The 72,089-nt window shown below is 34.7% G+C and overlaps 2 protein-coding genes across 2 annotated transcripts; both read right to left on the bottom strand.

Moving 5' to 3' along the window:
- Positions 1-41,069: 41,069 nt before the first annotated feature.
- LOC125675961 (heavy metal-binding protein HIP-like) lies at positions 41,070-47,719 on the bottom strand. The gene is made up of 3 exons (XM_048913821.2): positions 47,641-47,719; positions 41,701-41,864; positions 41,070-41,495 (listed from the first exon to the last, which is right to left on the bottom strand). Coding segments are annotated over exons 1-3 (558 nt in total). The 5' UTR covers positions 47,643-47,719; the 3' UTR covers positions 41,070-41,103.
- A 15,760-nt stretch (positions 47,720-63,479) lies between these two features.
- On the bottom strand, positions 63,480-65,960 carry LOC130052857 (uncharacterized). Its single transcript, XM_056158986.1, has 3 exons — positions 65,707-65,960; positions 64,985-65,133; positions 63,480-63,601 (listed from the first exon to the last, which is right to left on the bottom strand). Exons 1-3 carry the CDS (start codon positions 65,958-65,960, stop codon positions 63,480-63,482), a joined length of 525 nt encoding a protein of 174 aa, XP_056014961.1.
- Positions 65,961-72,089: the final 6,129 nt, after the last annotated feature.

Raw genomic sequence — 72,089 nt, forward strand, 5'->3', positions numbered from 1 at the left:
TGGAACAGTGCTTTGCGCCGACAAACCAGACTGAGTTATACAGAGCTCAACTCCGGGAACGGAAGCAAAGAGCAGTAGAGACTTTGCCTGAACTAGGCCAGGATATTAAAAGACTCACGAATTTGGCATATCCAACAGCCATTCTTGATCTAAAGGAAATTCTGGCGAAGGAACAATTCATAGATGCGATCAGAGATTCCGACATGAGACTGCGAATTAAACAGGCACGTCCGGCGGATTTGAATGATGCTGTACGTCATGCCATTGAGTTACAGGCATTTCAGATCGCAGACAAGAAAATGCAGGAAAGTCAAGGATTTGTAAGAGCTATGGAAAATGATGCAGTAAATGCAAAAGGATTTAAAACTGACAAAGTATTGAGGGAAATAACAGACACTGTAGCATCGCTTCAAAAAGAAGTGAAAGCAATTAAGGACAGCCAGAGCCAGAGTTTGTCATCAAACTGCAGTTCTAAGCAAGAGGATCAGATTCAAAACAAACGACCTAAATGTTATGTTTGTGGAAAGCTGGGTCATTTTAAAAATAAGTGCTGACATTTTTTGGCAACCAAAGATAATCCGAAAGAGTCACAGTTTGGGAGAAAATCTGTAGTAACAGATGACAACAAATCTAAGAATTCGAAGGATGGTAATGTTGCACATTTGAGTTGTGGGATGTCTGAAATTTTTCACAAGACAGGCGAGTCCGGAATGTTCGTCGAAATAACAGTAGGGGGCAAGGTATTAGAATTCTTGGTTGACACGGGAGCAACGGTTACCTTGGTGTCAAAATCTGCAATAGACAAAATAATGCCCGATAAGCCTTTGGAGCAGTTAAGGTCAGAAATTTTGATTGCTGATGGTACACCATTGAAGGTACATGGAACACAAATTTTGGAATTTTCTCTACAAGGGATACGATTCACACAGAAAGCTGTTATTGCTGATTTAAGTGTTGAGGGAATTCTTGAATTAGATTTCTTGATGACGAACGTTTGTAGCCTAGACTTGTCAGATGGCATTTTGACAATGGCAAAAGTGGAAAAACCAATTACTTGCAATTACAAGGGAAAGATAGGTTGCTTCAGAATCACTCTGTGTGAGAACGTATCCATACCACCAATGAGTGAAATAATAGCATATGGCAATGTACAAGTCATAAACAATAAGGAAAATGTACATATTCCCAAGGCTGGTATAATAGAGTCATGTGAGCAGTTTCAGGGCTCTGACAGGGCACTAGTTGCACGTACTCTTGTTGCCAGAAACCCCGAAAACAAAGTTCCGATACGATTGATGAATTTACACAATGAGGCTACAAGTTTGGGTAAAGGTACGTTTATTGCCAAGATAAGCCCTATAGATGATGTTTACAACTTGAACGAAGATAACACACATTATGGTAACCAGAGAGTTGGCATTGCAGAATTGCCAGGACCATTTGCAAGATTTGTTTGAGAAGTGCACTGCACATATTTCCCCTGAACAAAAGGAGGCTTCTCCGTTATCAATCATCCTTTTCAAAATCAGACAGAGATTTAGGAAGAACGGATATTATTCAACACAAAATTGAGACGGATAACAGTAGACCAATAAAGCAGACACCCAGACGCATTCCTGTGCACATGCAGAAAGAAGTTGACTCGCATATTGACAGCGAAATGTCATAGAACCTTCGTGTAGCCCATGGGCATCAAATATTGTATTAGTCAAAAAGAAAGATGGTTCGACGAGATTTTGTATAGATTATCGAAAACTGAACAACATTACTCTTCATGAGGAAAATTTTACGTTAGTTAAGCAAATAAGTTCTTTTCGAACTCATACTAGATTAACGGCAATAGAGTGCCGTTACATTGTCATTGGCAACAAGAATATATATTTGCGGTGATAGTAGGGACCTCTTTAAAAACAAATATTTTCCTTTCACAACCCGCATAATAGGAGTGACAAGACGAATGTTTGACACCCCCTCCATTTTTTGACTATGTTCATTTTCTGTTAGTTTTACAGGCAAAGTTAGCAATTGTCAAACGCAAGGGAAAGTATATGTACATGTAGTTAGGTACCCCTCCACACACATACAAACTACATGTATCTTATAGTAGTATTGCTTGGAATTTCGAACTCAACGACGAGCGCTATATTTCTCACGATTTCAGAAATCAAAGTTTGTAAACTTTTTAAATCTTTGATCAGTTCTAACATCTTTTAAGGATTCTGAGGATCAAACATAACAAGATGAATGATAAGCTTTGTGTATTTGCTTGTCAAGAATTGCAGGTTATAGTGAAGTCAATATCTCCTCCGGTTGCGCCTCGCGCTTTGAAAACGGAGGCTACGTGCCTCATATGGTATATTAAACATTCTCTGAAGCATATATATATATATATATATATATATATATATATATATATATATAAATCTTATTCAAAACAAAATTGGACCAGACTTATTTTTCAAGAGGAAAATCTCAAATAGTCCAGTAATTGAGATTTTTCTCTTGAAAAATAAATCTGGTTCAATTTTGGTAAGGAAAAGAATGAGGACGTACAAGGTTACGGAAAAGGGTGAGCGCGTGATCCGATTGTTAAGCATATTTAATGGAAAATGGGTCCGCTATAGCCATGACAATTTATTTATGAATGAATAAAATCTCCATTCTATACCAATTCTATATGAAACTTTTCTAAGGAGAAAAATATGCTTGAGTAAACTATTATTGAAGGTACTATGACCGTGTAAATACATGTATATATGGTTAAGGCATTTATTTTTTCGTCAACCTGTGAGTTGTAGACGGTTCGAAACCTGTGAGCTTTTTCCTTCTTCACATATCCTTTATATGACAATAATATTTTATTTTGGTTGTTTTTCAGTTTGATGCAACATGGTTTTAAACTACTTAATCATAATAAATTCAAAACTTAGTCTCGATTGAAGTCAACATTTTGCAACATTCTATGGTCGTTATAACGATCTAGTTCGTCAATACGACCTCGCATTGGGTCAAATGCTGTCTGACGTGTTTCATACCGATTGTTAAGCCGTTCTTGGCACACTGATTTTGACTGCGGATAACTCCGTTTATCTGATCAGGATATGGGGCTCACGGCGGGTGTAACCGGTCAACAGGGGATGCTTACTCCTCCTAGGCACCTGATCCCACCTCTGGTGTGTCCAGGGGTCCGTGTTTGCCCAACTCTCTATTTTGTATTGCTTGTAGGAGTTGAGATTGATCACTGTTCGTTATCTTCACCTTTATAGGAGTTATGAGATTGATCACTGTTCGTTATCTTCACCTTTATAGGATTTATGAGATTGATCACTGTTCGTTATCTTCACCTTTATAGGAGTTATGAGATTGATCACTGTTCGTTATCTTCACCTTTATAGGAGTTATGAGATTGATCACTGTTCGTTATCTTCACCTTTATACAGTACCCGCAACGTTATTCTTGACATGGTAAACGATAGAACACGATACACGCACGATAGGATAGGATACACGCACGATACGATAGGATACACGCATGATACGATAGGATACACGATAAACCTGATAAACGCAAAACCTGATAAACGATCTTCACGATAGACCTGATAAACGCAAAACACGATAAACGATCTTCACGATAAACGGAAAACCTGATAGAAATGTTGTAAATTTAGAAACAGTTTAGACAGAACGAAAGTTTGATACGTACAAAATAATTACATTATGTTGATAATAATATTGCAGGATTTCAATACTCAATATATACCTAAAGCATATAATTTATTTATCCACGATTGTACGTTTATTTATTTATTTTTTTTAAAAATTCTATTTATGTTTTTTATTTAACGTCATTACAGCTAAAATCCGGAAGCTAAACTATATACGGTATTGAATTCATTATTTGATATCTATATGAATTTTCTCAGCCAATGATTCTAAAACGTATATTGTCACTTTGAATATATATGAATCATACAGGGAGTGATTGATTCTTATCTTGCTTAACGTCTCACTCGAGAATATTTCACTCATATGGAGACGTAACCATGACCGGTGAAGAGCTTTTAAATTTAGGCTTATGCTCGGCAATTACGGCCATTGAGCAGTCAGGGTTTTTTTAGCGTGCCACACCTACCGTGACACGGGGCGTCTGTTTTTAAGGTCATCTCCGAGGACCCGTGGCATTCACACTTGATGCCGAGCGTTTAGCAATTAAACAGGGAATTAACAAAATGTAATATAATGTAGTGATATCCTGCTTCAATATCTCTCTTATGGTAATGTCTATTATCTTGGATATCAAATAAAACCAAGTAATATTTTGTGTGTAGCGAGGAGGGGGGTTATTTTGCATCAAGATCTGAGTTCATCGCTCATTCAACAACTACAATTATTTTCATAATGACCGCTTTAAATACAATGCACTGCACTACACCATATGCTCATATGTTAGATATTTCTACACTATGAGTGATAATTGATAGTCATAAGTAATTGGAACATATTTATATGCATTGATATTTTGTTAACAAAAAATAAATAAACTATTAAAAACATATACATGTACGAAACCCGGCTTGATTTAAAGTCGCAATTTAGAAACGCTTTAAAATGTTTGTGTTTAGCATGTAAAAAATTCAAATAATCATCAAAACCAGCATAAATTTCCAGTATCTACACGTACGACTATTGGTATATGTGTACATGTGCAAATAAAAAAACCCCCAACAACGATGACAGCTGAATCGTGCCCATTTGAGCAGAATTTTGGGAGATGCAATATACCCTTGCACTCTTTTAAAACTTAATCTTCTAATTGTATGAAATACAATGTCCCTGAGAATGTTTACTGTCAAAACACGGGTGATACACAAAATCAGATAGATAAGAACGCGCACAAGTTCAGTAGTTGGTATATAAGTTGAATACAGGTGAACAAAATTGGAAGAAAAAGAACCATTATTAAAATATATGTAATAAACAATGTAATTTACTGATTTTTCCTTTCAGATCGAAACTTCCTATTTCTCTGTTAGTGTTAATTACAAATAATTGTTTCTAGACAAGGAAATGTTTATGAACTCCAGATGAAGGAGCTTTCAGTTTTACTTTCCTCGGTTTGCTCGGCAAACCACTGCCTACTTTCCAGACTACTTAGAATGAAATTGTGATAAATTTTCACCCTCTCTGGACAGACATATAGTTCTTTTTCTGCCTTAAAATCGACAGCTTTATGTTCTTTTTCAAATATACTGTCTTTCCTCGATTCCTAAAAATAGCTTCTTTATCAAAACGAATAAAGCTTTCGGAAAGTATCTTACTTTTTCATTAGATTTAATATACGATCCCGATAGTTTCCGAAGCTACACGATAAACGATTTTCACGATAAACGGAAAACCTGATACACACAAAATACGATACACGATAGACTTGATAAACGGAAAACACGATAGAAAACGGAAAACCTGATACACGATAGGATAGGATACACGCACGATACGATAGGATACACGCACGATACGATAGGATACACGCACGATAGAGCACGATAGGAATGTCAAGAATAACGTTGCGGGTACTGTAGGAGTTATGAGATTGATCACTGTTCGTTATCTTCACCTTTATAGGAGTTATGAGATTGATCACTGTTCGTTATCTTTACCTTTATAGAAGTTATGAGATTGATCACTGTTCGTTATCTTCACCTTTATAAGAGTTATGAGATTGATCACTGTTATATTATAGGTTGTATTATTTTTTTTCAAACTAAACTTGTTTTAACTGTATGCATATATCATGTCAGTAACTGTGCTTAATTCTTTAATTAAGCACAACTGTATTCCAAAATCAGTACACATAACACCTGAACAATACATATTCTTAAATACATATACATATGAATAATGTTTCTTTTTTTTCAATGTTCCAGGGGGAAAAATTGTGAAGTAAAAAAAAAATGACCACAAACACAATTTTTTTTAATAAAACAATTCAAACTTTAAGGGGATATAAAGAAGAGCATTTAATTATTCTTGTCGAAAATGCTTAATCGTTTACATGTAAAACGTATACGGTACCAATTTTGATGCACCAGATGCGCATTTCGACAAATAATGTCTCTTCAGTGATGCTCAACCGAAATGTTAATGTTTGAAATCCAAAATAAATATGAAGTTTTAGATCTAAATATAGCCAAAAACAGCGTGCCAAAAAAGTGGAGCCAAATTCGTCCAAGGATAAGAGCTATGCACGAGGGAGATAATCCTTAATTTTGAAATGAATTTCTATATTTTATAACAGCAATTCAATATACATCCGTATTTTCAAGCTAGTAACGAACATGTATTTACAACTAATTCACCAAAACTGATGGATGTTTGATTTATTCTGGATGATTCAATGTGCATCGATATTACATGTACTTGGATACCAAAACATTTCAGCTTGACTGGTACGCTTTCTGTCAATTTCAAACCTTTTTATATTGCTACTGAAAGCTATTACTCCACACATTTTCTGCTTTAATCTTCCCTTTAAAAAACAATTCTCAAGTTTCCTACTGTACCCATTGTAGTTCTTATAAATTTTGTAGGACACCCATCCTGTTAAAAAAAACCCTCTCTTTCAGTAGACTACCATTACCGTTCCAAGTTTGACTGAAATTGTCCTAGTGGTTCTCAATGATGGTGTAAAAATGCATTGATATTTTGTGATGCAGAGGGGTTAAATTTGATTTATCAATACATTTAATAAAGTATACATTTTTTGATACATTCTGGAAGCATATAATGTTCTGGAATTAAAGTATTTGCATAAAATACGACAAGGTTCATCAAACATTCAAAAGAAAAGTCAAATTTCTTTTTCTAGCAATTCAAAAAAGAAAGTCGAAATCTTTAATCTTGCTTTAATATTACGTTTTAAAAAATTTGAATCTACATTTTCTTTCCTTAAAATAAAAAATATCAATTATGAAGAAACCACCAAAAGTTAAATCCTAATATTTCATCATGGTATATATTTTTCTAAAATATTTCGACAATATCTTTTCCCTCATCATTTACAGATCTAATTCTTAAGAAAAAGATAAAATCGGGGGGGGGGGTGTGACAACTAAGACAAATATCAAATGTTATTAATATTAATTAAAAACCTTTGATGAGCTAAACAATAATGTCGGTCCAATGTTATTTCTTAGTACATGTACTCCAAAATATTTGAAACCAATATATTTTATATATTTTGCTCATTTTGACAAATTTCAATCTCTGTTTTAATATAATCATTTACATATGTAGTTTAATATTCATTTGTTTGTTATCGTCATCTTTCATTATGGTATAAACAAAATGATATTGAAATTCATTCTAACATTTTTGAGATTTCTTTAAGTTCGACATATTAATGTATCTGCAATTCATATATACATATGGTTTTATTTTTAGTAACAATAACATCACAAACATTTGTTATGTATCTTGATCTGTATATCAACATCTTTTACACAATGCACATTTTAATGACAAATGTCCGATATTTCTCCATCTTCTTGCAGGGGTTTGATGAAACTATGTGGGCCAAAAAATATGAGGGTAGATTTTATTCATAATCATGATAATGTACACATAAGAAGTTTTGTGTCTTGGATAAATTATTGGTGTACATCAAAAGTTACATAAATGCATACATCACCCTTCATATTGTCTAGGTTACCAACATCACTGACCTAAACGTTTGGTCCTTTAATTGATATTTTTGTATAGAATTGAAAAACAAGTTCTTGATATCCTTCCATGTTCTCCTATAGAGACTTCTTTGTTTTTCTCTATTCATTTATCACAGTATTTCAAACAGCTGCCTAAACAGAGTATATGAAAGACATGCAGACAAACCAATTACTAATGTTCAATCTATGCAAATTGTACACAAATTGTCATCCTGAACACACTGCCTGTCAGATTTTGCACATCCTCTTATAAAATCCTAGTCAACTCAATGAACGACACCCAACACATAAACACACTCAACAAAGCCAACAAATAAATCTGCAGCATTCTATATAAAGTTTAACATTTTTTAAATTGAAAGTACAATTGCATGCAAAAAAATCCAAACTCTACCACATTTCATATTCACCAGTCTGAATTCTTAATAAATCAATACAGAAATAAATAACATTGAAACTATTTGAATTCCATGATATATAATGCTTGCATTATCCGTCCTGTAATGCTTGTAATTCTACCCTAATGAAACTATACAACAGTTATTGACTAGTCATACTCAACTCTAATTTTTTCTCTTTTCTTTTATTTATAAGCTTTGTTTACATTCAATGTAAGGTATGTAAGGAATGATTAAGGTAAAAGGTCACCAAAAACTAACAAAAAGTTGAAAGACCTCTGACTGTTCGCAAACAATTAATATTGCAAGTGCTCTATTTTACCCCCTCCCCTTTCATTCAAGGATCCAGCAAGTCACATGTAATACAAAAAAGAATTTTCGGTATATGCTATGATTTCAAAATTTATTGTATATACTGACCGAGGGAATCGAACCCACTCCTTTTCCCATTCAAAAAATGGAAAATGTACACCTTTACACCTGGTCAGTTGTAAATATTAAAATGTTAAAACCAACGTTATACCGAATTAATTGACACAACTCTGACTTAACTGTCCTCCTTTCAGCATCTGTCTATGAGACTCTCCTTTAACTTAATTACTGGATTTGGAAATTTTTTTTAAAGGTAAAATAAACAATCATGTCATGATATCATTACAAAGTTAACTATAATGTGAAAGTAAATACTACAATAACTAAAGACATAATCTAAATTTTGTCTTATTTGGTTGAAAAAAAAAAAACATAAAAAAACCCCAAACAAAACCATTGAAAATTCAGCAAATCAAATTGCAGCACATGTGCATTTTTCAGAATGTTTATATATATGCCATATTGTACAACCTCATAATATATACCTAAAACTTAATATTTCAAATAATTTTGTTCAAAAACAAAGAAGTTATTAAGATTTTTGTAAGATGATCAAAGATCACTATCCATGGTATCCACATTTATTGGTACACGTCAAGTTTGAAAACAATTGGATTGGTAGTTATCAAGAAGTTAAAAATGTTCAATTGTTAATGCATGGCGGACGACGCACGACAACCAATTGCAATAGGTCGCCAGAGTTTACTCAGGTGACCTAAAAATTCTACATTAATTACTGACAATTCACTGAGCATGCAGTCAAAAGTAATTCAGTTACATAATCTATTTGCTCTAAATTCTGTATAAACATTTAGATTATCTTAATTAACCTGAACTTACACCTGAATGCCTTGTCCAGTTCGTATCTACACTATGCGAGAATGGATTTAAGGTGTTTCCATCCTTGATGCTTTTACGGATAAATCCTTGTAATTTTGATCTGAAATCCAAAGAGATGATCTAAGTATTGAGAATCAAAATAAAGTAAAATTTCAATATGTTGTAAGCATTTTATCAATTGAATGCTGTGGCTGGTAACCAAAGTACTCTATACAAACTACTCTACAAAGCAAAGATTGTGCCAAAATTAAACACCACAAAAATATTCCAATTTTTGGGGCATAAATTACAGCTTAGTTTACAGCATTAAAACACTATTACTCCTTTTGAGTATGAATATCACAAAAAATAAATAATTTGAACTCGTTAAGAATAATTTGGCATTTAAAGTAATTCCACCCTCCTGTGATGTCATCAGATTTTGCAAAATCAATGATTTATTTAGATTTATGTACGATAGGAACATAAATTTTGTTGGAGTCTTTTCCTAAAGTTCTTGTAAAAAATCTTGTTAAGAATAAAATATTTCAAAAGCCTAAGTCATAGATAAATAATCAATGATACGTTTCAAAATATTGAATCCAAGGGCAATAACTCTGTTTCTATTGATTTCCTTATAAGGTCTATTATGTGATAGATTTCCTTTATTTTTTACAAACAGTATATTTTTGTGAAGATGCAGTTTCATGAAATTGTAATGAATGCTACTATATCGTCATAACCAGTTCGTATGAAATTTTGATAACGCTGTTATTAATGTGTTTATATATCTTAACTGATTCGATATGAAAGAGCTTGTTCTGTGTATAGTCAGTTTTAAAATCGAGGTAAGCTACTGACAAACAAGTTGATGGTACAGGGGTTTCAACAGTCCCGATTGAAGTCGGCATTTCGCAAAATCTATGGTCGTTATAACGATATAGTTCATCAATACAACCTATCATTGGGTAAAATGCTGTCTGACATGTTTCATAGCGATTGTTAAGCCGTTCTTGACACACTAATTTTGACTGCGGATAACTCCGTTTACCTGATCAGGAAATAGGGCTCACGGCGGGTGTGACCGGTCAACAGGGGATGCTTACTCCTCCTAGGCACCTGATCCCACCTCTGGTGTGTCCGGGGGTCCATGTTTGCCCAACTGTCTATTTTGTATTGCTTATAGGAGTTATGAGATTGATCACTGTTCGTTATCTTCACCTTGTTAATGAAAAATTGCAATTTTCTGATGGTGATATATGATTCTGTTTGTGTACGTCTCACATCTTAAAAAGTGTGATGACCCATGTATTTCAGTGAAAGCGAAATGTCGTCGGACCGACGGACATGTCCGGTAATTTGACTCTCGGTCCGGTAAACTTCATTATATTTTCGGTCCGAATGTCCGGTGACTTTCCAGCAACGGTTTCGAAAACTACGCAGCATTGTCCCCCCTTATATAACTGGTACCGATAAACGGTACCTTTTCCAATGCCAAAAACCGTTGATTTTTCCCAATTCACTTGCCGAAAAATAGACCAATGAAATCGTAATTTTCGTAGTCTGAAACGTTGTACGAGTTAACTAAAATGTTCCCTTCCGGTATTAAATCGAAAGTACAGATCATGGCAGTGTGTTTTGTACGATGATTCTTTATGTTTCACAACAACAAATATTACCGTAAAGAAGTTTGTAAAGAGATGAATACTTCTTGTTTTGTTGTATTTTTTCTTTTCTTTTAGCTGAAATCATTTGCCTATACATTGGTAGAAAATTCCCAATTTGTTCGATTTTGACGCTATTTCCCCCAATTGAATGGGTACCGGTACCAGTGGGTAGAGAAAAAAATAGCTGCTACGTTTCGACTTCCAGTTCCATTTATAAAAAAAACCCATACAAAAACGGCAACATGTTCCAATTAAAATGGAACAGTAATGCAGTCCATGGTAAACCTTTAAAACGAAAATCCAATGACCAGGAGGCTCAAAGTCTTTCATGTTTTAATATAAAAATAATACTACTTTTTTCGGTCTGGTAAAATGTGATTCGGTCCGGTAATGTTCCTGTGTTTACCAGACCGAATGTCCTGTAAAACATTTCAACATTTCGCGATCACTGGTATTTTATTTGATAATTTGTTAGTTTTAACTGAAATGAATAGAAATAAATACACATTTTAAACTTGTATCAGATAAAACTGCAAGTATGGAGTTACCTTAAAGTGTCTCTACTGTGTCTTTGTATTTCTTTTCCACAATGAAAAGATTCACAGCTATACCCATGTATGCATGTACATAACTTTTCAAATAATGGAAACACCATCAAAGTTGGTACATTTGTAATTCACGGTATGTACTACATATGTATCTAAAATTATGAAGTAATAGCCATGTTGCCGGGAGGAAAAGTTAAAAATATGGCTTCTATCACGGATAACAATCATTTTTCAAGAGTTATCGTAGAAATTCAAAATTGTTAATGAAATGAACTGATATAGTTTGTAAAATATTATTCATTAATGATTTTTAACAGCTCAATTAAAGATGACATGAATTAATAAATACGTACACCTTTCTCATCTTATCCGCCATATTTCTCTCAGGTAGCCCAATTTACTCTACTCGTATATACCCCAAATGTGATTGTCACACCTGAGTGATTTTTCTAGGTGGACTCGACCAGCGCATATCTCCGATAGTAATATATAAGGAATGAGAAACAAATAAAATCACATTTTAAAACATTATGCTTTGCTAAAAATTACAAAATATTTATTGTATACCAATGCAACTTTCTGAAAGTTCAGATAATTTAGACAAAAATGCAAAAAAGAAGCTTGTTTTGCATACTTGCAACTGCATGCAAGTATTTGCAGTTTCTTGTGAAATAAATGTGGAGAAATCATTTGCCAATTACATACTGATAGAATGGAATAAGCAAAGAGCATAAAATTTATTATTTATATCAATTCTTGCAAAATACAGGTGCATGTCATATGCATAATATGTAATGCACGTGGCATATTCGCCAAAAATAACCCAAAACGTATCAAATACGAACTTCTACTCAACAGGTATCGGAGATGTGCATTTACCGAAAATATTAGATTTTCTTTATTCTGATAAATCCAGGAAACAAAATGATAAACTCCATTTGCATCTTGTTAGAACTTTACAACACGTTGTCATTCCATTATACAGACTGCGACACACTTCACCTGTGCCAATCAGGGTGTCTTCAATCAGGGGAGATGTAAGAGTCAAAATTGTTTCCTGTATTGAATGCTTGTCTGGTCGAGGTTTTGCAGTTTATAGAAATTGGGAATCTAATCATACATGTATACACTGATCATCTGGTTGGATATATTGCATGCATAATTCAAAATTTATCGATGATCATATACAAACTTGGATATACAAATAAGGGAATAATGATTGAAATATACATCTGTGTGAAAATGCGGGTATTACATTTGCAATCCACAATAAACAGTTGATTACACAAAGACACATACATGTATAAAAGGAAATATATAAACGAAAATATAGCTTTATTGTCTCTTTGGGAACCATGTAATTATTTACGGTCTCTGTATGTCCATATTAATTGATTGAACAGGTGAGAGAGAGAGAAAGAGAGAAGAGAGAGAGAGAGAGTCCTTCTTTGATGTACAATATATCATTTCACAGAAGGAAAGAAAATTGATCACTGATATAAATGTAAGCTTACAAGCATTAACAATTTCCAGCTATTTAAAAAAATAAGAATGACAATATATTGGAAACTTACAGGAGTTGATGGTTAAAATTGAATTCATTACAAATTTAAAAAAAAATATTAGTTTGAACTGCACATATAGAAAATACTGACTTTGTATGTTAGAATAACGGAAAAAAGTAAATTGTCAAAAAAGTGGGGAGAGCAGACCAGCCTCCCTGCCCACCCCAACCCCTGGCCTGTATGCGTGACTGAAACAACATATCAATTCGTGTTGAAAGAAAGGTTCATATCTGCATTTCATTAAATTTCAAAGGAGTTCGAATTTATGTGTTCCCCTATTAATTATTCTGTATGCAAGATTCATTCCCAAATTGAGAATCATGCTTTCAGTAAGAGCAGAAATGAATTCATTTTGAAGTAGATCTAGTTTGAATGCAAATGTGGGGGTCCTTCTTTTAATTTCATCAGACTCATTAGAACCCCTTCCCTCAAATTATGCAGCTTTGTTATAACCGCACTTTCTGAAGAAAGTTCGGGTATATTATTTTTATCCCGGTCCATCCGTCTGTCCATCAGTGTTGTTGTCACTAAAACTGTGTCCACATTTACAGCGCAATCCAAATGATATTCTTGGAGCTGAATAGCAAAGTCCTGTAGATGTGCAATAAGGTTTCAGAATTTTCATATTGGCCCCGGGGGGCAAATAGGGCCTGAAAAATGACGTTTTCTAACATAAAGGTTGTCACTTAAACTCCATCTACATCTGTAGGAGCAGTCACATGATATTCTAGGAGCTGAATAGCAATGTCCTGTAGATGTGCAATAAGGCTTTGGAATTTTCATATTGGCCCCAGGGGGCAAATAGGGGCCGAAAAATGACGTTTTCTATCACAGAGCTTGTCACTTAAACTCCATCTACATCTTTAGGAATAGTCACATGATATTCAAGGAGCTGAATAGTAATGTCCTGTAGATGTGCAATAAGGTTTTGGAATTTTCATATTGGCCCAAGGGGGCAAATAGGGGCCGAAAAAAGAAGTTTTCTATCATAAAGCTCCATCTACATCTTTAGGAGTAGTCACATGATATTCTAGGATTGTTGACCTTGAATTACATTGAAAGTGGGTCAAGGTCAAAATCACTTTCTCCTCCGCAAGGTCTTAGGTGGTTGACCTTAAAAAATGGGGTCAAGGTCAAAAGTCAAGGTCACTCTTCAAGATGTGGGTCTCCACAAGTGACGCAACATTGAGTATGTACGTCATTCCAAAGGAAGTCTATATATCCCCTTCCTTCACGGGATTCAGCATGATAGCTGTCTACACCAAGTACTTGCGAGACACAGATAGATGACTGATTCTCTACCCATAACTTGGAGAAAGAGTCTCCATGGGAAAGCTCTGTCAATGTCAAGGAGGACTGCATGAACCAACCAAGTGCTAATTTACATATCTGCCCAATGTTCAACATTAGGACACTGGTACTGATCTTAAAGCAATATACACAAAATTGACACTCTACACAAACTGATACCCCCCCACCCCCACATAAAAAATAAAACAAATACACATACACAGAAAGAGTTAAACATGTACATTTCACCTTCTGTAATATTGTAAACCAATAAATGAATAAAAAACAAGAGGCCAATGGCCACATCGTTCATCTGAGTCACCTTGGCCCATATCTGAAGACTTTCCATATATATTAGCATGTAAAACCTTAGTCCCTATTATGGCCCCAACTACCCCTGGAGGCCACGATTTTTGCAAACTTGAATCTACACTATGTCAGAAAGCTTTCATGTAAATGTCAACTTCTTTGGCCCAATGGTTCTTGAGAAGAAGATTTTTAAAGATTTTCCCTATATTTGTATGTAAAACTTTGACCCCCCCCACTTGTGGCCCCATCCTACCCCCGGGGGCCATGATTTGAACAAACTTGAATCTGCACTATGTCAGAAAGTTTTCTTGTAAATATCAGCTTTTCTGACTCAGTGGTTATTGAGAAGATTTTTCCTATATATTTGTATGTAAAACTTTGATCCCCTATTGTGGCCCCATCCAACCCCCGGGGCCCATGATTTGAACAAACTTGAATCTGCATTATGTCAGGAAGCTTTCATGTAAATCTCAGCTTTTCTGGCTTAGTGGTTCTTGAGAAGAAGATTTTTAAAGTTTTTCCCTATATATTTGTATGTAAAACTTTGATCCCCCCTTGTGGCCCCATCCTACCCCCGGGGGCCATGATTTGAACAATCTTGAATCTGCACTATGTCAGAAAGTTTTCATGTAAAAATCAGCTTTTCTGGCTTAGTGGTTCTTGAGAAGAAGATTTTAAAAGATTTTTCCTATATATTTGTATGTAAAACTTTGATCCCCTATTGTGGCCCCATCCAACCCCCGGGGTCGATGATTTGAACAATCTTGAATCTGCACTATGTCAAAAAGTTTTCATGTAAAAATCAGCTTTTCTGGCTTAGTGGTTCTTGAGAAGAAGATTTTTAAAGATTTTTCCTATATATTTGTATGTAAAACTTTGATCCCCTATTGTGGCCCCATCCAACCCCCGGGGTCCATGATTTGAACATACTTGAATCGGCATTATGTCAGGAAGCTTTCATGTAAATCTCAGCTTTTCTGGCTTAGTGGTTCTTGAGAAGAAAATTTTTTAAAGTTTTTCCCTATATATTGTATGTAAAACTTTGATCCCCCTTGTGGTCCCATCCTACCCCCGGGGTCCATGATTTGAACAAACTTGAATCTGCAATATGTCAGGAAGCTTTCAGGTAAATTTCAGCTCTTCTGGCCCAGTGGTTCTTGAGAAGAAGATTTTTAAATGACCCCACTCCATTTTTGCATTTTTGTGATTATCTCCCCTTTGAAAAGGACATGGCCCTTCATTTGAACAAACTTGAAAGCCTTTCACCCAAAGATGCTTTTGGCCAAGTTTGGTTGAAATTGGCCCAGTGGTTCTGGAGAAGAAGATAAAATTGTGAAAAGTTTACGACAACGACGACAGACAACGGACAAATTTTGATCAGAAAAGCTGACTTGAGCCTTCGGCTCAGGTGAGCTAATAATTCAAAAAAAAAAAAGAAAGAAAAGAAATGATAAATAAAATAAATGAACAAGCTAGACTTGCCTGATCAGGAATGATGCAATATCCTCTGTTCAGACTCTATACTCAGGAAACATTGTCTTTGTGCCTTTGCTCAGCCTCTTAAATCCAAGAGAACTCACTGAAATGACATCCACGTTCACACATGTACACAAATCATCCAACGAGGAAATGCGCAGCTTCCCCTCCTGTCGTCCGTTTACTGCATCCTCAAAAGTGAAAGTAGAAATCCCCGCCAACCAACTCTCTCACATGTCACTGTTTTGGATCCTATAAAAAGCCACTTTATCAATGTACAATGATCACCATCATGCATTCAAGCACAAATAAACAACATTGATATCATTCAAACTCCATTATTTCTTCTCTTTGAATCATCTAGTATTTAACCCTTGTCACATTACCTTCGTAAATATTTTGCTCACTAAAACATCATGCCGGGTCAAATGATCATAGATATATTTAGAGGGGGGGGGGAGTGGAACAGCATATGAATAATACTAATAAAACGTTTTTACAGTGATGGTGCCATATCATGGGTTGCCATACGAATACTACTATTGGATATGTTTGATAGGAAAATGATGTCATAGTTTTGAACAAAAAACAAAAACAGCCCCAACTAAATCATCACAGAGATATGAACACTAACATATTTTAAGTTTTAGTAATACTGATACAAAATCTAAATGGTGCTAGGATAGGCAGACATGCAGTCAGGGCAGACCCCATGCACTCATCCTAATGGGATCCAACTCTTTTCTAGCTAAAATCATCTAACTATAACAAAATTTTAATTTGTTTACTGCTTTTTCACAATGTCCTCAGCAAGAACTGCAGCAGAAATGGTTATAAATGTGCATAAAAATCTCACAGATGTGACATTTGTCTGCATCGATGACATCAACATCAAAAGCACTACAGATTGGCAGTTTATCAACTAAAGTCTTTAATGTATTAAAGAACAATTAAGATACTTAATTAGCTTTGAAGTATCTCTCTATTTGCTAACTTGATCAATATGGGATAACGGAATTAGAATTTTTTTTTTAGAACTTTACAGAACAAAATATGTTTGTGAAACACAAATGCCCCCGATAATGGCCAATTCTGAAGATGGCCAAGCTAGGTCACAAGGACAAATATCTTGGTTCCAGTAGAAAGATCTTGTCACAAGAAATTTAGAAGTTATGACCAATGTAAAAATAAATTAAAAGTAGGTCAAATGTCAAGGTCAAAAGATTTAGTACTAACGGAAAGGTCTTGTCATAAGGAATACTCATGTGAAATATCAAAGCTCTATCTCTTACTGTTCAAAAGTTATTAGCAAGGTTAAAGTTTTCAAAAAGTAGGTCAAACTCAAAGGTCAAGGTCACAGGGTAAAAAATGTTGGTACCCACGGAAAGGGCTTGTCACAAGGAATACTCGTGAAATATAAAAGTTCTATCACTTACTGTTCAAAAGTTATTAGCAAGGTTAAAGTTTCAGACAGAATGACAGACAGGACAAAAACAATATGCCCCCCCCCCCCCCCAAACCGGTCTTCGATCTCAGGGGCATAAAAAGAAGTTACCAAAATTATGCGTCACTTAGGCAACTCTTGTATACGAATTAGTGATGGCTAAAGACGACTCATTTCTGATACAAAAATATCTGCCTGGTTTGAAGATTATTTTTCAGAATGTTTAATACAAGTGAATGCCCTAGATGGTCCCAAAAACATGAGAGAAAAAACAAAATTTTATTTCCTCACGGTAGGCATACATGTATGTGGATAATTACTTAATGATATTTTCTCGAGTCAATAAAACAACCGGCCACTATGAAATGATATAAATAATCACAATTTATATGCATCAATCTCCAGACACATGCATGCATCAATGTGCAATTATTTATTGCGATCCAAAACCCCCGGAGAGGGTACAAGACTGTAACAAATAATACAATAATAAATTGTACATTTAAAATACAACAATACAGTTATATCATATAAATGTGTTTCCTAAAGCAGTCGGAACAGTTTTCAATAATAAGACAAATTGCCCCAAAATAATAGCAAAGGGTACATTAAACGCCATTTTGAAACATCCTTGATAACCATAGATAGAATGTTCTATCGTTAAAATGATAATGTCCTACGGACCCGATTTAACGATAGAATGCGTCCTATATACCTGCAATGTAACAAAATGAAAATTGCACACAGTGCATGTTTCGGTAAAATTATGTAACAAATCACTCATATGCATTTGGAAAGTTACCTTAACGACCCACTTGCCGTTAAATCCATTTTAATTAGTTGAATTTGAAAATGTAAACCCACGAGTTTGAATTTCGCTGCTAACACCTTCCATTTTACCGGAACTTGTCATTGCGTATGTGCACAGCGTGAAATACTGAATAGTAATGACGTTCCAAATATGGAGATATAGCCTTTTACGGAAAATGCTACTACGCTCTTTACTACTTCGTTATTTGACATGAAAATGAATTTAAAGTTTGAAATAAACGTTAGAAATCGAGAAATATATGTTAACTAAATATTGTAACATGGAATTGAAGTAATATTCTCACTATATAAACTTTTGCTGAAATTTGATTTCATTGATAAAGAAAATTAACCAGAGTGTACTAAGGCATGCAGGAATTATGGGAAAACAGTGGATGCATCAGAAAATGGCGGGTACGGATGAAACCATCAACATTCCTAATTTCCTTTAATGGTTTATATGATCTCATAATCAAAATGGAATCCAACAATTGCATAAACTGTGGGAAAACTTTTTCATGTTCCAAAAAACCTGGAAACAAGAAAAGTCTGACTTCTAAATTGGTTAGGATTGACAGAACTGTGAAAGATGTTTTACAGAAAGACTTAGGGGTAAGCAGATCGTCAACTTTCTGTCTCCACGCCATGTGTACAAACCGGGTTTTTTCATCAATGCCTTATATGGTAGGGGCCGTTCTTATTTGCAAATTAGGTAAGCGTTCGTTTTTCGAAAACAGCAGGGTGTTCCGATGGCAGTTTCCGGTAAAATGGCAGTCAGTTCGAATCAAGAAAAGTGACATTTCAAAGTGTTGAGTTTACAATATTATTATACGATTTTTTTTACAGTGTTAAGGACTTACAAATTACCAATGAGGTTAGTTGTATATAAATTTAACTTTAAATGTACGCATTTATTCTTTGATAAGTTTAAAATCCTTTTGGAGCGATTCCGCAATTTTCTGCTACATTACGGGTATATGGGAGGTATTCTAACTGTGGTGAGGGCCTGTCCCGAGACACAGTTAGATTATTCTAACTATGATAACCAAAGTAAGAATCATGACATTTTACATTAAAATCACCTACAATACACCTGACAGATAATTTGCTTACTGAATGAACATTATTTAAGGATATAAAATCAGGGATGCATCAAAATACTTACTCTGTGCAGAGCCAAACACCTATTTCTAAATAAAAACAATTTGTCCCATGTGCTGTTTTGGGGTGGATGTAACTGTAGTCCGGGACATATGTCCCGGGACATATGTCCCGCGATGTCCAATATTGATATTCGCCGATTTAACGTTTTATGTTAGTTTTTCTTTAAATATCTTACTAAATTGTTTTAAGACAACACCAAGTGTCTTCATTGTGAATTTGGTGTATGAAAATTCCCTAATTATTTAATAAATGACTTTTATTTATTCTTTTGGGTGTAAAAGTAGTCCCGAAATTTTACGAAGAAAACGTACTTCCGGTTTTTGTTTCTGCCTTGTTCATAATTAAAATAAAGTTTTAATGTGTTTTATTTGTCTGTTGATTTTGCTTGGATATTGTTTTATATCACAACAAAAAGATTTATTAAATATTCCACTTGTTATATGAATGATCGTCCTTCTTTCTATGGGACATCGCTTCGATGGTTGATCCGATACGAAAGAGTGTAAAAATAAAACCGGAACAAGGTGACAGTTTGAACCCGTTTTATGAATAGCTAGGCAAGTGTTTTAAAGAGTACGTTTAGTAAGAAAGTTTGATTATAATTGGTATATTCAAAATATTATGAGTAATAATAGGTCAATAAATAATGAAAAGATATGTCTTGTTGAATATTCAGCTGTCCTCTCTATGGAATATATTTACATGTATCATTTTGAAGCGAATATGAATATAAATATTTGAAATTTTCTCTTCAATATTATTAAAAGTGTGTAAGGTAAATACTAAATTCTAGCATTACTATTAATCAATATACATGGTTTTACTAATTATTGACATTAAATGAGAGCTGCTATCAAGATTAATGATCATCTAAAATAATTATTCAAATGCAGAAGCGCGCACATGATTTAACGATGAGAAGTAAATTGATAACCCTGTTTTACTTTGGAAGACAAAGGTTGGCGACCACCATTTCTCTAAATCAACCAAAATCAATTATAATGCAGATACACACATATGAAAATGGTGAGCATTGAAATTGAATGGCCAAATTCTTTAACGTCATTGGGTGCCGAATTTCCCCCCACCAATATTGAAAATTAAAATGTGTGAACAATATGCTTGTTGATTTTCCAGTTATATGTAGCAAGAACTGGACAACATAATTAAATGAGACATTCTTTACATGTCTTATTAACTTACGGCCAAAAACCCCTATGCAATAGTTGTTCAATTATTGATATCCTTCCACGATATTATATATAAATTACATTACATTTAACTTCTATGAAATACATGTACATTAGCATTGTTGCTAGATTATTTTGAGTTTGTAACGAAGTGATATATTATATTATAAATATTAATGATAAATACCGCCGTATTACCAGCCCTTTCCTGAATGCGGATTTAATGTTTTCATCTCAGTCCGGTTTTTAAATTAATATCCCAATTAGCTGCGATGTCCCGAGGGAAAAATGGGTTTAAAAACCGTTTATCAGATTAATTTGTTTAATCAAACAAAATGACTAGAAATAAGGGTGTCTTATGATTATCAACAGGACACAATACGTAAAGGTTATAAATGTTTTGTGCATAAACAAGGCGAAAACAAAAACCGGAAATGCGTTTTCTTCGTAAAATTTTCGGGACTTCTTTTACACCCAAAAGAATAAATAAAAGTCATTTATCAAATAATTAGGGAATTTTCATACATCAAATTCACAATGAAGACACTTGGTGATTGTCTTAAAACACATTTAGTAAGATATTTAAAGAAAAATTAACATAGAACGTTAAATCGGCGAATATCAATATCGGACATCGCGGGACATATGTCCCGGGACATATGTCCCGGACTACATTTACACCCACCCCTGTTTTGGCGTACATCCGGGTGAGTAAATTTCTAAAGTACAAAACCAAAATGGTCAAACATAAAAATCCGGAATTGTGTTGGGCATAATAAATATCAAAACCGCAATGGAATCGGAGATGAAATAATGCATGGTTACGATATTCCGTACTGTCAAATCACCTTCCTCTGTGCGATACACACATGGATGTAATACTGGCCTTAATAGCTACCATACTGCTTTGAATACAAACATCATGAATGTTGCTTATATGACTGACACAATACAATGGTCTTTTTTAATCTCTGTTAAAGCATTTCAACAAAAAATCTAGGGTCTTATAATTTAGGGTTGGTCGAATTTGCGGAAAAACAAAAATTTTTATTTTTGGCCTCATATATGAAATGTAAGGTCTTACAATAAGGAATCTATATATATATGCAAATTATGAAAGCTTGCCTTATAGTACTGTGCCATATTGAATCTGATTAAAATTAGATCCTTTGATCCGTTCACATAGATTGTTACTATAGAATTTGAAGAACCCAATAGAGGGTCACGTCCGCATGACCTTTTGTTTGGAATACATGTATTCATGAAAACTATTCCACCAATCACATTGTACCATATAGAAAAAGACGGCTATTCAGTGGGTTCCCCGTCAATTCGTTAACAAGTTACAGTAATCTCTCTCCCACGAATTCTATTCCACACAATCAAGTTGTATGTGCTAACATAAGGAATTTCAATACTTTTGAAATTACACTCTAAAAATGGTGTTTAGATCCTAAACACAAAGTTAAACACATTTCTTGTGTACAGTTTTGAACGCGTTCTAAATCTAAACATGTTTAACACTTTCTGTGTTTAGGTTTTAAACATGTTTAACACTTCTTACGTTTAGGTTTTGAACATGTTCAGCCCAATGTGTTTAGGTTTTGAACATGTTTAAATATCTTTGTGTTTAGGTTTGGAACACGTCTAACTAATTGTGCTTAGGTTTTGAACATGTTTAATTCTTTTTATGTTTAGGTGTAGAACATGTTTAACCCTTATTATGTTTAGGTTTTGAACATGTTTACCCTTATTGTGTTTAGGTTTTGAACACGTTTACCTCTTTTGTGTTTAGGTTTTGAACATGTTTAGTTCTCCTTGTATTTAGGTTTTGACTTTGTCTCAATTACAAAATGATTTGCTAACCTTCTATTTAAAACTCAATCCACAGCATTAAAGAGTCTTAAATAGTAGCTTTCTCTTCTATTATAGGAGAATAACATTGTAAAATCTAGCAAGAATATCCCTTGCATTACAAACTGTGTCTATGGGATCCATGATGTTTCAAATCGAACAATGCGGGTAAAGTGATTTCCTACACACAAAGAACACCGGAAAACACTTATAAACAGATATATTCACAAATACACAGAACAACTTAAAAGGGGTTAACAAATACAATAACTACACTGCTGCACTTTCTAAAACACGTCCGATTGCCTAGAGTTCGCGGGTAAAAGAGAGAGAAAATCACGTGCAGGCTCAGAGGACTCCGAGCCCGACCAGAAATACTAAAAATCCACCCCCCAAAATCACTACACGGGTTTGGGCGGTTCTTCTCAAATTACATTGCAAGTCCGATAACTCTATTTCTATATTCTAATTGCCGAAACAACACGGTTGACATTTCCGCGATACATGTTAAAGACAAAACCATTAAAAATCACTTATGCACATATAAGAAGTAAACTATACATGGTTAAATATCATCCGGCAAGTACAACTTCAACAATTTTTTTGTCTTTGATATGCTAGTTTTCGCATAACAGGCACTGTCACATGTTGAATTAAAAAAAAGGGGGGGGGGCATCAATTGCAACTGATGTTCTCTTTCACAAGATTTAAATGAATTTTGTTCCAATGCAAAGTAAGAGTGATGCATTGGTTTAAATTAACACTAAAGGCACGTCTAATACCAGAGACAATGAATTACACTATTTTTTTTAAATTCAATATGTATGTGTCCAGACCTGTTCAAGTTGAAATGGAATTCCAGATCAAAATTTTCTGGATACTCCTAAACTCTGCTCATTTCCAACAGGAAAGGGTTGAAGCCCATAGACGGCTCTTCTAATGGTTCCATCAATTTTGGATATCGACCTCGACAGTGTATACTTGCAATACGGCGTATGATGTACACTATGGTCACTATCGGGACCTGGTACACTATAGCAGTTTGAAGTATGGCAATTCTGACATGCAATTTTTTCTGCAATTCGAATTTCATTTACAGAAGACAGGAATATTCTACATGAAGACTGTAAAACTAATGTCAACAATGTTACTAAGCTTATCATGTTCAAAACCTAAACGCATAGACGTTTAGGATTGTGTTTAGACGTTTAGGAATGTGTTTAGCAAGTGTTTAGCATGTTATTTTGTGTTTAGATACTGTATTTTTGCATAGCTAAACATGTTCTCAGTCTGAACATGTTTAGGGTAGAACATGTTTATTACACTTCGCGTTTAAGATATAAGCACAATCCTAAACACGTTTAGACCTAAACACGTTTAAAAAGTGTTCCAAACCTAAACATTGTTTTTAGAGTGTATGCATAACTTATTTGGTTCACACAAACAACAATACATATGAGATAAAATACACCCAATTTGGTATACTTGTGCATTTCTTGTACATCCTTTTCTGCTATTCCTAAGTATGCATTTAGATTTTATACAGTGTCTGACAGCAAATTTACACATAAATACTATATACTAAGTTTGGCCCCACCCTGGGGTCTATTAACCCCTGACTCCTGGGATCATCGAATTTACAATTTTGGCAGAGGACTATAGGGCTGAAACGATACGTCCCCTTCACGATACGATATATGTACATATTGCAATACTTATGCCACGATTCAATATACAACTGAAAGAAACCAAAAATAGCATCAAAGAAAAAATTAATTACCAAGAATCAAAATCTTAATTCTAAAAGGAAAATGTTTCCAAAATGCCAAATGGTAAGATACATGTAGTTTAAACTGATAAAATTCATTAATTTATTTTCACCATGCAATCTCAAGGCAAACAACGTTTTGAACTCTATTCGGCACTATTTTGTCTCTCATGCACGTAAAAATAATAAGTACAGGCCGAGTCTGATGTATTTCACAGACACTGAACCAGTTTGTATTAAACGTATATGTATCAAACGTATCGAACCAAAAATCTACCGTATATACTCGCCTATTTTTGGGAGTTAAAAATTTGTCCAAAACTCTACATCCGACTTATAGGCAAGTCCTATAAAGATTAGCATTTCTCTGGACAGCGTAATATATAATATTTTTTAAAAAACTTCGTACTCCAACGATTACTGTGATTAACACTGACTGGACATATTATATTATTCATGTATTCTATACATAAAGTACAAGTATTTACATATTTTAATGATTTTATATTATTGAAATTGATTTGTTGAGAAAATGAATAAATATCAGCACATTTCACAAAAATATTATTTGAAACAGGGGTGAAAACGTTAGCGCATTGATTTGAAATTGTCAACCGATTCTTGAAAAAAAGTTATATACCGACTTATAAGCGGGTCAATGGCAAATCCCTCCAAAATGGCCTACAAAATATACAACCGACTTACAGGCGAACCGACCTATAGGCAAGTATATACGGGTAGGCGGCAGGCAATGAATCGAACATTGAATCGAGCATTTATATTGAACAGTATCAATATTTCAGTGAATCGTTTCAGCCCTAGATGACTATACCTGCTCTTTCTAAATATCCATTTAGTTTCAATTTAGTATCAATAGCACTAAAGAAGATGTTATTAAGTGTTTTACACATTAACACTATATATATACTAAGTTTGGCCCCGCCCTTGGGTCAGAGCTCCTAACCCGCGGATCATGAAATTTACAATTTTGGTAGAGGCCTTCCTGCTCTACATCACTGTGCATTTAGTTTTCTTTACACATGTGTGGTTGCAGAGAAGATTTTTTAAAAATTGGTCAATTTTGCCCCACCCCTAGGGTCCCAGGGGTGCAGAGTCCTGAAATTTGTAATTTATGTCCCCCTTGTCTCAAAGATACTTAATACCAAATTCAAAAACAATTGGACGACGCATGACGATGGAAGACAATCAGATGCAATAGCCTAGGTCACCTTAATTTACTCAGGTGACCTAAAAAAAATGTCAAAAATTGTGAACCAGTCCCTGTAAAGGGACTGGTTCACGATTTTTTGATAAAAATATTTTTCCTTTTTTATGGTAAACATTAAAAATATAACTCATTTAATGCTGACAGCCAAAATTTTGTCCTTCTGAATGCAAGAATAATAGCAATATTTTAGCCTTATAAATCTGTGTTATGTAAACAAAGACTCGGGTCTTTTTATGTATACAAACAAACAAGTGAAATATTGATTTTGTAATATAAAACATTTTAATTTTGCATAATCTCAAATTTGAACTTTTAATTGACACATTTTGCCCCCAAAATGCTTGAAATGTGAAAGATATAATAAATTTAGATCGATATCCATTTCTTTTAAAAATTTCGTAAACAATAGCATATATATCGCAATCTTTATTTACAAAACCTTCTAAAATGAGCTTCTGTGATAATGTATAACCTTAATTTTTATGTGAACTCTTTTAAACACATTAGACAGAAGATTTTGATCATTGAAAGTGAAAAAGAAAATTTTAGGGAAAATCGTGAATTAGTCCCTTTAAGGTTCAAATTATAACAAGGATGACATTTCATTCTGGGGTAGGTTAAAAGCTATAAATATTGCATATCTATTAGGCATATCATTACAGCTCTAGGAAATGAGATTTAAAATGAAATATTTGCATGTTTCAAGATTGATTAAAAAAGACTCTTTTAAAGCAGTTTTATTTCACCTAAAAATATTGAGTCGCTGTTAGAAACACATGCCTTTGGTCCATGTATTGCAGTCCTTTTTTAAAGAGCAGAGTGCAACTTCAGTTTATCTAGAGATTGGTGTTAGTAAAAAAATCAAAACTGAGTCTGAGAAAACTTTGCATGTTCATGTTTGGATTTTCACCCCTTCCCGCTAATAGAGGGCGAAGCCCTCTCACAGCCCGAAGGGCCGTGAGAGCGGAGCTCTCCCTATAGGTAACACGTGTATACATGTTTAAAAGGAAAATATAGGAAAATAATGAAAAATTAAACCATACCTATGGAACTTGAAAAGTTTGGTACCAATGGCATCGATTCGAATATTGGCGCGTGGACATGTATTCCTCCATTTTGAATCTCGTCTACCCTAGTTCACGTCGTTCTGAGATGTTACATAAAATCCGTAAAGGCATGTAAATCTTATTTTCTTAATCATATATAATCACTCCACGATTAACGCCATATTTTTTGCTGTGGTTCAAACGCTATGCTTGTAAATTTGCTAAATAACGACGCTGAATATGACGTCACAATGTACTGTTGACATCAATTGCGTTATATTTCCCGCGTTCAATATATAGGCGGATCAAATGTCCAGGATGCTTTAATACAGCTCCGTCCGCGTGCTAACTTCGAGTTGTTTTTGTCCTGTTTTGGATATAGATACTAATGCCAAAACTTTTGCTTCGCCCTCAAACACGGTCACGCCGTAAAACATATTAAATATTAACTCATAATCATGATAATTCAACCAGAGACTTGAAAAGTGTGTAACACGTATACGTAAAATAAAAAATGAGAAATTCTGCCAATGAATACAGATAATCTCTACATACGTTAACTGAAAATTCTGTGATCCATATGGCAATCTCTACCCAGAGTTATAGTTCCCGCTACGCTCCACTAATACCTCTGTCAACGTCTAAAAAGTTATATCAAAATGTACAAAAACTAACTTAGCATATCGAACTGTAATGATAATATCTGAGCAAATCAAACACTTCTCTGAAATTTTTAAAATCAGAAGATGGTAAATATGAGACACCTGAGCGAATTAGAAAGTTTATATAAATATTCATTCATTCAATAATACTAGTATAATCATGGAATTCGTTGTTTTTGTGAACCTACTTTAAGATTTAAAGCATAAAACTTAAACTTAATATGTACACGGTGTGACCGTTGGACCGAGCGAAGCATGTAATGGTCATTGGAGTGTCCCAAGTGGTAATCATAATTCCGTTAAGTACGGTAGATTATGATACATTTAAAAATATATATTCTAATGAAATTTCCTTGCGCTAAAAACCCAATAAGATCTCAATATTCAAGTGTTTTATATGGGGACAACAGTTTTACAGGATCCGCCTATTCATTGAACGCGGGAAATAAAACGCAAGGCGACGTCAACTGTGCATTGTGACGTCACATTTAGCCTCGACTTTTTTGGGAGTTGAACTATGTTCAATCTCCCTGGGTCATCACGCACTTTTCTGCGCAGTAATTTGTATTGATTTGTATAGTGGTCGTCAGTGGGGGTTCTGTGTCAGCTGATTTACTCCTAGGTAAATCAACATAAACTTTTATAAACATCCGCCATTAAATAATCCATGTAACTTTTCTGAATTAATCTAATTTTGATAATTGACATGTAAATAAATGCAATGATATTGTATTCAAATCAATTTGAATACAAGATTTCGATCAAATTGATACTGATAGACATAGAAAAATAAAAGATAAGGTTGAAAATTGTCGTTTGTAGCGCAGCGTCACCTATAAACATTGATAGGGAAACGAACGACAACTGCACACAAGCCCTATTGACACCGTGGCGCGAAATATCGAATATGGTGCGAAACCTCAGAAAATTTACAAGAAATAACTCTACAACATTGTGTATGTGTATATATTTGGGATTTTTTTTAATGTGATATAAAAGATGCTTGATGTTACATGTAGATTGAATTAAAACACGTCATTCCCAGTCAACAACTTTCGATTGGGATCGGAATACGAAATAAAATTTCTTATATCCGGTGGCAAAGTGAAACTGCTTCATGCTTCAAGTTATTGAATTACGTAGTAATTGCACGTTACACATTAGAGAACTGTTCCTTTTAATAAAGAAAGTCACAAAATAGATACAAAATGAGTGTACCTTATTCATTACTGTTACCGAGCTTTCGTCGACTATAATCTCGAAATGGCGTGTTTCGCTGCGCTTGATGACGGTAAGGTCCACATTTTCTACGTGAGTAGTGTGATATTTGTTTATGAATTTTTTGCGCATACATGGTATGTCTCGACTAGGAATAATGGAAACTTTCTCACCTATGTATGTAAAGACATATTAATCTCTATTTTTAAAAATGAAGAACACTTTTATCAAATGACAATGTTTGAAAACGCTTAGAGCCCCGATGTCAGAATTTCCTTTTCCAAGACATCAATATGTCAAATTCATTATCCTTTTTGAATAGTATGTACCATATTTTGTACCAGTTATCCATTTTGAATCCCCTATTACAATGGGATTTTGCTGCACTCTCTAATGTTTGAGTGGATGTCATGAGTGTGTGTCAAACAGAAATTTTAAGAGCATGGGATAAGGTGCTGCCATGTATTACTTCACTATCAAAGTTTAACCCAGTTGCCACAATGTTGAATTTATGCTGCAAAAAGGATTGGAAATTGCTCTGGTCAAAACACATTGTTTATTTGTCTACTGATGAAAGAGACATGAGGATTCTCCCTCACAAACTGAAAAAAAAAAATAGTTATGGATCTTGTACATGTATAGTTTATTAATCACTATAGATTTCCAGCATCACAAGTCTGATTCCACTATATGCTTTCCATACTGTCAGGTTCATTCACCCCCTGTTTGAGCCACAGTATAATATCCCAAATACCTTGGCAATAAATAACATTATTTGACTAGTGTTTCATTTTTAGCGGAGTTGCGATGAAGTCGAACTCGGCTTATGATCTGATGAAGTGCCTTTGGGCGGGCAGGCGGGCACGCATCAACATTTCATTTCCGCACCATAGCTCTTGAGCAAATTATATGATCTCATTCAAACTTAGATGGATTGTCACCCTCAGTAAGATGAGGAAGCCTATCGATTCTGGGGTCACTAGGTCAAAGGTCAAGGTCACTGGCTATAAATAGACTGAAATTTGGAGAAAATTTTGTTTTCGGCACTATAATTTTTTAACAAATTATAGGATCTCAATCAAACTTAGATGGATTATCGCCCTTGATGAGACAAAGAAGCCTATTGACTTTGGTCAAGGGTTAAAGGTCAAGGTCACAAAGGATTTAAGTCGGCTGAAATTTATGTACGCAAAATTTTGCTCCCTGCTTGACAATTCTTGAAAACTTTTCTGCCGTTTCCCTCTATGCCCATTCCTTGCGCAACTCAGCTTGTGCATTTCCGATGCCCGACAATTTTTAATTTTTTTGCATTTCATTTATTTTGAGTTATTATACAATTATTTTCCATTCCATTGATCCTCTACAGGACTGTAGTATACTCAGGTGACAGTTTAGCATATTGGACTACCTTTTCAAGTAATGAATCTCCTTAGAATTAGCTATAACTAGGATTAAACTTGAATGTATATATACAGGGGAAAAACTTCTTCATAACTGCAAGGCATTGATAACCATATTGATTTGAATGTTTGGGCCATAATATGTGGTCACATTTTCATGAGAATATAAAGGGGTGAAATTCTAGAAAACAACAACACGACTTCAGTTACTCGAGGATCGTTGTGGTCCATGGGCCTTCCATTATCCATGTTTGCTGTTGTAACGCTTTGAAAAACAACAACAGTTGATTTGTATCTAAAATCATGATAATATTCAGTCATTTATTCCCCTCCCCTTCCAGTGCTGTCTGTTCTAACTGAATTTCCACAATGTTCAACTCCCACGAGTACTTTAAGTACTTTGATTTCTTTTTCAAAGCAAACAATTATAAACAACAATAATACATTCCGTATGCAATGAAAAAGGCCGTTATAAAATTAAACGAATAAATTCAAAATGGTAAAATGTAACCGTAATTTTATCGTATGCAATTTATGCAAAGAAACTCATGCACTCGTTCATCTATTTAGTCGTATTACGGTTTTATATGTAATTATTTGCTAAAACCTGTTATAATGATAATTATACAATCTTTTTTTTATTCACTTTGAACAAACTGGGTGTTTAAATTACGAACTGCAAGTCAGAGTCTTCTATTATTGGCATTCAAAATAAAACACGAATAACTGTTGAAGCAGGTAATGAAAAAATAAATGGCGGCGCCCATATGGATCACGAAAATTTCAGTGAACGTATATAGAGATTATCTCTTTTTCTTTTGCTGAATTTGACTTTTTTCTTTTACATACGTGTTACCTTTAAAATTATTATCCATGATGCTATAGGTATAGGAAAGTTTTGCCAAGAATCTTGACATTTAGACATTGACAGAGGTGTTGTAGCGCAGCGTAATACGCCCTCTGGTGAGAGATTGATCCATATGGGCGCCGCCATTATGCTTTGTTCATTAGTTGCTTCTACAGTTATTCGTGTTTTAAATTTTGAATGCCAAAAATATAAGACTAACGTGCAATTTGTAATTCAAACACCCAGTTTGTTAAAAATGAATGGTATGATTATTATTGTTACAGTTTTTAGCCAATCATCAAATAGAAAAACAGTAATACGACTAAATAGATGAACGAGTTCATGAGTTTCTTTAAATAAAAATATACGATATATTTACGCTTACTTGTTACCACTTTGAATTTATTGGTTAATTTTGTTTTGTTTAAACTGTCTTTTAAAAATTGCAAACGGGGTGTATTGTTGTTTATAATTGTTTGATTTGAAAGAGAAAAATGTCGAGGCTAAATGTGACGCCACAATGCATGATTTACGTCGGCTGGCGTTATATTCCCCGCTTTAAATGAATAGGCGGATCCTGTAGAACTGTTATCCTCATATATCCCCCTTTGATATTTAGATGTTATTGTGCGTTTAGTGCAAGAAAAATTTCATAAATAATATATATTTTGAAATGAATTATTGTTTATAATTGTTTGGTTTGAAAGACGAAGAAAAAAGTCGAAGCTATGTACATCTCACGTCACTATGCACGGTTTACGTCGGCTGGTGCTATATTCCACGCGTTAAAGGAATAGGCGGATCCTGTAATTATCCTCATAGTTATCCCCCTTTGATACTGGGCGTTTAGCGCAAAGGGAATTTTATAAATAATACATATTTTTAAATGAATTGTAATTTACCGTACTGAACAGAATTATGACTATCACTTGGGACACGCCAATGACCACATCATGCTTCGCTCGTTCCAACGGTCACACCGTATATATTAGTTAACTAGACATGTTTGAGTTGTGAAAGTCATTTAATTTAAAAAATATCCGTAATTGTTTTAAGTAATTATAAATGTTAGTTAACATGTTACATTGCATCTAAAATATCATTCTTGATTTGTTTTTAAAATACTGAAATGTTAAAGACCATTTGTCCTTGTTGTAATATCTCAATATCACTATTTTCTGGTTCAAGACAGGGACGGATCCAAGAATTGCGGTTGCAGGGGGGTGGCGCCACTTTATGAGGCAGGGGGCTGAAGGCCGCCTTGAGGCCCCCGGTGGGTCAAGGGCAAAGCCCTGGTGGGGACCCAAGGGGCGAAGCAAAACTAGTAAGCATCTATTTCATCACAATAATAATTTGATTAAAATGCTGTTCAATATTGAACAGTTTGGGAACACTTCCCCTATAGCAAGATACTCTCGCTAAAACGCGATTATTCCGCTTTAGCGAGAAAGTAAACATTACCATAAACAGGTATTTTGGCGTCTTTATTGAAAATAATGGCAAATCCCGTGCAATGCTGAATAAGTGTGACACAAACGGAGTTATCCATAGTTTAAATCAGTGTGCCAAGAATGGCCTAACAATCGGTATAAATCACGTCAGACTACATTCGATCCAATAATAGGTTGTACTGGCAAACTAGATTGTTATAAAGACCTTACAATTTGCGAAATGCCGACATTAAATGAGACTAATGGAACCCCTGTACCATCAACTTGTTTGTCAGTAGCTTGCTTCGATTTAAAAACTGACTATAAGCAGAACAAACCCTTGCGTATGGAATCAGTAGGGAAATATAAACACCATATGCAGGTGATAATGGAATATTGCTACATGAATATGGGAAGTTGATGATGGAGAAGCTGAAGTCATCCCATTTATCATAAAGTTAATTTGATAGTTTGCCATTGATATCTACTTTCAATAAAATATCTAAGTATGAAGCAGAAGTGGAGGACTCTGTGGTGTCTTTTATTTCGAGTTTAATGGGATATATGGAATCGACATATGATTGAAAATTATCACTGTTAATAGATGATACGTCGTTGATAACTCTAAAGGTCGAATTGAAAGTCAGTGGACGATTTTTTTTTCTTCTCATGTAAAAGTTTTTAAATAAATTCTACTTCATAGGAACATAAAAACAGGTCAGCTAAGAAAGGGACACAATTCCTGCCCATGGGCATTCTAACAGACCGTAGGAAGACCTAATCACTAAACACCACAGATATATTGTCAATGAGGAATTTCAGCATATTTTTTTTTATTTCAACTTCAGAGTACCTGTGCGTGGGATTAGAGTGGCGTTTAACAAAGTAATTTTTGGATGACTGATCACTAGATAAGAATATTTCTGTTTTCCAGTTCTGTTGAAGAAGCAACTGTCTATGGTGTCAAACAGTTTAATCTTTAATCTATAGTGAGAAATGCTCCTGTAAAGTGTTAAAAGGTCAGACGTGTTGATGTTGTTGAATTGAGAAACTTTTTGCGATTTCAAGTTTACTAAAAGTTCTTTAGAATTTTCTAGAATCCACATTTGATTTACATCACTACGTTTGAATTTTCTCCCTCACAGCTGTTAATATTTTCGTGAGGAGCAAAGATAGGCGTTTGATAGAGCACTTACTGGATCCAACAATGTATCGTTGCTTGTAAGGGTTTTTATGAAGTTTAGGAATCCAGTATAGGTACGGTAACTCATAGTCATCCAATCTACTGACTGGGACATTAAATGTACCCAAAACTGAAGCATGATTTTGACGAATTTCGTGTTTTGAAATGGCATTTGGAGTATAGGTACGATTACCACAAGTTTAAAATGCAGTTGTAATAATGAGCCTTACAAACAAAGACAATGTTGTTACAAGCTTTGTCAGCTGGAACCAGAACATATTCCTCATATAACCTATCTAATTCTTTTATCACTTCTGGTTTAGTAAATACAGAAGGATAGATGGACCGCACTTTTGTTTTCATATGTTTATTTTGTGTGTTACATTTATTCATTTACCTCAGAAGTTTTCAATGCATGCATGATGGTATGGACACTCCTATGATGCTGGTATGAAAACTTTAAAGAAATATACATTACCTAAATAAATTACACGAATATCTTTGTGATTATCTTTTTTATTATTATTAAAGAAATAAGGTATCATTTTAAGATATTTATCGTGATATAAATACGAGTTGGTGATGTGAACAAATTGATCACGTACCAACCCATATTTATATTCCAATAAATATTTTTAAAATGTATGATGGGGATGCTTACTCCTCCTAGGCTTATGATCCCACCTCTGGTGTGTCCAGGGGTCCGTGTTTGCCCAACTATCTATTTTGTATTGCTTATAGGAGTTATGAGATTGATCACTGTTCGTTATCTTCACCTTGCATGAGTACGGTACTGAAATAGGTTCAATATTTTAAACTGATACCTTATTACTCATATTTACAATTTTCATCGGTAACATTGCTGAATTAAGTTAACACGTTTCCATACATTTCAAAATTTTGAACTCGACAACGAAGAGTCATATATGTATATATATGTTCAAAATGACGACAATATTAAGGGGGGTTATGATTTAAACGGGGATGTGCAAGGTTACACTTGCAGTTGTGATGCGCGTTCTCTTTTGAAAAGTGAAGACGTTAAAATCCAACTTTGAAAGATATTCTGTGGAGTTAAAAGAAGACTGGGGTAGAGGAACATGAAGAACAGGGCTGCAGTCGTCAGGGGTAGGCAAATCATTAATAGACAGGACAACGGACGCAGCTCAGATGAATCGCCGGAAAGAACTGAACATTGCAGAGAATTTGGAGGTGCACGAAGGTAAGGGACGATTTGGATTTGGATATGTAATTGTTGACAAACATGAGCTCACTGGACCCCCCTCTCGATCAAATTCTGTAATAGGTTTTTAACGACGCCTCGCTTCGATGTCCCAACATAAACTTAGAAACCGACATCAATCACATTATGGCTGCTGTGGTACGGAGGCCGTGCGGTGTGTATGTCTTAATGCAGTTTGACGACTTATCGGCCATACATCCTGTGAAGGACCTTTTTACTGAAGCCTATTGCCATCGTCTAGCAGTAGGTACAATTCCGCATCACCAATGACCAGGGTGAAGTTGTAGCAGGCGAAATTTCAGACATACATGAGTAAGACATTGTTCACAGAAATGCTTTTATCAATTATTGATGAAAGTCAAATCCTTGGAATGTAAATAAAACCATAAATACATTTTTGATGTTGATTTCTTCTATTGATATACTTCTGCAGTAAGTGAGAGCGAATACTAGATGTATATTGCCGTCATAAAAGTAGTACCTGTTACCTACTTTTAACAAATGTTCATACGCACAGTCGTGACCTCTGTTAACCCTGTAGTTGATTTATACAGTGATAAATATGTATTGCTTGTAATAGTGTTATGTAGGAGAATAAGTTGAAAATGTAAATATTAGAAAAATACATTAAAAAACCCAAGCATTGACCAATCCTCAGGATTATGTCAAATTGAAGCAGTCTTTAGATATACATATAGATATCTAACAAACATGTCAATAAGACTCAAGTGGGCACTTAGTGTTATTGATCAATATGAAGATTTACATCATGAATTGTTTAACAGTGAAATAGAATTTTTCGAAAAATACAGACCCTGAATATTTTCTTTGATGTGCTTATGTATATAAATATCTCTTTAAAATGTATTCTGATTTGTCAGGAAGTAGATGGCTACCACTAAAACAAATAATTATGTGTATATAAAATAGTTTTTAAAACCTGTGTATATGAAATAACTTTAAAAAGAAGAAAGTGTGTATATTACGTAATTGAATAAAAAACAAAATACTGACAAGTATAATATTTTAACATGGGACCATTTGTTTTCAAGACTGGTTACTCTGCTAATGCGGTATTAGTGAGTCGTACCTACGGCGGACAATATTATATAGTGACATTAGATCTAACAAAACGTCATATTACCTGATCAGGATATAGGGCTCACGGCGGGTGTGACCGGTCGACAGGGGATGCTTACTCCTCATAGGCACCTGATCCCACCTCTGGTGTGCCCAGTGATCCCTGTTTGCCCAGCTATCTATTTTGTATTGCTTATAGGAGTTATGAGATTGATCACTCTTCGTTATCATCACCTTTCATGAATGAAAGTTATTATTTCTAATAGACAAAACGTTGTCGATATATCTAACTATTGATTTGAAGGCCATAGCTAGAGATGTTTTCTTCTCAAATAGAATTTTTTGAATAAATTCTGCTTCATATGAATATAAAAACAGGTGAGCTAAGAAAGGAGCCCAATTAGTGCCCATGGGAATTCCAACATACTGTTTGAAGACCTGATCACCAAAGGCTACGGAGATATTGTGAATGAGGAACTCTAGCTGATTTTTTTTACTTCAACTTCAGAATATTTGGGCGTGGAATCAGAGTTGTGTTTAACAAACTTTTTTTGGATGACTGATCTCTAGATATAAATATTTCCGTTTCCCCTTTTTTAAAGAAGCAACTGCCCATGATAACAAAAAGTCTAATCTTTAATATATCGTGAGGAATGGTTGTGTGACATATTGAAAGGTCGTACGTTTTGATGTTGTTAATTTGAGGAAAAAAATTGCGATTTCAAGTTTACTAAAAGTTCTGTAGAATTCTTTAGAATCCACATTTAACATCACTTCTAGAATATGTAATTGCACAATAAGTTTGAAGTTTCTTCTTCACAGCTGTTAATATTTTCGTAAGAAGCAAAGATAGGGGCTTGGTAGAGCACTTACTGGATCCAGCAATGTATGCACTATAGGTACGGTAACTCATATTCATCCAACCCATTGACTGAGATATTAAATGTATCTAAAACTGAAGCATGAATTTCAAGAATTTTATCTCCTGAGAGGGCAGTGTAAGCACGATTACTAAAAGTGGAATTAATGCCAAGCTCGTTAAAAATATAGTTGTAATAACGAGCCTTACAAACAAAGACGATGTTGTTATTAGCTTTGACAGTATATCTCTTATGACCTTGTGTTTGCATTTTGATGACAAAGTTAACTTGCCCCCCTTGCATAGAAACATTTTTAGTATCGTCATTAGGATCAGAATCATAATTGGGATTGACCAAAAGCCCTAAATTAACATACTCGCCATTGAGTTTGAGATTGTTGGAGACATTATGCGCGACTCACACACCATCTGCCTTATCCTAAAAAACCGTGAAGCCTACCCACATTCTTTCATTTCTGGGCATCAAACTAGATACCATCAATATGACCATGCGACTCCCTAACGAAAAATTAAACCAACTCAAGTCTTCATTACATTACTTCTACAATGCCAAAAACGTTTCGCTTCCTGAAATGTAGTATCTCATTGGTCTACTTAACTTTGCTAGCAAGGTCATTGCCCCAGGACGCTCATCAATTCAACTCTCGGCATCACTAAACAGCATCACAGAATCAGGGTAACAAAACCCATCAAAGCAGACCTTGCGGTCTGTAGCAATTTTTTACAGTCTTACAATGGCATTCCTGTGATTTTGCTCCAGCCTTGGGTATATGATAAAACAATTCAAATGTTTACAGACAGTGCAGGTGGCGGGGGGGGGGGGGGGTAAAGGGAGGTTTTGGTATTTACTTTGTGGGCAAGTGGGCGCATAGGTCCTGACCAAGTAGTTGGGTTGATCAAGACATCATTAGAGACATTACTTTTTGGATTTTTTTCACAGTGGGGCAGATTCAGGCAACTGGCACCCCAAGCAGACTCTTTCCGAGTTCCAATGCCACACGTTATCTGGCAAACCTAAAGCTGGAGGCAGATCGACTTCTTCACAGATCCTTAGCACCATCAACACAGCAAGCATATTCGGCTGCACTAAACAAATTTCACAATTTTCTCTCGTGGTTCAATTTCCACCAGTTTTGGCCAGTCCCGGTTACAGTTATTTCATTTCATTGGGTACCTTCATTGCAAAACATGTCTTACAGAACTGTATCACTTTATCTAAATGACATCGCCTTTAAACATAAAATACATGGCCTTCAAGATACAACAAATCAGTTCATTGTCACGAAAACCCTTCAAGGACTGCGTGGGTCGGCAGGTGTAACCAAGGATACCCGTATTCCTATATCCTACGAACTTTTCTATCGAATTATCCACCCCCTACCCAATGGGTGTAGGTCTGCATATGAGTCTGCTTTATTTTCTGAGGCATTTAACATAACTAATTACGGCTTGTAAACAGTTTCTGAAACAATGGCAATAAAGCGCCCAAGCATTACTAGTGTACATCATAGTCTTTGCCAATTACTATACAAAAGTCCAAAACAGACCAGATAGGCAGCTCTGTCAAAGTGGATATTACTCCACAAAGTAACTCTACACTTGACCCAGTTATGACCATCAGTAAAGTTCTGTGCTTTCGAGATCGAGTATACACAACAGGCCCCTTGTTGGTGCACTTGAACACTAAGCCCTTAACAAAATACCAGTCTCCAAAAATCACTACAATTCATAGGAGTACCAGGTCATTTTAGTTCCCACAGCTTCAGAATACGCATGGCAACAGAATTAGCAAAAATTATCATTTCTGATTCTGAAATCAAGGCCAAAAGAAGATGGCGATCTGCTGCATATTTAAGTTACATCCGAACACAACTCTAATTTAATTCTATGTTCATCAATACTTACCATACCAACGTCACCGTAGGAACCACTAAATTTGGATTCTTGGATCATCAATCCCTTTTTGGGCAGGACACCATGCAGCAAACCAGCAACCAGGGGGAATTAACCTTAATTTACCTGTTTTAATCAAGAAACTAGGTCGTAAGGGAATGCATTGGGACCTTCTGGATATGGTGGTGTCTGACCATTTATTTCGTCTACCTCCACTACAATTTTGCTAATACATGTAGGCTCTAACTACCTTACTACACATGCATTGACAGGCATTGAGCTTGTCCACAAAATCCAGTTTAGTTTGTACCGCTACAATGTACATCTTCCGAATATCACACTATTTTTCATCAATGTTGCCCAGATTGTATTAGCATGGTGCCCCACTTACTGCAGGCGGCACAATCAATAGAAACGCCTCAAAGTCAATAAGGCCATCAAAAAGTTTATTACCGAGGATGTTAATGGCAGTTATATTAACCATGACACAACTATCATTGTTTCAGAAATTCCCCTGCTCAGGCATGGTGGTACCCATTTGCCTAAAACAAGTCTCGACATTTTTCTGAACATCTTGGAATCTGGGATTCAATTTATTTTAAATAACATATCTGATATCTACCCATTGAATTTTCAGTAGCTGAAAATTAGGTGTACAATTACATTGTTGGTGGGGGACATAGTTCCTATGTCCTGTGGTGAGGACTGGGGGATACCTTAGTGTAGGTTGGGATCAAGTGGCCCCATAACCTGGTGGTCTCCCCACCCTGCATACAAATCGGGGGGCGTGGCTCAAAGTAATAAGTGTGTCGTTGTGCATATAATGTAACAATCGTGGGTCATGGTCTGCCAGGGCTGGTCACACATTCGTTCAAGCAGGGGAGGCCACCGTCTGGTAAATGTAAAACCAGGTGGTGCTGGAGACAGTGAGAAGGGTGGTCCCACTTATACTGGTCCAGAACGAACGCGGTAATCGTTCGGATCAGGCACTTGTGCTTACACTCGGCCTCCATTGTGCCCATACTGGCTTGGTACAATTGTATGTATCCCCTTGTCCCCCACAAAAAAATGCGGCCTTTCCATCCACTTGTAAGTCTTGTTCCATCCCATATGTTGTATCGTGTATCATTTCAAGGCAATCTTTATGTTTGGATCAGAGTTATCCATTGGGCTGCATACGGTATCAAACATATCCATTTACTTTGCACATGTCATCAACAGTTATTTTGCAAGCTGGCATGTGTTGCGAAGTGTCATATCATATTATGTAAAGCCTTGCATCAGTGTAAGCACTTTTGAGGACGTTGAAGTTTTAAGAATATATCTGGGCATCAACATTGGGACCGTAAAAGTTTTACATCTTGTTTTATATTGTTGATAAACATCACAATTTAGTTTAGCTATTCAGAACAGGATTTTTTTTTCTAGATTTCGTAGCCCTTGGGAGTAGTGATACTTTTCATTAGTACTCATGTGACCGATAAGGCCTGTGTGCCTCTTGTTTATTTATATTTTCAGAAGAATAAGTGCATTCACAGGTATACAATACTTGTGATGAAAAAACGATGATATAATTCGATGTTTGAACGATTCAATATAAGTAACTAAATAAGACATTTCACTCCTCTGGAAGCCTCTAGAATGAGACAACGCATGCGCTAAAGTCGTTGCAGATTATTGACATCGGAAAAGATGTATCAATTAAAATGAGGTAATCATCGATTTAGTGTGGAAATAAATGATGTCAGTTGGATTTGTTTGCGGAAAAACCATTCGTGGATTGATTTAGGTAAGCTTTCGGGCGATTCCTATTTGAATGTAACCTGACATATTATCGAACTGAAGCGCGACTGGTGGTATCAACATTTCCCACAGAAATCGGTGTTTGTCCTACTATAATTTAGTATTCCGTATACGAGTTGTGAAATTAATCACTCTTGGTTATCGTCACCTTTTCATCCCATTAAAATGGGGAGTTGAACCATCATGGACCCTTGGACAAACCAGAGATAAAAACCAGAGATAAAATAAGTTGCCTAGGAAGAGAAGACATCCCCTGTTGACCGGTCACATCCGCTATGAAACCTATAATATTATATTGTATTTTGATTGAAATATCGAACAATGTTTGAAACGTAGATGCGAAATTTACAATATATTGTTCCTGCTGCAAGAAATGGTACATAAAGTTTTGAAAGTATTATCTTATCATCGACACAACTGCGAGACCCAAACATTAAATAATTTCTTACCATAAAAATCAAATGTTCGTGTGATCTACAAAGCGTAGATATCTGTTCTACACATTGCTATTAACTATTGTAAAAAAAAATTGCTGTATCATAAACATCACATACACGTATATGACAGGGAGCGGCTAGAACATATTCAAATGGGGGTTGTGACCCAAATTTCTACCTTCCCGCCCAAAGAAGAAAAATGACTGTTGTTAAGAGTCATCCAACAATAGGGAGTGTAACCCCCTCTACACCCGCCACTTCATTAATTGATATATAGGCCTTTGTATAATGCATTAGTTTAAACATATGAAGATATTTTTGATTCCTTTATTTTTCCCAAACATTTTTATATTTACAATTGAAACCCAGAGAATGACGACCAGTCCATGTATGCATATTCCCCGGTCGAACCATGCGTCCTTATCCAGACCTTGTCCTTCTTCTTCATTCTAATCACTGCTGTTGTTGAGGAAGACTCGTACTGGGAACTGCCATGTTTACCGTCAGCATGATTGTAACCAACTATATTTCTATTAATGACAATCTCGGTGTTAAAACGTGACCCGAGCTTTGTCATAATAGTCCATGTGAAGGAGTAGATGCCATCTGTTGGTGCTGTGAATATTCCTGTGTTACCGTTATAGGCGGATCCAGAGTTTAGAGTTACTTTCCCAAATACAACTACAGCATAGCTACCGGGATTCTGAATAGCGGACGAAGTTCGGGCATGGAAAGCAATGAGTCCTGTTTATTATAAACATATCGAACTGTGTAAAACATTAAGTTACAAAATTACATAGAATGCCTCAAAGGAAAAATATTCATTAAATTATGTTAGAAATACGTGTTCAATTGCATATTTCAGTCAGACATTCGAATAAACCAATACATAAATAGGTAATAAATATAAATGCGAAAGTATTTGTTCTAAGAATAATCAGATACAAACCATGGTCTCTCCCTTTGCAACTTCTCCTTTCGTATCCCATTCCTCGACAGACGGTGTTGTAGTTGTTGTATTTACTGATGAAGCCCTGTGCGGTTTCTTTGGCGTACAGTTCAGTCAATAAAACCACCAAGACCAATGTCACCCTAAGCATAATCATTGGAACCCTGGGGTAGTGAATTGAAACATAAGATATTCATTTCAAAATTAAGGATTATCTCCCTCTTCTCCTTAGACGAAATTGACTTCACTTTTTTGGCACACTGTTTTTCTCTATAATAGCTCTAAAACATCATTGTTATTTCGGATTTCAAACATTTCGGTTGAGCATCACTGAGGAGACATTAGTATTCGAAATGCGCATCTGGTGCAACAGAATTGGTACCGTATAAGTTTTACATTATGACCCCTGGAGCGAGGCCTCTGCTGGTGGACTGTTAGTCCCCGAGGGTCTCTACAGCCCAGTAGCTAAGTACTTCGTTACTAGCTTGACAATACGGATGTATATTTAATTGTGGTTACAAAATTTAGAAATTCATTTCAAAATTAAGAGTTATCTCCCTCACGCATAGCTCTTATCCTTAGACAAATTTAACTCAACTTTTTTGGCAAGCTGTTTTCCCCTATAATAGCTCTAAAACTTTATTGTGATTTCGGATTTCAAACATTTCGGTTGTGCATCACTGAAGATACATTATTTGTCGAAATGCGCATCTGGTGCATCAAAATTGGTACCGTATAAGTTTTACATTCTTTTCATGATTTATTTAAATAAATGTAAGGCGCATACAGTATATACCTCTTTGACGCATCTAGAATGTATCTTGGAATGTGCATAGTGTATCATTTACACTGATAGATCATTTACCTAAGAACAATTAACCCACAGACTGAGTTTCAAGCAACAAATGTGACAGAATTATCTATTTGGATTTTGTAAATATCCAAATGTACTTCGTTCTGGTATTTATGTGGTATATGATATGCTTTAAAAAAGAAATTGATTTTGCATACAAAGGCAAATAAACATTAAATGATAAGTAAATGTAAATCATATCGTGCTATCAAATTAGATATACAATCATCTAATATGATTTTGACACAATATTTACTCTACAGCAAAGTAATGATAAGGATTCTCATGTCTCTCAAAGTAGAAGTTGGATTTTCCAGGAGATTCTATAACACATACTACGTTTACACCACTTCATTTGCAATACTTAGATTGTATAAAATTGTAACTTGATAACAGGTGTGTATAAGTTTTGAATTGTAATGGGTATACCCATGGGGTGAAATATTCGTGGTCTTTGGTGATCAGGTCTATCAACAGTCTGTTGGAATTCCCATGGGCACGAATTGTGCTCCTTTGCTAGCTGATCTGTTTTTATATTCACATGAAGCAGAATTCATTCAAAAACTTCTACGCGAGAAGAAAAAATCGCTCGCTGTGGCCTTCAATTCGACATTTAGATATATCGACGACGTTTTGTCTATTAACAATAATAGCTTTCATTCATATGTCGATTTGATGCAAGGTGAAGATAACGAACAGTGATCAATCTCAAAACTCCTACAAGCAATACAAATTAGATAGTTGGGCAAACACGGAACCCTGGACACACCAGAGGTGGGATCAGGTGCCTAGGAGGAGTAAGCATCCCCCGTTGACCGGTCACACCCGCCGTGAGCCCCATATCCTGATCAGGTAAACGGAGTTATCTACAGTCAAAATCAGTTTGCCAAGAACGGCTTAACAATCGGTATGAAACACGTCAGACAGCATTTGACCCAATGCGAGGTTGTATTGATGAACTAGATCGTTATAACGACCATAAAATTTGCGAAATGCTGACTTCAATCGAGACTGTTGAAATCCCTGTACCATCAACTTGTTTGTCAGTAGCTTACCTCGATTTAAAAACTGACTATACCCAGAACAAGCTCTTGCATATCGAATCAGTTGATATATATAAACACCATATGCAGGTGATAATGGAATATTGCTAGATAAATGTGGGAAGTTGACGTTCTTGCTAACTAATATTTTTCATTGAAATATAACGGTATCTCTTTTCTACGTTAGATATCCGGAGAGCTCCTCAACTTTCAAAAGCGTCGCTAAGTGCCTGAAGTCACTTTATCTTATCGTAAAATGTGCCTGTTTATGAAAAAATGCCCACGTTAACGCAGAAAAGTGATCCCGTTCGACATACTAAACATCAAAACTCCGATGGAATCGGAAACGAAATAAATAATGGTTCCGACATTCCGTATTGATATCAAATTTACCTATACGCGAGATATCTGACGTCATATTAAAAGAGTTTTCCAAATCAATTGAGGAGATATCAACTCATTGCATTTTCACTACAGAGAATATTTTTTTTTCTAGTTTTGCTAGCATATTGGTAGTCTTGGACCAAAATATTATTTTAGGAGATAGCTATGCTTACCAACAGTGATCATTATCATGAAAGGTGAAGGTAACGAACAGTGATCAATCTCATACTACAAAACGTGAAGTAGGGCAAACACAAAAACAAACAGTTTGACAAAACGAGCAAAAGGGCAGAAACCTACAAGAGGTAACATCCCTTTTCAAACAGTCACATTTGATCAGGCAAACGGACATATCCGAAGCCAAAATTAATATATAAAAAACAACTGGTATGGCAAAATCAGACAGTATTCGATTGAATGTCAGGCTGCATTTGGAAATTAAATTGCATATCAGGACGCCGTTTCATCAATAAGTGTAAATTTTCAACTAACTAAGTCTTACACCGACTACGTAAAGCTAGTTACGTATGATCTTAGTTTAGCGCAAACCGCGTTTCACGAAACGACGTAAATACATGCGTACGTTACTATTCGACTAAGTTTTCAACTAAGCTTACGTGCTTAGTTACCGCGTCCTGAGCATGCGTACATCATACTTTCGGTTTTTTTCACTTGTCCTCTGGACCAAAATAATGAATGAAAAGAACCAAAGAAAATGCACGTGCAGAATTGGGAGGAGACAGAGATGGCCAAACATATCACTCCATAAACAAAATTTGTTTTTATCTATATAGGCCTATGTATATATTTTACATCTCTGATTTCAAAGGTTATTATATTTTAAGTGCATGTAGGTCGACACGATACATCTACATGGTATATATATATATATATATATATATATATATATATATATATATATACGGATGTATATTTAATTGCTGTTATAAGATTTAGAAATTCATTTCAAAATTAAGGATTATCTCCCTCATGCATAGCTCTTATCCTTGGACGAATTTGGCTCCACTTTTTTGGCACGCTGTTTTTGGCTATATTTAGCTCTAAAACTTCATAGTTATTTCGGATTTCAAACATTTCGCTTGAGCATCACTGAAGAGACATTATTTGTCGAAATGTGCATCTGGTGCATCAAAATTGGTACCGTATAAGTTTTACATTAATTGGATAACTAATGTAGACTCATAGGCCTAAATGTGTTTGAACAAATAGTCGTGTTTCGAGTTCCTCCATGTGTATATTTTACAGTTTGGGATTATATACAGGCACGTACCATCGGTTTGCAAAGTGACGGGGGGGGGGGTGCAGCTGGGACATAAATTAGATGTTGGCCTTTCAAATAATCTTTTTATCTTGCGTTATAACGCAAAAAAATGTTTTGTCCTATCTGCAAAATCCTAATTCCGAGGTGGGGTGGAGTTGGAATATTTTGCAGTTATTTCCACATTTTTTTTCTTCCACTCAGGTTTCATTTTCTTCAATCATGGGGGTGCTAAAGTCTTCTATTAGAAGTGCCTCAAAACATTTTCCTACACACATCATGTGTGTGTGTGGGGGTGGGGGGGTGGGGGGGGGGTAGACGTCTTCTATTAATGCTCATGATCATACCTCACTAAATAGTTTTTATTTATAAATTCCTCTCATTCCCTTACAGTACGAAATTTTAAAATATCGTATTGTTAAAAAAAGTGGAGTAGCAACTCAGAGTGAACCCCCTCCCATTCACTCCGATTCGGGCATGATATACATGTACATGTAGATGGTTTTCTTTATTTGATAATAAAATATATATCTCCACGGATTATCCTGCACATCATTTATCACCGAAATTCGTCAAATATCAAACTGTTACGAAGACCTTTTCTTTTTATTTAGAAGAACTTTATTATCATAATATAGTTATATGATGTATCTCTTAAGACGGAATATTTTTTCAAGATTTAAGAGATACACTGGAAAATAGTAGATATTAAAGTAACTGTTCATGAAATATACATTACACTCCCGTAAAGCCACCCACCATACGGCAGAGGTCGAATTGAATCGGGCTCCCTAATGATTTCTTCCAAGTTTTGAAGAGAATTATGAATAGCCTACATATAATACAACAAAGTGAATGTTGCCTTTACGGTGGACTTCTTGGCATAATCATGTTATTCGCTCCACGGAGCGAATTAGCATGTATTCTACGGACTTAATTATATCATTTATTCCGTAAATGTGAATGAATGATTTTTGCTTTTATAAACGGAATAAATAGCATGATTATAAAAAGTCAATAGTTAACAGTATAAACCAAGCATGTCAAACTGATTTGTATTGTTAGAAAAAGTGGAGTAGCAACACAGGGTGACCCTCCATCCCATTCACTCCGATTCGTGCCTGATATACATGTACATGTAGATGTTTTTCTTTATTTGATAACATAAGATATATATCTGCACGGATTATCCTCACATCACTTATCACCGAAATTCGTCAAGTATCAAACTGTTACGAAGACCTTTTTTTTTATTTGGAAGAACTTTCTTATTGATATTTTAAAAATCTTGAAAAAAAATCCCGTCCTCATAAATACATAATATAGTTATATGATGTATCTCTTAAGACGGGATATTTTTTCAAGATTTAAGATATACAATGGAAAATAATAGATTTTAAAATAACTATTCATGAAATATACATTACACTCCCGTAAATCCACCCACCATACGACAGAGATCGAATTGAATCGGGCTCGCTAATCATTTGTTCCAAGTTGTTTTGAAGACATTTATAAATAGTCTACATATAATACAACAAAGTGAATGAACTACTTTACAAAGGGATTTGGAAATAACACTGTATATTCATCATTCAGGTACAGATAGACACTTGTGAAAAATAATCATACAGTAAAGACAAGGCATAAATTTACTAGTTTTCAAAGGGAAGTAACCCTTATGGCCTTACATATTTATCGTTGTAAACGTCTAAAATCATCCTGTCTTGAAAAAATCGATCACGACGCAAAAATCGTCGGTAAAAAATCCATATATATTTACAAACAGCTAACAGTCGGCCATGATTTTTGCTTACGTGGGTACTTACGTAAGGGTTCGACCTGACGTAGTGTTTCTACTAGTTAGTAGAAAACTTGCGTAAATTCTAATCTTACACCATTTGATGAAACGGACTTTTAGTCTAGTCAGAAAGTTACGCCAAACTATGCTTACGTAACTGGTTAAGATGTTTGATGAAATGGCGTCCAGTAGTTTTGTTTCAGTAATGAAAATTTAAAACATGAAGTTTACAGTTAAAATATTTTTTCTAATAAAATGATAGATATCAGGGAGATATGTCCTATTCATGATATACTGGTAGTATACGTAATGCATCATCGTGAAAAACAAAACCTGGGTAATCCACTTCTGTAATTCTACCTGCATAACTACTGATGGTACTCAAAGAAACGACATGTTAAAGGAATGAAATGTAATTCCTACCCACCAATTGATTGTTAAACGGTGATCATCAACATATTTTCAAGCTCGTCGCATTTAATTGCTCAACAAAATCATTTACTACTCGAAATATTTAAAATTAAGCAATATATTATGGATGTAGGAAACGACCAAAGAAAATAGCAATTTCAATACTTACATGTTGGACAGCGATATTTCTGCCTATTGTCTTACACTATACACTGTAGCTATATACAGGGGATGACTGTATGCTGTTTGACATGACATTTAGTAGCCCTGTTATATATTCCTGAGGATCCATTAAAATGTAACAGTAGTAAAGTGATTGGTAATTGAATCCAACATACAACATACATGCTGTGTTGATGATGACACGCAAACAGGAAATTAAACGGGTAGATGTAAATATAAAGGACATCTTCATTTTTTTCTTGTCTTCTTTTCTCCATGACTAAATTACTGCAGTCTAAACTGCCATGTTTCAGGGATGTCATTACAGAAGAGTACCATCGTTAGGTACTTGTACAGTATGTATGAAGATGTATTGGTTTATATTTATAAGTAAATTAAATACTTGCTTTCTTTCAAAACTAAACGGAAATATAGCATGCTGTTAAACTCTCTATTCTTTTGTTTAGCACACTTTTTTGTTTGTATGCCAAAGTAGCTTTAAATGTGATTTAAATGAACCATTTTGCATGGTTTTCTACTTTGAAAAAGACGAAATTGAAATCTTGTGATCTGCAAGAAGGGTGAAGATAACGAACAGTGATCAATTTCATATTTACTTTCAATATTTTACGCTCAATAATATGTGACATCATATCCGATCTCGAACGAGAAGGTTGAACAAAGGAGGTAACCAATTCACAAAAGGATTAGATTTAATGTAAAACTGATACGGTACCAATTTTGATGCACCAGATGCGCGTTTTGATAAATAATGTCTCTTCAGTGATGCTCAACCGGAATGTTTAAAAACCGAAATAACAATAAACTTGAACAAACAAGACAATTACATGTATCACATTAACGGCTTACATATAAAAAGAGTAGGACATCCTTACTTTTCCTAGGCATCTGATCCCACCTCTGGTGTGTCCAGGGGTCCGTGTTTGTTCAACTATCAATTTTGTATTGCTTAGTTATGAGATTGACCACTGTTCGTTATCTTCACCTTTCTGTTAATAAGAAGAGATGTGTACCGACGTTGTCTTTCTTTTATTGTAAAGGAAGGTGTGAGGAGAAAGACTTTGGAATGTTTTGTCAGTACAAGGAATTTGCCATAAAAATAGTTGCTTTTGTCGATACACATTTCGAAAAAGCATTAGAATAGAGACCTAGTTAAACTGCGAGACAATGATTATGTAGGAGCTGAACACAGTTATACATAGGAATTGTGTTCTGTCTTCATCGTTTCACAAAGTGCACTCTCGCACCTTAGGAATAACATTTGACCGTGCAACAGCATATACTGGAGTTCCCACTTTCTACCACTGTGTACATTTATAAATTTTAAGGATTGAAAATAATTGAATTGACATTTATATTTCATAAAATATTTCAAATCCTAGCTCTAAATTGACTTATGATGCTTTCAATATTTGTATTAAAGCCATAACACTAAATACAATGTAATACCATGGTCAAATGTGCTAACAACATGTAAATTCCATTCTTAAAAGGGAAAAAAAATATAATATTGCTTGCGTTAAAATAAAGCATTGTGCTTTCTACATCAAATTAAACAATGTTGATTTATTTCTTTTCAAATTGAAACTGTGTTGTCAACGATGTATTCTGTATCATAAGTTTTCTAATACAATAAGAAGTACATGTATTAGTAAAATGCATAAAACTGTCTAGAATTAATTGTAGACTTTTTAAAACAAATTATTTTGGAAATGTAACCTGCAAAATATTAGAACATTTATACATCCAATGATCTATGATGACTAATCCTAGATCAGATGGAATGTTAGAATAGAAGTTCATCATATCAAATGAAACTGGTTCTGTGTTGACTTTGACAAGAATTGTGTTTTGGAAATATACTGTATCTCTGATGTTATAGTGATCTTTATGAATACAAGATTTTACAAATACATGTAATATCTAACCTATTCTGTGAGTTTCAAATATTGGTCCCGCAACTATGGGTTTGATGTTAAAGTCTGCTGAGCTTTCAACACTAATTAATTGATTGAATATTTTGCATTTATCGTTAAAAGTCTGGTTTAGGTAAAAGTTTGTTATGTCGTCCAATCTATTGAACATATAAATCTTACTATTATTTATATTGTTCAAAATTCATTTTATCCAATGTTATAAGTTTCAGCAACAGATACCATTGTTTCTCCACGATCCACCTTCTGATTATCAAAAACAATGAACGAACTCGTGGTGCATATTTCGCATTTGTCTGATTTATGAGAATAATTCGCTTTTAATCTATGATGATTATGTTTCTTTGTTTTCGAAAAATGACTAAGAATTGAGTAGTGTCATTTACAGAGTACAGCTACACAATGCAACAACTATATGTATTTAAAATGTCATGGTTAAAAGGGTTATTAGAGGAAATTGAATCTTGCTTAGATATTTGTGAAGAAATGGATGGTAGTGATTTTGTTGAAAAAGTACTTGATTTTGTTGACGCATTTATTGATGAATGTGTTCTTTCAAAAAAATATTTTCTGACAAGATATTTGTTTTACATATGCACCATGTAATATAACCGGTTGGCAAAACTTTCTATAAAGATAACTATCCTGACAACACTGTGTGGTATAATAGATATATTGGAATGGATGTGAAAAATGGTTTGTAAAAAACTGGTATAAAAGTTTTGAAACTTATAATTAATGATTTTCTACACGAGGAAGAAATTCATTTATATCCTACAAAAGCCCAGAAGGCTCATTCGAGATTCGAAATTCAAAATACGAGATTCGAAATTCCGAATACGAATTATAGACGGAAGAGAAATATTTATTTTTGGTTAGAATGTTCTCTATTGTTTATATATAATAGATAAATGTCATATAATACATAAGTACTTGACACGAAACACCCACATCTACAGGCCTGTCTGGATGCTAAGCATGCATCATAACATTTATAGTTTTAAAAGAAATAAAGAAATGTTTCGTTGTTTGGTTATTAGAAGAATAAGCATTCTGTCATATTTTAAGTTTATATGTTAACAGCTGTGAAGGAAAAACTTCAAACTTACTGTGCGACTACATATGCCAGAAGTGCAAACTCCCCGTCGAGGCCTCATTACGTCACCTACGAATAGACCTCTCCTATGTGACGCACCACAATATACAGATTTGTATATTGTGAGTCCGCGATTATCACGCAGACAAATTACACTAAAGAAGTAGCTCGCAGTTAAAAGTTTGAAGATATTGATATTAAGAGCATTAATATAAAAGTATGGATTTTATTTTAAACATTAAATGATCAAAAGTAGGGAGACTCTGTTAAAATTATTGTGTAAAGTTATAAACTTGATGTTTACGTTCTTGTTTTGAAAGTTGTTTACGTTTGACGTTATGTTTTTTCGTCATTCTACAGTGACGTCACAGTATACACGGTCTAAGAAATCGCTATCCCATAATGCCTAAGTGGAAGAGTTTGGTTTGTGAGCAAACGAACTCTGGTGGAAGTTTGGCCAGAAGTGGTGTTAATCAAATGTGGATTCTAAAAAATTCTAAAGAACTTTTAGTAAACTTGAAATCACAGAATTTTCCCCACATCAATAGCATTATAACCTATGACTTTTCAACACTACACACGATCATTCCTCAGGATAAATTAAAGACTAGACTTTTTGATATCATAGACAGTTGCTTCTTCAACAAAAACGGAAAACGGAAATATTGATATCTAGTGATCAGTCATTCAAAAACTTACTTTGTTAAACACCACTCTGATTCCACGCACAAGTACTCTGCAGTTGAAATAAAAAATATGCTAGAGTTCCTCATTGACAATATCTTCGTGGTCTTTGGTGATCAGGTCTTCCAACAGTCTGTTGGAATTCCCATGGGCACGAATTGTGCTCCTTTGTTAGCTGACCTGTTTTTATATTCATATGAAGCAGAATTTATTCAAAAACTTTTACGTGAGAATAAAAAATCTCTCGCTGTGACCTTCAATTCGACTTTTAGATATATCGATGACGTTTTGTCTATTAACAATGATAGCTTTCATTCATATGTCGATTTGATATATCCTCGTGAGCTCGAAATAAAGGACACCACAGAGTCGTCCACTTCTGCTTCATACTTAGATATTTTATTGACAGTAGACATTAACGGCAAACTAACAACTCAACTGTATGACAAACGGGATGATTTCAGCTTCTCCATTGTCAACTTCCCACATTTATGTAGCAATATTCCATTATCACCTGCATCTGGTGTTTATCTATCTCAACTGATTCGATATGCAAGAGCTTGTTCTGGGTATAGTCAGTTTTTAAATCGAGGTAAGCTACTGACAAACAAGTTGATGGTACAGGGATTTCAACAGTCTCGATTGAAGTAAGCATTTCTCAAATTCTATGGTCGTTATAACGATCTAGTTCGTCAATACAGCCTCGCATTGGGTCAAATGCTGTCTGACGTGTTTCATACTCGTTCTTGGCACACTGATTTTGACTGCGGATAACTCCGTTTACCTGATCAGGATATGGGGCTCACGGCGGGTGTGACCGGTCAACAGGGGATGCTTACTCCTCCTAGACACCTGATTCCACCTCTGGTTTGTCCAGGGGTCTTTGTTTGCCCAACTATCTATTTTGTAATGCTTGTAGGAGTTATGAGATTGATCACTGTTCGTTATCTTCACCTTGAATGCATATACCCTCTACCCTTTAATGTATTGTGACCTACATTTTGGTTGGTTAATATGGATTTTGAATTTCGAAATTCAAATCTCGTATTCTGAATTTCAAATATCGTATTTTGAATTTCGAATCTCGAATGAGCCTTCTGGGCTTTCGTAATATCCTAATATTTTTCACCAAAACAATTACTTTCAAGCCTGCATATTGTAATATAAAAGTTCATAGGGTGGAATATCAACTCATCTAAATTCGTTTGAAAATGAAATTGTAATCAGTAAATTATAAAAGCTTTATTCTGCATTACATGATAAACCTTTGATTTTACAAACTAGATGTAATGAATTTGTTAACAAACTGGAGTTTCGAGTTTAAGGAGGAGAACTCTGTGTTAATGATGTTTTACTATATGTTCAAAGACTGCCAAGGGCTAGCTATCCAATGGTTATAATATATAATACTTCATATAAATCTACCTGTCAATTATTGTCTGAATTAAGAAATCAATGTTGTAACCTCAGTATCGTCACATTTAACAGACATTTTTCAAAGGAATATTTAATGTAATAGATAACATATGACATGAACTTTGAAAAACTACAAAACAAACTTTCAACAATTGCAAAACAATATATTTGTTCTTTTATGACAAAGGTAAATTGTTTGAATAATTGTACTATCTATACAACAAATACAAGGTTGAAAAATGTATTGCATATCAGAACTTTGAAATAAAAACAATGAAAATTCTCAGCATGACCTTTGATAAAAAATAAGAGCCAATGAAAATTGGTATGCGTGGTCATTATTCGTAATGGTGGGTAAGCCAATGGATCTAATTTTGACTAAATCCCTATGTAAAATGGTTATTTATGCATAGGGAAAAATACTAATTACGCGGTCACTTAAAAAGCGTGTGAAATTTCCCCACGCAAATAGTACCTATAATAATTATTTTTGATATGTTATGTAATATATTCCATTTCCGCGCACACCCCCCCTCCCCACATATAATGTTGGACGTGGAAGAGCGCGTACTTAAATCCCGGCGTAGATAACCACTTTTAAAGTATATAATACATCAAGATTAGTGAAAACTATAATCACCGGAAAGTGTATCAACCTGCACACTGCCATCTAAAGGTGGTTTTACTCGAATGAAATATACATACAAGGTATATATGAATATACAATACAACCTATCATTGAGTCAAATGCGCTCTGACATGTTTCTTACTAATTGTTAGGCCGTTCTTGGTACACTGATTTTGACTACGGATAACTCCGTTTACCTGATCAGGATATAGAGCTCACGGCAGATGTGACCGGTCGACAGGGGATGCTTACTTCTCCTAGGTACCTGATCCCACCTCTGGTGTGTCCAGGGGTCCATGTTTGTCCAAACTATCTTTTTGTATTGTTTATAGGAGTTATGATATTGATCACTGTTGGTTATCTTCACCTTTCATTACTTAGATTTAGACTTTTGTCAATCACTAGACGTGTAATGATATTGGATTGTTTTTTTAATAGGCTGTACAAAATAAGCACTATTATATTACTACACGCACTCGATGTTTAACCTGTTATCAGCCGCGTTCGATACATCACACATTACTCCTTGGAATAAATATACATATTTGATGGGATGTGTTCATGAATCTAAGTGTAACATTCTTTCCTTTTCACCATAATTATACCCCAACAGTTTGACATTAAGAGATAATCTTGCATATATGATCTAATATCAGATGCTTTATAGATACCTGTATCATGACATAATGTCAAACGTACAACTGATTATGATTTGATATACACTTCTGTAGAATTACAGGACTAACACTGATCCTTGAACATAACGCAGGTTATATCAGGTATTTAGGAGGAGTAAACATCCCCTGCTGGCCGATCACATTCGCAGTGAGCCCTATATCCTGATCAGGTAAATGAAGTAATTTGTAGTCAAAATTAGTGGACCAAGAACGGTCTAAACATTGCTATGAAACACGTCAGACGGCATTTGGTTCAAAGTCAGGTTGTATTGGCAAACTAAATCGTTATACCATAGAATTTGCAAAATGCTGACTTTAAATAAGACTGTTGAAACCCCCGTAACATTATCGTGTTTGTCAATACCATGTCTCGATTTAATGCAAGGATAGACATTAACGGCAAACTGACAACCCAACTGTATGACAAACGGATGATTTCAGCTTCTCCATCGTCAACTTCCCATATGTATGTAGCAATATTCCATTATCACCTGCATATGGTGTTTATAACTCTCAACTGATTCGATACACAAGAGCTTGTTCTGCGTATAGTTAGTTTTTAAATCGAGGGGACTAGGCACTAGAAAACACTGTGAATGTTATTTTATGTGCTCACCTGATGGAGGAATGTCATACAATTAGTACTTCTTTGCATTGTTAATATGTCCATATAATTGATAAATTCTCAAGTGGGACGTTAACAAATTTACAACCATGTTTGGTGTTATTGCTTTCTGTGTTGTGGAGATTTACAACACCAATATCTAAATTCACCTACAGCAATATGGTATACCGATATATCTTTCTGAAGTTTAGATGATATATGTGATTAGCCATGACAATTACTATATATATCAATTATTGAAAATCTGAAATATTGCAATAGAAATGTACACATTTTAAGCAATCTGCATCTCAGGAACAACACAATAAATTTCAATTATTCATTAGTATACGGTAAGGAATTATGATACAGTGGCTTAGAGATGAGGATGCAATGGACTGTTAGAATTAGATGTGAGAGGGAAGTTATACCAAGTTCATCTAGGTGAATGTATAGTGACTTGTCTTATTATTTTGCAATTAAAGCATGTGTAAGAATGCACTATATGAATATTACTGAATCTGATAGCCGTTTTCCTTTACATACATGTTATTTTACGAGTCGTCTATCTGACACAAAGGTGTTTTATTTTCAGAGAGTGATATCATCTGGCTTATCTGTCATAATACGATAGTGGACAACGTCCTGATCAGAGTTTACGACACAAATCTACATTACGAGGTTAGATTTGTCGGTGCAATAATTACCAATATATTTAAAGCTCTCCACGGGTAAAAAAAAGTATCAGTGTTGCAGCTATTAAAGTGAGCGAGCTTAAAATTGTTTATCATGAGCTAAAAGTTATTTTTTATGTCAGGAAATTTGCCCGCCCAGTGGTTTGCTATTTGTAGACAGATCAATGATAGACTTATTTCTCAATGTTCAGTCAATAATCTTTGTATTAGACATTTTTCAAATTCTGTGTATTTCTTACTCTAGATGTATTTATTTACAGTTTGCCTGACAGAGAATATATTTACCTTTATTATGATTTACAAACATATATTATGTCACAATTGAGCTCCACGGTTGATTTATCAGTAATCTGAGATATTTTTACAGTGCTAGCTTTACGACTCGGTGCATGCACACTCTACAGAACCCCCTGAAAAGATATCAGAAGATGACAACTCAATGTATATATATATATATATATATATATATATATATATATATATATATATATATATATATATATTTTTTTTTTGAAAACAGGTATCAACTGAGTCCCACCCTCACAGTTGAGTTAAAGTAGTCTTCGAGATTTTATAGTTCTTGCTTTCACGTTTCAGTAAAGGCCCAATTACTCTCTCTGAAAAAAAATGAAACGATGAGAACTTAATGGTTTTTAATTGGTAGGTGGAGAAGAATAACATGTTACGAGAATTCACATGATGACTAACTCCAAGGTATCAAGGTATTACTTGTTTTCTCTTTGAGAGGAATCTACATGCACGTAATTTCAAAAATCTTTAATATACACTCTAAAGAGCCTACTCAAACAAATCATCAAAATGAGAACTTTATGATTTTGTTTTCAATCTGGAAGTGGAGAAGAATTACATGATACGAGGATTCATAAGCAATGATGATCGAATCAATGGTATCAAAATATTACATCATTACCTTTAAAAATGACAAATTTTGGAACTTTGATTCAAAATTTCAGTTTGGCCACATTTATCGAACAAATTGAAAATTCTGACATGGGTAGAGAAATAAAATAACTGCACAAACAATGATTGAATTTACTTTGTTTGTGGCCATTTGTAAATTTCTTGATTTAGGTCTTTCATTTAAAAAAAAAAGGACAACGTGTCCTTATAAAACGTTTTAAAATGGTAGATTTTTACATAGAATCTCAACACATATCCCAATTATTTTTGAAAAGTTTGATGTACATATATGATCAAGGAATGAAAACTGAATTCCGGTGATCATTGTCGGAAATATGTCATGACAATAATTAACAACATCGATATTTCGACAGTGCATACCTTTGCTTTTAGGTCCAATTCATCTCAAATGTTGAAAATGTAAATAAATAATTCAAAGACTTGACACCAATTATCTTCTCTTATTCTCTTTTATTTCGCCGATAAATTGATGTGTAACTCTCGCGCAAATTCCTTAACTTTGGACGCACAATGCAATTAAAGGGAGATAACTTGATTAACATATCTGGTGATTAGTATCCCGGTGATTTGAAGGTATGCAACCTGTCTTGGAGGAATTTAGAGCTTTAAATATAGGTATCCGCTCACGTCTTAACTGATCCAAATGAGGTTGCAAATCACGTGACACTGAGGAAGGAAATATTTGAAAAATTACAACTTCCAGAGACTTCTAGTGATGACAGAAACTGCAGTGTTTCATTTTTTATAACAGCTTGAAGAAGAACAGACGGTTGGGAATAAAAGAAACATTTCTGTTGCGACAATGATTTAGTTATGCATGGAAAAAATAAACAGCATATTTTGAGGGCTTTGTTTCACATGCAGATAATAGTACTGATTATGTAGATTATGTAAAATTAGAAACTCACATCACACGAGACCTTGTTCTGTGTATGGTCGGTTTTTGAACCGAGGCAGGCTGCTCACAAACAGGTTGATGGTGTAGATGTTCCAACAGTCTCGTTTAAAGTCAGACTTTTGCAAATTATATGGTCGTTATAAAGATTTAGTTTGCCAATACCACCTATCATTGGGCCAAATGTCGTCTGACATGTTTCATGCCGATTATTAGGCCGTTCTTGACACACTGATTTTGATTTCATTGGGCTCATGGCGGGTGTGACCTTTCGACAGGGGATGATTACTCCTCCTAGGCACCTGATCCCACCTCTGGTGTGTCCAGGAGTCCGTGTTTGCCTAACTATCTATTTTGCATTGCTTATTGGAGTTATAAAATATTTTCCTGAAGCATGAATATTTCGCTGGCGGATCCTTAACAAGATATGTAAAACATCACCAGAAATGACATGTATAACATGCGTAGTATAACGTCAAGCAAAACGAGAAAGTAGAGATGCACATGTCGTGGAAAATGAGATCGGCAGCCAAACTCCTAATTCACAATGGTATAGATGAATAAAACCAATACATGTGTAATATGGAAATGCAATAACAACGAGCTTATTTACGTTTCCTCATCGACAAACAAACTATAATCACGTTTTCAAACGACTGTGACTGTAACACGCATGGCAAATGTCTCAAAAATCAGGGAAATAATTGAAAGTGGTGGCGAATACACGATCTGTGATATTTCCAAAGCTGTTGGCATATCGCTATCGTGGGCGCATTTCATTTTGAAGCGTATTTTGAAAGTACGAAAGATCTCGGCCAAATTGATACCGCATATATTGACAGATGACCAAAAGCGGGAACAAATACAAACCGCTAAGCAATTGCTCAAAATGTTTCCCAAATTCAATCAAAGACAAATTGCAAACATCGTTACTGGTAAGGAAACATACGTTCACTATTTCGAACCAGTAAGAAGAAATTGGAAACAAAAAGAAGGCTAACTAAACACAGTAGAAGGCCTGTAGTTGCCAAAAGAACCATGAGCATAACAAAAAGGTTCTTTATTGCATATTCATATGTGATGGCAAAGCCGTATAAATTCCGGTGCCGAAGGGTCGATATTACCGATATGTTATAATAAAAATGCTCAAGAAATACCATAAACGACGGCCTGTATATATATATATATATATATATATATATATATATATATATATATATATATATATAATAGTTACTTTTCGCAATGATCGGTAAAAGTATAGGTAAAAAATAAAAATGAAACACGAAGACGTTTAGAGCTTCTGAAGATTTGAAATGAAAGCGCTAAAGCTTTATTAAACGTCTTCGTGTTTCATTTTTATTTTTTATATATACATATGTACAGTTATTAACTTATGCCCATAAATTACATATGATCCGTAGATGCTGGTGTGCTTTGGACATGCCCCCTTCTTACCTTTATTCTAGATTTTCTCTCCATCAGAATATCATGGAAGGGAAAATAGACACTGTGTACATTAAAGAACCACTTTTCTCTTGACAACATTCCATCTTATAGCTGGGAGCATTCTCTTTTCCTCGAAGTTACAGTATATTTTCGCTGCACCCTGTAGGTCTTCAGTACCCCCATCCCCTTGCATATACGCTAGTCATCATGGGGACACCTACATGGTACATATCATTCTATTCATTACGCACTCTGCTACAAAGTTATACTAAATGCATACTAATATTATCCATATACTGATGGCACTTGGAATGTTGGGCATCTCGATCTTGAGATATATTTGACCAGTACTTCCTTGCACAATTATCATCTGCTACCTAGAGACTTGTGTTGCTTTTTACACAAACCAAAAAATTTCATTGCATTTTTCATCTTTAGATAGGGTATTGCTATCCCAATCTTTAGTAGGCAGTTTCCAAATATATTTCACTATTGGCAATTCATTGGCAAATACTGACAGGCATTGGAAGGATGCTGATGTGGAAGACACAGGGGCACCTGATCCAGGAATTGTGGCAGTTCATTCGGAGCAACAACTTGATATTCATTTAGTATGACTAATAAGGTTGGTTAAATACTTTATACCATGTACCTTGGTAAATCATTTTTGTAGAACCAAAATAGTCAATTCAAATAAATCCTGATAATACATTCACAAGTGAAACTATGGTGTTATGATACACCGATATGTGTGTACCATTTTACAGTCTATTATCGCATTACCAGATATCACGGCCGGATCCAGGAATTGGTGTATGTGCTTAGGGGAAGGGGGGTATAAGGTTTCTTGGGACCGAGGTATGTGACTATTTTCTGTCACTTTAAATGAGGGGAAATTAAAATAAGTTTTAAGGGGTTTGGGGGAAAAATGTAACTTTTCCCATAAAAAGTAATTCAATAAATCAAAAGGTTTTGTCATTCATTTCTCCGAAAGTGATACAATTATTGCTTCTTTTATCGTTTATATTTTTCTAAACAAGAGACCGCGATTTACCTTAAATTTGAAAATTTTAGGGGAGGGGTGCGCCGTTCCTCTTAAATCCGCCACCGAGTTTCATATAAAGGCAAAAAAAAAAAAAGAGAGAGAAGAAACATAGGCAATTATCATCCTGTTTCTAATGTTATAATAATTATTTCAAATGCTGAAAAATAGGATAAAATGGTAGGTACTAAATGTATTTACAATTGGCGGATCGCCAAATTTTTGAGTGACGGGAGCATTACCCAATCAGAGAGCTCCATTTACACGCGCTTTCTGAAGCTAAGGACGCGCCGCCATTTTTCCCGACAGCAAGGGAAAACTCGACATTTTATCTGATTGTTTACACTGGTTTATGACAACGCAATTATGGTGTAACGTTGTGGGGCACTTGTAACACTGATATTGGATACCCAGATCGGCTTCAATGAGGGATAGTGTTCATTCCTTTTCCAAAACCTGGAAGAAACTTAGAAAAAGCTAATAGGTGGCTACGTTTGTGTGGTCGTCCCCAATGTCAGTTAAATGAAGATATACTCAAAGAAAGAGTGAAAGCGGAACATTTATACGTGTGTTCAAGGTAATGTGATCACCGGTACTTGTAATGCTCATTAAAATATCATTAAACTCCTAAATGCAAGGTGAAGATAACGAACAGTGATCAATCTCATAACTCCTACAAGCAATACAAAATAGATAGTTGGACAAACACGGACCCCTGGATACACCAGAGGTGGGATCAGGTGCCTAGGAGGAGTAAGCATCCCCTGTTGACCGGTCACACCCGCCGTGAGCCCTATATCCTGATCAGGTAAACGGAGTTATCCGCAGTCAAATCAGTGTGCCAAGAACGGCTTAACAATCGGTATGAAACACGTCAGACAGCATTTGACCCAATGCGAGGTTGTATTGACGAACTAGATCGTTATAACGACCATAGAATTTGCGAAATGCTGACTTCAATCGAGACTGTTGAAATCCCTGTACCATCAATAGAAAGTGCAAAGGGGACATAGCTGCAGATCTGGTGCCCGTGCAGGTCGACTGATGACTCGTGTAAATACAAGTTTTTTTGTCATGCACAGTTACATGTAAAGTGCTAGATAATATAAAATGCAAATGAATAGGTAGGTATATCAAAATATCAGTGATTATGTTATATAATCAAAACTCCTTTATGCAAACCCATGCAGTTAAATACGGCCTGACGACCAAATATAGCATGGAAGGATCCAGGATTTTAACAGGGGGATCAAATTTTTGGCAAAATAACCATCCTATTGGTATTCATTTTGTTTTTATTTTAAGCTTCTGTCGTGTATAACCTTAATTTTTTGTGAAAGCTTTTAAACATATTAGACAGTAGAATTTGATCACTAAAACTTAGTGAAAAATAAAATTATAGGACAATCTTGAATCAGTCCCTTTAAGACTTAAGTAGTGTACATGTACACAATCACTGTGACAGTGAATTCAGGTATTCTATAATCATGTAACACGGATACTGAAACATGTACATACGTATTCTACAACAATGCCTACCAGATTTTTTTTTTAGCAAATTGCACTACATATACACATACCTTTATTTATTGTATAATGTCCCACTGCTTTCTTGATTTCATCATATTGTTTAGTCATCATTTTTATTATTATAAAATTGGATGTTTTAATTGTTACAATATTTAAAAGATAAATTTGATGTTTTTTAATGTGTTCCTTTTTTCAATTATCAGGATTTTGTCAATGGCCAGCCATCTGAGATGCACCCTGATCCAGTGCCTGCAGTCAGTTATGATGCATTGACACTAGCTCGAAAACCACCCACTAAAAGAGGGTCAAGTTCAGAAACGAGAACTACAACTAAGCGACAGATTTTGATGGACAGTAGTACTGATATGTAAGTTGTAGTGCATGTACATAGAACAGGGTGTCAATTTAAGCCACTATGGGTCTAAGAAATATGGGATTATAAGGGGAAAAAAGTAGTTTATAGAGCAAATATAAGGATTTTAAAGCAGATTTATAGGAATAAATAGGGTTTTTATTAAAGAATTTGTATAAAAGTTTATTGTTTCTGCATAGTATCTTTCTGGAGAAGAACCAATATTAAACATAAACAAAGACAAAATCCTTTCAGATGTGGACAGTTTTCCATCCAACAGACAGTTCTTATACAATGATCATAGTCATTCTCTTCATAACAATCTAATTAAATATCAATCTAGCATCAGCTCTCTTTCTTTTTCATTTTTGAAAATAGGACTGTCATTGTTTTAATTTTTTTTGGATATACAGGGCATTATAGGAATTTTTATAATGACTTGTACGGAAAATATAAGAACCTTTGAGTTTATAGGAATAAATAGGGACGTGACACCCTGAATTATAACTATATATATAATATTGCATGATACATCTGCAAGATAAAGCATTTTGAAATAAATATTCTCACATTAAAAAAAATAGCAATGCATGCGCAGTGTAGCATATTTAAGCAAAACCTTTACCCAGTCTGATAAAAATTTCATCTTTAAGAAAATATTTGTAAGAAAAATGTTTCTTTGTAATCCATATCAAAGGAATCATCACAACGACGCTGGCAGTGATGTGTTAAAGGCAGCATCTGAAATTCAACATGTTTCAACGACTGCAACTACAAGTTCTCAAACATCAGCAACGGAAAATGTTAACCCAATTCTTCCGGGTAATTATGTTCTATGATTCAATACAAGTATCAAGGAGCAGTATTTGCAAATGACATGATATATATGCACCAAAATAAAAACAAAATGTAAATACTCCACAGAAAGTGTAAAAAAAACTTTACATTACTGCATTAGAATTATCTATTACATTTATATACAAATTTTAAGTGTATGACAGCAAACATAATTTTATCTCCAAGACGTTTTACATATATCTAAAAATACAAAGATATTAATGACCTTTAAACAAATCTTTCTGTCACACTGAGTCAGTGTTCATTGTGTCCTTGTTGTCATGAGGGAAGGGGGCATATTATGCTAGGTACAAACACATTCTTGATTTCATAGTTGGTGTGGTAAATCAACATCATACATGTAGATCAGAATCACATTTGTGGATAAATGGCTTAAAATGTTGGACATAAAACTTAGCTAGTTTCTGAACTAACACATCCATAGCAGACTTGTTTGGATAAACTCTTTCTACATATAAGTCCTGTTTGGTATATGTAATGAAGTCACAAAATGGAGCTCCGGTGCCTAGAAGCTGTCCTTGGACTTGGTACCAGTTGGAATGCTCATGTTTTAAGCTGAAAGTGTCACCATTTCTTTGGAGGAAGAAATAATTTCTTGTTTCACTTGCTTCACTGATGGTCTTGTCTCTGACAGACTAAGGGCATTTAATTTCAATCAAGCCACTTTCAGACTTATCACACACTATGCCATCAGGAGTAACACCTAGAAATGGTAGTTCTGTGTTTACAATCAAACCTATATCATGAAGGTGGTGTCCCGTTTTCTTAATGTACATTTGCTTTGCAATGTGTTCATTCGCTTTACAATATGATGTAGCAGATGACGTGAACTCATTCTTTTGAAATGTGTGGTTTTTTTTTTAACATTTCTGGTTTACGTCTTTTTTCCTTCTGATGATTAGTCCGAAATTGGATGCCGTTATTCTCTTACTTCGTTCTGCATACCATATTTGGTTCAGACTTTGAGATTTTTTTGATTTGTTCCAAATTAGTTGCATCACTCTGTGTCAAATTCAGCTCAGTTCATTCATGTGTAAGGGTTTGAATGCATTCAAGGTCACCGCAGGTATGAAGGGCTTTTGGGAACACATTACTTCCACAGCTTTCTGCTGCACGGGGTTTTGTAATAGGTATAATCAATGTGCCTGAAATTATGCGATAATAAATACATTGCGATAATAAATACATTGCAATGATAGACATGACATATAATGTTGAGGGTTATGTTTAGGATCTCCAATGAGCTGTGATAAGATTTAACTTGTTAACTTGTGTGTTTTCTATCGGGATCCATGTTGAGTTGTATATAAAAATGAAAAACCATTCAAAATTCTTTTTATCATATATGTTTTACATTATTGTACTACCCATGAATACTAAAAAAAGAAAAGAAATAATATTAAATTTTCTAAATATACTGCAGGTTGTAATCCACTTGAAATACTGACCATCATTACTGACAATACTGCATTAACTGAAGAGAAGGAAAAACTGCTCTGAATTAATTTTGAGCTGCAACAGCAAAATTCAGGACGATCTGGATATCAAAAACTTAAGGACACTGATTGAGTCAATGTCATTCTGATTATAAGCCATGCACAACTTTGAAAGGAATTTTGGACATAGATCCAATGGGCTCTGTAGTATTTTCTTCCATGTTATTCTCTGGATCAGTATCTGATAAAGTTATTACAAAGGTGAGTGGCTTCCTTAAAGTATTGTCAGACCTTAAACAATGTGGGAAATTACAAAATGATCATGGAGTTATGGTGGACAAAGAGTTTAATATTGAAAAGGATATCGAAGCTATTGGTCTTCGACTAAACATTCCACCTTTGCGTCATGTGCAACACAGATGAAAGCTTCAAAAGTAACAAAACTGTCAAAATAACCAAACATCGTGTGCATGTTGAACGGGCTATTGCTCGTATAAAACAGTTTAAAATACTGTCAGGCAAAATCATTCTTTCTCTTTTTAGTATTGTTGATCAGATATGGTTAACTTGGTGTGTATTGACCAATTTTAGGCCATATTTAATTCAAGATAAAAAAAACCCTGCTAAACTTCATTCAACAAATGTGTTTTGTTGTAAATTTTCATAATATCAACGTGGTTTTCCTACAAATGGATTTTTTTTAAATGAATCGATTGCATATATGGAAAATGTAATAATCATTGATATTTACTGTATAATGCTACACCAGAGAAATTTGATATGGATAAAAAGTGGAGGATATCTGCAACAATATTTTGAAATTGAAAACTTTAAAATTTACTTCATTTAGTCACGATATGCAGTTTTAGTAAAAAGCAATCTGACAAAAAAATTAAAACCTCTGCTGGACTCGAACCCTTGATCTACAGTTCAGCAGTCGATATGCTAAGCTACTCAGCTAGACGACGGTTTTTGAAATGAAAAGACAAATATTTCATTCATTGTTTTAAAAGGAAGCCAGTCATTATGATACTGTAGAGTACCTCCTTAAAATGTTTAATTCATATATTTTGTCTGAATAAAGTTTGTGACTTACATGATAGCTGAGAGGAGATACTATGTAATGAGCACCAAATGGAGTGTCAACAGTTGGTCCTGCTGCTGTGGATACCAGATAGGAAACCGGAGCTTGTTTAAACTTTTTTAAGATCTCCATATCCATTTCACCGATTTCAGTTTTCCTGAAAATTGTAGAAAAATAATTTTGAATGACCATTTAAAAGAACTGTATGTTGTAACAAGTATTCAGTGCCAAACACTTGAACATGACTTGGCAGCAGTGTGGTTTGGAGTCTTTTAGCTGAGACCTAATTACTACACCTATAAAAACTTGTTAGAGGCCAGGGGCAAGTTTTACAAAACAACTTACGACAAAGTCGTAAGTCTTAAATTGTATTATACAGTTATTACTTTAAATGAATGAATTAAAACTTTTCTAAGGCTACATTTTCAATATTTTCTTTAAAAAATATTTTGCATTCGGAGTGAATGATTTACAATAAAGTTGAAAATTTTGTCGGAAGTCTGAAGTTCTTTTGTAAAACGTACCCCTGGTGTCCTTGTAGGTGCTTGACAACTAAGTGAGTCTTTTCTGCTGAAAAGCCTTAATTTGGCCAAAACATTTGGGAATATGTATATCTAATTTAAAGACTATCTCCATGTGAGTGAAATGTAGAATGACAATCAGTCATGCAAAACAATTAGAAAAAAATGAAGAGAAAAACCTGATTGAAAGATGTACACTTTCTTTTTACCGTGTGTCAACAAAAGAAGCCACAATTGGCTTTCTTTTTCTGTTTAGGTTTGATGGGTTGGAAATGATCATCTGGGACACTGGTTCTGGTTGAATCTTGTCACCGCTTGGCTTATCCCACTGTTGGGGTAGGGAAGTTGATGACAGCATTGATGAAATTTCAACAAAACCAGAAATCTTCCACTGCTCCAGAATCATAATAACAGCTAAGACATGTGCACATTGACCTGCCTCCGTGTAATATGTACACAACATGAAAAAATAGAAACCAATCCCCACAAAAAATTTGCATAATATACATGTATCAAATTAACAAGAGCATTATAATACTACATGTACCACAATACAAAATTATTTTACACATATGTTTAGTATTATTATCTAAACAGGCTTTTGGGAAAGGTGTGTACCTGTATTTGGTAAAGAAACTGAACCACAGTTACACTGACCTGGAATGTGCACCCTTTAGTTAGCAAGTCACTGAAAACACAAACAATGGTAAAATGCACCGAGTTACTAAAACGAACAAAAATACAACAAATGAAATTTGAAAAAAAAAGAATAAGAACAACACTGAGCAACGTTAATGAAATATGACAAAACTTTTCCGACTGATGTTGTTTACAAACACTCTATTTATACCTGAGGCTGATGCACGCATGTACGTAGATCTATACGCTTCAAGAACAATAATTTAAATAAACAAAAACGTAAAATTGAATTTATAAACAACTGAAAACTATTTCAATAACTCAAAATAACCGTATACACACCTAGCTTTGCAACTGCAATGTGCATCGTCTAATTTCTTCTCTTCAAAGTTGACATCAATGTTGATCTTTTGTGGGTCCTCTGTTTTTCTCTGACTCCGATATACTTCGGCTTTTATTAGCATATTTTCGCGTTCTTGTGTATATAATTTGACTGGTTTAACATAAGAATCCTTCATACACGCGACAGCCCGTTGTTTTTGCCTAAGGGACGGTGTATATAACATGTATAATGCAGAAAAGTCGTCTGGGATGTCCTTTAATGACATGATCCGCGCCATGTTGTTTATGCGTCGAATGTCGGGCTAGTTACAGTCGTCATGGTGGGCGCGGCTTACACGAAAATCGGTGATCGGCCAATTTCCTTTCAGATATGGGGCGAAATTGTTCAGAGAGCTTGGATATGTTTGAAGCTGTTTTTGACGGAAGCTTTCATTTTGGTGTTGTCACCGCCCATATTGCTGAGATGGTCATGTCTTAGCAGGAAGGATGGTCGTACGCTTCCCAAAGAAGGTCGCAGCTTCTCATTAAAGAGGGATTGTTCGGGTATTACTAGTCGTAAAGTACCAGTTTTGTGATGGTGTTTTCTAGTTTAAAACGATTGTATGATTGATTGTATCTTGTTTAATGTCTCTTTCAAAATTTTTTCACTCATATGGAGACGTCACCAGGACCGATGAAGAACTTCAAATTTAGGCCTCTGTTCGGCACTTACGACCATTGAGGAGTAAGGGTTCTTTAGCATGCCACACATACTGTGACACGTGACATCCGCTTTTAAGGTAATTTCCGAGGATCTGTGACATTCACACCTGATGCTGAGCGTTTGCGATAGTCTAAAACGAATGACAAAATGTATTACAATACGATTTGCACATTTACCAAAATTAATCTTCAAACGTGTTCATTAGACGTGCAGTGTAATTACATTAAATAATGATGCATAAGTAATTAAACAGATAACGTTCAAAGAGTCTTGATTGATGGAAAACATTTACAGAACTATTTAAGTATCCAAAAACACTGAATATACATTGATACTTGGGGCTAAGTTAACTGTAATTTTTATTACAAAAAAACTTTTTGTTTCATATTTTTTTGACATTACCTCATACATGTTTGCCGTAAATTTCCAGTTGATAGAGATATATTGGTAAACACATGCCCCTATCGGAACGACTCAGTAACAATAATTATGTCTAAAATTGGGATTTAAGAGGTTTAATATAAACAGAACATATTTTTGTTCAATGTGATTGAAGTGCATTTAAATTTAGCGCTCAAGGTAAGTACATGAACATTCATATACAATATTATGGCAGAATAAAATCGGGTAGTAAATTTTGATAACAGTTGCTATAGTGATGTTACTTAGCAACCAAATATATTAGAATACAAAAAGTATTTTTGGTTAAAAAAGAAATGCTTTAATATTGCAATATGTGTTCTACATACCGGTAGTGGAGTATATTGGAAGAACTTGATATTGTTACAAGATTATGGATTTGTAAATAAAGTATGGGTTTTACACTTGGTGACCTTTGACCTTAACTTTTCATTATGTTCATCACAATTTTTATTAACAACCTCTAAATATTGTATCTTTGAAGTAATGTGACATTTTCTAATCATCATAATATGAATTGTCTCGAATTGATGAAGAAGGGCAAACAAGGGTCTAGTGTGTATCATTTACTTTTGACAGAGTTGATGTCTTGCAGATTTTCTTTAGTTCCGGGGGAGATAGCTATGCATGGAGTAGTTTATATTTGAATTTTTGGCATTTTTTCTGCGTTAGAAGTTGACAGAAACCCCAAAAGCTTAAATTTCATTTAACATATACGAGGTCACTAATAAAAAATGTAGACTGTTGTCATAATTTTTTTCATGAATCCAAAATTTGTAGACATAAAAAGGCAATAAATTATTATAATTATACTGAAGAAAATTCTGGGCAAGATGTGACAGGTAGTGTATTGAAATGTAGTGGGAAATAAATTGAGAAAACTATGAAACGCGACGCTGTGACTTTATGTTTATGACGTAACGACCAAAGTAGGAGTACCCCGTGGCCAAAGAACATAATCTTTTTAAAATCAAATATCACTGACACTATTTTGATAAAAAAGGATGAAGCATACTAGGTCAAGAAAATAATGATTTCAAATTCCATGTGTTTAATTTCGTTTTTCAAAACAGGTATACATATGCATCTTTGAATGACCATCGTATTAGCAATGGTATGTCAAGAGAAGTTACACCCTTGTGTAGAGCCAACCATTTAACGTCATACTACTCGCGTGACGATGAGCAACATATGGGGATCAGTGGGAAGTATAATCAAGACTGTTTATGTGCCATGTTTCTCTTATTTTGCATTGATCATCACAAATAACAACGCAGTATTCAGTCATTATATAGTCAGTCACATACATACCTGCTCTAGCTTTTTTTTGGTTTGCTTGCGTCCGTCTTTTTTTTTTCAGTTTTGTTCGTCTTTTCTATATATCTGCTTTTGCATTTGGCAAAACCTCTTTGTAAATTATTCTCCCAATACATGTATATGGCTTCTAGTCTTGTTAAAATGGCTACATTTGATGCTCTGCTATCAGTTTAATGTATGTCACTTGTATTTATCGCATGCATTTGTGAATCATCATTCGTGTGCCTTTTAAGTTTTAGCAGGCGGAGCGATCCATCGTTTCAAGCTGACCTGCCCTGTTAGCTCGAATGACTAAAGTGTTTGAATCGAATAATTTGATACAATTGGTAGGGGATATGTCAGACACGCATATATGGGGGAAATGAGGGCATGTATCTTCAATATGACTTGCTAGAATATAAATATCATAACATAATAAATAGATAGATAAATAAATAGATAAAATAGAATGCAACGGAATTAATCATGCCATCTGCAGGAGATAGCAATATGTATATATAGAACTATAAACAGGTACTTTGACCGCTTAAATCTTTTTAAGTATCTGAAGAAGTGAAAATCAAGCTAAAATGAAATTCAGAATTCGTTATCAAATCAAAAGAAAGTCGGTAAGATTTGTGTTTACTAACTACATGTTAATTACATGTAGCAACACAATATATTGATGAAAGCAATGGTTAATCAATTATTCAGCCTTTTAAACGGTCAATATATGCCTATATGTAATAGTGGAAAAATAACGATGCATGATACAAGTTCCCGTATGCGTGCGTGCAAAGTAAACATTTATACAACTGTATTGATTAATGTTTTGAAACAGCTGTGTCTGTTCACAAGGTGAGATGAATGATAGAGAGTGTATTATTGTCACGTGCATGTGTTTTATATAGGATATATAAATGATAAATATTCTAATTGTAAATTTTCCTTACTTTTTGGATTAAGTATTTACAAATCCATAATTGAAAATTGAGTGTTTTACTTCATGTTTGATCTCGAAGGTGTTCACACTTCTCAACATTAACACATCCTTTCTGTTTCACTATACATAGTAAACATTGTTATTTTTGTGCAATTTATGAAATTCAACATACTATCTTAGGATTGTTGTCAGAATTTGAACACTTTTAAAAAACATTTAAAACACATCTTTTTAGGTTTGCATATTATTAGTATTATAGGTGGTTAAATCTTTATTTTAACATGACTTTTTCAAGTGTATAATTGTATATTTATTTCAACTATTGTATCTTTTATATCATTTAATTGTACGGCGGGGAATTTTTTTCATGCATATAATGTATTAGATTTTAGTAATTTTACTTCACATTATTGATGTTTTTCTAGCATTGTTTTGATATCATCTGTCTTAATGCTATTACAATTTCCTTTTACTACGTTTATAACATGCTGTATCATTTTTATTGTGTGCAGCGCTTTCGAATGGTTATTTATAGTCATATAGGGCGCTATAAATAAATATCATGATTATCATTATTATTATTCTGAAATCAGCAACTTCAAAACGTATGACTTTTCAACTCTTAAGACGACCATTCCTCTTAATAGATTAAAGATCACGATAAATTAAAGACTAGACTATTTGACATCATAGACAGTTGCTTCTTCAACAAAAATGAAAATCACAAATATTCCTATCTAGTGATCAGTCATCCAAAAAGAAAATACGTTATTACTTTGTTAAACGTCACTCTGATTCCTCCCGCAAGTACTTTGAAGTTGAAAGAAAATTATGCTGGAGTTCCTTATTGACAATGTCTTCGTGGTCTTTGGTGATCAGGTCTTCCAACAGTCTTGGAATCCCTATGGGCACGGATTGTACTCCTTTGTTAGTTGACCAGGTTTTATATTCCTATGGAGGATTATTTATTCAAATACTTCGACGTGGGAAGAAAACATATCTTGATATGGCCTTCGAGTCGACATTGGATACATCGACGATGTATTATCTATTAACAATGATGATTTTCATTGATATGTCGATTCAATATATCCCAGTGAACTCGAAATAAAAGACAGCACGGGGTCGTCCTTCTGCTTCATACTTAGATGTTGTATTAAAAGTAGACATAAACGCCAAACTGACAGCTCAACTGTATGACAAACAGGATGATTTCAGAGTTTCTATCGTCAACTTTCCGTATCTATATAGCAATATTCCATTATCACCTGCATACGGTATTTAAATCTCTCAACTGATTCAATACGCATGAGCTTGTTTTGCGTATGGTCGGTTGTTTAAACGAGGAAAGTTACTGACAAACAAGTTGATGGTACAGGGGTTTCAACAGTCTCTATTAAAGCCAGTATTTTGCGAATTCTATGGTCGTTATAAAGATATAGTTCCTCAATACAGCCTATCATTGGGTCAAATGCTGTCGGACGTGCTTCATACCGATTGTTAAGCCGTTCTTGGCACAATGATTGACTACGGATAACTCCGTTTACTTGATCAGGATATAGGAATCACGGTGGGTGTGACCGGTCGACAAGGGATGCTTACTCCTCCTAGGCACCTGATCCCACCTCTGGTGTGTCCAGGGGTTCGTGTTTGCCAAACTCTCTATTTTGTACTACTTACAGAAGTTATGAGATTGATCACTGTTCGTTATCTTCGCCTTTCATGTATGTTAAACCTTAATATTAACAATCATACTTAAACAACAACTCAAAGCAAAACTGTGAATCTGATTTCCTCTAATAAGTGTATTTTATCGGAATCCACTAAATGTTTTTTGTCATGTAATTAAGTAATATTTTGAAATATTACGTTTTACCACAGATGTTTCACTTTACGACCAGTTTAGTAAACGAACACTCAGAACAATGAATATTTAGTGAATAGTAAAATAAAGTTATCGATATTTAGATGAGTCAATCAACGACCACAACCATCTTTTGAGTAACATGTACAGGATTTGTGCAGAACTCAGCCATTCGAATTAAAAATTCTTCGTATTCATACTGATCAGCTCCACATTGAATGCCAAGTGTTATTAATTTATCAAGTGATTTTGCTAAAAGAGCATCATGCGATTTTAAGTGCATTCGTTCAACTGCTCGTTTAAAATTAAGGACATACATATTGTCGCTTATACTTTCAAGTATTGGGAACAATCATTAACTAACATATGTATTGTGGTTTATACA

Source organism: Ostrea edulis, chromosome 3 (genome assembly GCF_947568905.1).
Source record: "Ostrea edulis chromosome 3, xbOstEdul1.1, whole genome shotgun sequence".
NCBI classification, from domain to species: domain Eukaryota; kingdom Metazoa; phylum Mollusca; class Bivalvia; order Ostreida; family Ostreidae; genus Ostrea; species Ostrea edulis.

Excerpts from the sequence above, each read along its gene's own strand:
- LOC125675961 (XM_048913821.2), bottom strand. Across the intron at positions 41,496-41,700 it reads TTGCAAAGGGAGAGACCATG|GACTCATTGCTTTCCATGCC; the intron begins GTTTGTATCTGA and ends TATAATAAACAG.
- LOC130052857 (XM_056158986.1), bottom strand. The coding sequence starts at position 65,960 with ATGTTGTGTACATATTACACGGAGGCAGGTCAATGTGCACATGTCTTA. Across the intron at positions 65,134-65,706 it reads GCTTCTTTTGTTGACACACG|GAAAACTGAAATCGGTGAAA; the intron begins GTAAAAAGAAAG and ends TACAATTTTCAG. Across the intron at positions 63,602-64,984 it reads TCCTCTCAGCTATCATGTAA|GCACATTGATTATACCTATT; the intron begins GTCACAAACTTT and ends GCATAATTTCAG.